The 72,089-nt window shown below is 35.8% G+C and overlaps 2 protein-coding genes, 1 long non-coding RNA gene and 1 pseudogene across 4 annotated transcripts; 2 read left to right on the top strand and 2 right to left on the bottom strand.

Annotated features, from left to right (window-relative positions):
• The first annotated feature begins 17,825 nt into the window (after nt 1-17,825).
• Nucleotides 17,826-22,415, top strand: LOC137729450 (inositol-tetrakisphosphate 1-kinase 4). 2 transcript variants are annotated; one of them, XM_068468399.2, is made up of 10 exons: nt 17,826-18,512; nt 19,642-19,723; nt 19,954-19,986; nt 20,369-20,489; nt 20,588-20,680; nt 21,019-21,138; nt 21,235-21,411; nt 21,591-21,646; nt 21,744-21,828; nt 21,956-22,415. In XM_068468399.2, the coding sequence occupies exons 1-10, from the start codon at nt 18,319-18,321 to the stop codon at nt 22,045-22,047; spliced, it is 1,053 nt and encodes a 350-aa protein (XP_068324500.2). In that variant the 5' UTR covers nt 17,826-18,318; the 3' UTR covers nt 22,048-22,415. The 2 variants fall into 2 exon arrangements, with proteins under 2 accessions (XP_068324500.2, XP_088534657.1); XM_088678531.1 differs by lacking the exon at nt 17,826-18,512 and adding an exon at nt 19,443-19,519.
• Nucleotides 22,416-24,301: 1,886 nt separating this feature from the next.
• On the bottom strand, nt 24,302-24,623 carry LOC148693598 (uncharacterized). Its single transcript, XR_015952326.1, has 2 exons — nt 24,551-24,623; nt 24,302-24,366 (listed from the first exon to the last, which is right to left on the bottom strand). It is a non-coding gene; the product is annotated as an uncharacterized LOC148693598 (long non-coding RNA).
• A 34-nt stretch (nt 24,624-24,657) lies between these two features.
• Nucleotides 24,658-50,057, bottom strand: TOR (target of rapamycin). The gene is made up of 56 exons (XM_068468588.2): nt 49,598-50,057; nt 48,890-49,228; nt 48,730-48,804; nt 48,222-48,493; nt 47,536-47,695; nt 47,269-47,412; nt 46,966-47,135; nt 46,657-46,861; nt 46,400-46,579; nt 45,693-45,845; nt 45,336-45,457; nt 45,131-45,230; nt 44,941-45,036; nt 44,566-44,696; nt 43,146-43,248; nt 42,887-43,069; nt 42,571-42,663; nt 42,409-42,444; nt 41,935-42,033; nt 41,744-41,842; nt 41,446-41,608; nt 39,762-39,886; nt 39,606-39,658; nt 38,744-38,867; nt 38,453-38,638; nt 37,709-37,861; nt 37,234-37,386; nt 36,287-36,358; nt 36,033-36,167; nt 35,865-35,926; nt 35,501-35,598; nt 35,209-35,318; nt 34,965-35,138; nt 34,226-34,291; nt 33,504-33,572; nt 33,292-33,402; nt 32,688-32,828; nt 32,464-32,595; nt 32,173-32,338; nt 31,879-32,093; nt 31,161-31,367; nt 29,817-29,930; nt 29,519-29,722; nt 29,203-29,283; nt 28,600-28,674; nt 28,446-28,512; nt 28,206-28,366; nt 27,902-28,075; nt 27,412-27,540; nt 27,239-27,322; nt 26,655-26,716; nt 26,473-26,545; nt 26,251-26,385; nt 25,569-25,742; nt 25,231-25,493; nt 24,658-24,853 (listed from the first exon to the last, which is right to left on the bottom strand). Exons 1-56 carry the CDS (start codon nt 49,715-49,717, stop codon nt 24,835-24,837), a joined length of 7,410 nt encoding a protein of 2,469 aa, XP_068324689.2. The 5' UTR covers nt 49,718-50,057; the 3' UTR covers nt 24,658-24,834.
• Nucleotides 50,058-50,747: 690 nt separating this feature from the next.
• LOC137728221 (U-box domain-containing protein 9 pseudogene) lies at nt 50,748-51,868 on the top strand (annotated as a pseudogene).
• The last annotated feature ends 20,221 nt before the right edge of the window (nt 51,869-72,089 follow it).

Consider the following 72,089-nt stretch of genomic DNA (forward strand, 5'->3'; position numbering starts at 1 on the left):
ATTCATTTTGTTTTTATGGATGCTTAGGGCTGCTTTGAAGCCTTAGACATGATTGAATTAATGTTATGATGCAGTTTTAGTTTATCAATTTCATTTGCAAGCTAGAATCAGTTTTCTGTTTCAATCATTTCAAGCTTAGCTACCTTGTTTATGTTTTCTTTTTGTTAAGAATGATAAGGATGACTACCATATATTCTTTCATTCATTAGCAACATGTGGTTAGGTTCAGAACTAATCATGTAAATTGATTCCATGAAGTTCTAGATAAATGCCATGTTCTAGGGTTCATGTGATGTTCATAATTCTCTTTGTTCTTAATGAGTTTCTAGGTGCTAAATCTGAATATATGCCATGCTAGGTTGCACCTACAAATATAAGTTTTATGTATGTGCCGTGCATCTAACATGCAAAGTAAGAGAGGATTCATACAATCTAGTTTTATGCCATGCTAGATATGTGAACGTCTTAGTTGTGCATTTAAAAGGGATAAGTCAAAAGATCATATCACTGATTTAGGAATGTTTAGGGGAAGGCCTTTGTTCATTTGAAGTCAGATTTATGTCATAAAAACGTTTCTACCTATTCCATGTCTTAGGTTTGTTTTTAGATAGTTCTAATTTTTTCCCTTTTCTTTTTGTTTTTATTTCTTTTCCAAACTTACTCAAACCCACCCCCCCCCATCCCCCCACATTTTAAGTCATAGGAGTCTTTAACTAATGCTAATTTGTAAAAGTCAAAGGTTTTACTAAGTTGTTTCTCAGTTCTTGTGGTTCGACACCCTTACTTGTGCCGCTATACTATCCTTATATTTGCACTTGAAAGGAACTTCAACAAAGAAAGAAGAAGGCTCTTGGTGTCATAACATGTTAAGCTTTAGTCCAACGAAATGGTTCATTGGGCAAAGGTTTTTAAAAATCCTCACATGTGTTAAAAACCTTAAAATTTCATCGGGGAAACTCAAGTGTTCATCAGGCAAAGATTGCCTGAATATTTAATTTTGATAAAAAAAAATTGGTGGGAAATAAATTCTTCCCAACAAAGTTTTGAAATATTTTTTCGCACAACCTTTTTTTCTAGGGGCAAATTTTATTTTTAGAAAAATTTGGACGTTTGACTAACGGATTTAGTAATGTAGCCCAACAAATCTATTTATGTTTGCCTAACGATCTGCACCTAATTCGTTAGGCAAAGTTGAAACTTTCCTTTTTCCTTTCCTTTTTAATTTAATTTCAAAGAGTTAAAAGATCATAGAATTTGATGATCACGTCAGTTCAGTGTGTGTGGTTCCCCTATTAATTACTGTCCTTCAACAGATTATTAAAATCAAATGTCCTATAGTTGTTAAATTGTGATTATTTGTTTCTAACCGTTGAAGGATTTCGTCTCGTTACCTAATCTCCAAATGGTTGTTTTTGGGGATTTTGGCCTATGAGATCTCAGAACATATGCAAACAAGTTTGACAGTTGGATCGTTGAAACTAGTTTTGTAGAATGCATATCCCATCAAAACAATAGATTTTACATATACTTAGAGTTTATTCTATACTTCCATTAAGTAGAACATAAGCTTTTGTTGTATCCGCTATGATCGGGTTCATCTATTGCATTCTTCTAGGGTTAAGGATTGTATTTGTAAAAAAATCATCAAAATCGAGGCTGAAATAACTGTTATATCATGATTTTTTATTTCTAACAGTCGAAGGATTTCGTCTCGTTACGTAATCTACGAGCGTTTGCTTTTGGTGATTTTTGGCATATAAGATCTCGAAGTATATATAAACAAGTTTGATGGTTGGATCGTGGAAACTAGTTTTGTAGAATGTGTATCTCATCAAAACAATAGATTCAAAAAGCACTTAGAGCTTAATCTATACTTTGATTAAGTAAAACGTAAGATTTTGTTATATCCACTACTGTAAATATTTTAAAGAGAGCATTAACGAAAAGGGCTTAGGCTAACTTTTATTTAATAAAAAACCATCCTAAACTATTATTTTAATAAAAAGGGCTTAAGTTTTATTCATAAGGACAAAACCCAAGCCCTTAAAAAACAAAAAACGCAGGCTCAACTAAAAGCCCAACTTGCATAACATTTATTATCCCAAAAATGACTCTGACGGAAATAACCCAAGCTCGTTAAAACATAACGGTTACTACATTCAATCCACCACTTCATCACCATTAATCGCACTAAGCACCCCTACAATTCAAATTCCTTTCTGCAAAACCTAATTCCAACTTCAAACTCCAACTTTCAAACCAAAATCTACAACGACTTGTCGAGAACAGTAAATTCCAACGAGCAACAATGGCATAAGAACAACAAATTCCGGCCGAACAACAAATTCCGGCCGAACAACAAGTTCCCGACGATCAACAACTTCAGATTGAACAACAAGCTCCTAAGGAGCAACCAGTTGCCTCCAAACAAAAGGTACTAAACTGAAATCCTTGTTTGCATGTTCTTGATTCCATATAATCTATCAATTTTAAATTAGAAACTGCATTTTGATAACTAATCAATTATTTCCAAAACTAAAATTATGTGTGTTCACTACTAATTTTCAATTTCATGTTTAAGTTTAGGATAGTTCAAGAAATATTGTGTGTTATTTTTGCCTCAAATTCACAGTTAATTTGGGTTATATTGTTTTAGATCAATAGACAGTGTATATTTTCTTAGATCTCATAAAAATCGGGGGTTATTTTTCATCAATTTTACAAAATAGTTAGGTTATTACACTTAAATTCCAAAAATAATTTTCGGTTTTGATCGGTTTTGTTTTGATCCCTTTCATAAACAACATAGGTTGATTTTGTTTTGTTTTTATCCCTTTCCTTATAAATAGGGTGGCATAATTCATAAACAATGTGGGTTATTTCACTAATAGTTTGACATATTTCATAAATATTGTGAGTTCATAAATACTGTGGATCATGTTTTGTTCTATATCCATAAATAGTGTGGGATATTTCATAAATAGTTTGACATATTTCATAAATACTGTGAGGTCTATCATGTTTTGGTTACTTTCTGCCATTTGTGTGTAGTTTTTTCAAATGGGGTTTATTTTGGTACATTACATAAAATAGAGTGAGTCTATTTAGCGTAGTTTCATAAATAACATACATTTTTTTTTGTTATAGTTTAATAAATAGTATCCTAACAATCTCCATTTTTGAAGATGAAAACAACGAAAAAACCTGCAAAGAAGGATAAAACAAAGAAAAAATAAGCCAAATAGAAGAAGGAATACCTCCAGTACGGATGCAACATGATTGTGTTTGTAGAAGCAATGAAAGTCTACAAACCTATGTTACAATGGTGTCAAGATGTCTGTATTGCACTAAAAAGGATGCCACTTTGGAGTCTACTTAAGACGTACATGGATGGGACTTTGATTATGTCAAACAGAAAGAGGATGTCCAACATGGACTTGATCAAAATCATTAACTGCTACAACCCAACAACCCAAAAGTTCAAATTTGGGTGTCATAAAGCACATGGGATTTCCAGCAATGATGTTGTCCAAATCTTTGAATTGAACAACCAAGAAATCGATCTGCGGAATACAGACAAATCAACCAAATTTGGTGATGATGACTGCCTCATCAAAAAGTACTTCGTAAATGTAAAGGTTGCCAAGAAGAAGCATCTTGCAGAGGCATATGAGAAAGCAATTCTAGATGAAACACCTGAGGGCACACAAGATATTACTTCACTCATATACGCACACCTTGTTCAATCATTGCTGTTTACAAACTCTGGAACCTACATCACCTGAAGTTTCCTCAAAATCTGTATGAATTTGCAGGAAATAAACAAGTACAATTGGGCCAAAGGAGTAAGGGACTATCTATTTAAGATGCTTGGAAAAGCAAATAAGAAAAAGATGGATGAAGGAGAACAACCAACCATTAGTGGATGCACCATCCTTGTTTTGGTAAGTAACCAACATAGTTAATAAAAATAACATGAATTGTTTCTTACAAAGTTTTGCACAAACTAACATCAATTACTTAATTCATATAGTACTGGATATGTTTTCACACAAATCTAATAGAGACAATAGAAGGACAAGAAAACATGATTTCGGTGATCGCAAGATGGGACATAAGCATGATCTACAAAGCAATCCAGGATATCCAATGGAACAAATTTAAGTAATCACCAATAATCAATATATTTCAATTTGAAAATAGTATTTTCCAACATAAAAATAATTACTTACATATAAAATGACACCTATCTAATGTGACTGTTTCCAGATTAAGGATGGCATTCCTTCTTAACAGCCACATGAAGAATCTACAGAGAAACGACGACAAAAAACGAAGGTGAATAAAAGAAAGTAACCTGATACTTAAGAAGATGAATCAAACAACGAAAATGAATCAGATAAAGAGGACATACCATAAAAGGTACAAAACAATATTCAAACAAAAAACTATCATATATGACCAAATGACATCTATAAACAATTAACTGATTCTACAAAAAAAAAGGTTCTTTCAATGTGTCCGTCATACTCTTCCATAAATAATTGTGGCTTATTATGTGTTTGTTCATAAATAGTTTGAGTAATTATGTTGTAGTACCATAAATAGAGTGTCTATTTAATAAACTATCTTAGTTAATTTCATAAATAGTGTGTATATTTCATAAACAGTGATGGTTAATTTCATAAATAGTGTCTATATTTCATAAACAATGTTGGTTATTATCATAAATAGTGTTTGTTTTTCTTCTTTCGAATCATACCCTTGCATATATGCACATTATGCAACTTTTGAATAACAAAAAAGTCATTAATATCACACTTGGATGCATACACACACCAAAGAAACCATCAAATTCCTTCCTAGAACACTCAAAGCTAATGCAATTCTTATCATTCTTCAAATATTTCAATTCAAAACCACATTCAACTGAAAACTTCTTCAACTTATCTCGAAAATCAACACAACATCAAGAACCTTCAACATATTCATAACATCGGCATCACAATCTAAGACAAGTAGGATCTTCATTCAAAGCATATCGCAACTCAAACCAACCAAGCCTCAAACCCTTAAACCTAGAACAAATATCAATACAAATATGATCGAATGTAGAAGTTGATGAAATAGAACTAATAACATATAAACCACCATATGTAAACTGATCTAGTTTACAATTCTCCATAACTAATGAACAAAAAAAACAAACAATTACAAATCAGTACACAAAATATTATATGCAGATAACCCAAAAAAAAAAAAAAAACAACTGTAAATCACAACAAAAACTATTTAATATTTTGTTGCAAAACTATATAAAATGAACAAAAAACTAACAATATTTCTAAAACAAAACAGAACGAAACAAAATTAAAAAGCTAAAAAGTACTTTAATAACAACTGTTTCATAAACTATTATAGAACTACATCCACTATTTATGAAAAATTAAACACATCAAGACGTACCTGCAAATTCGTCAAAACATGAATCAACTACCTGATATATTGTAATTTGAACACAAATTAAGACAAAATATATCAGTCAACACAAAAACTCAAAAAACTATGAAACTAGAATCTCATAACTTGTAATGTAGTATCTATTACCTCCAAACAATGAAACTATGAAGAACGGTAATCAATTACAGAACTCCAGTGAAACAATGAACAACAACGAAGATCACGAATCCAAAAAAAAAATAAAAAATCTCAGAACCTTCAATTTCGGAAAAAAATAAAAAATAAAAAAAATATTCTAAGAACCTTGAACGAACCTTCAATTGAAGAATAATTCTTATTTTGAAAGACCTAAACGAAGAACAAAAATCAGGATTTCAAAAAAAATGACTCTCAAAACCTTTGCTTGGTTCACAAAAATCGACTCTCAAAATCTGCATATTGAAGAACTCTACAATGCAAAAGCAAAGTCATTCCAGTCGGTTATGCTAATTTCAAAATAACTTAACTAATGATTAATTAATGTAAGTTAACCTAAAACTGTTAAGGGAAAAATTGACAAATTAACTTGCTATTTGGGTTGGGCTGATATAAAAGTGGCTTTTGTCCTTTTTATTAAGTAAACTTACAATACGGTTTTTGGTTAAAAGTTAAAGTTTTCAAGTCATTTTGGTTAGTTTTCCTTATTTTAAATTGATGATCGGCATCATTCATTATATCTTCTCCGAATCAATTCACTCCAGATCTTAGGGATCAAGTAATCATGGCCATTGGGATAAGATCTTATGATCAAGAATCAAGTTTTAATTTTCTTTACTTTTTTTTGTGCCCCCATTCCCTAACAAGCCTCTCACCAGAAAACCAGCCTTTTCCTAAAAAATCGCAACTTTACCCCTACTCCGACCTGTTGCTAACAAGAATACCCTCCAGATATCCCACACCAAAACCAATTTCACCCTCCAATTTTATCAAGACATTCATCACATTTTCCAAGCCCCAATTTCAACCTTACAACAATGTCTTTGACCTCAACGAATTAGACCACCACTAAGCAGACCAATTGCAATCTTCCCCACTGCATCACAGTAAGTGGCAAAAGCTACGCAGGGACAAGGAGGGGCGGCCGCCCCTCCCTTCGTCGGAAATCAAGCCTAGAAGCGGTGCTTCCGCCCCTCTGATCCAACCGGAAGTGATGGTTCTCAACAAGGGGTTTCTGTTGCTGCTATGTAGCAAAGTGTTTTAATTTATTTTTTTTTTTTGGAAAATCCTTAAGTTAGATGTCGCCGTTTCAATTAGTGATTAGAAAAATTTTAAAATATTTCTTAGGCAATGCCACAGTTCCATTTAGTTGAATACAAAAAAATTTAAGTAGGGGCCACTAGTCCTCGTTACCTCTTTGCGTTCACACCATTCAATCCCACCCCCTTTTGAAAACCAATCAGAAAGCACAAAGGTGCATTTTGCGCCTCCCAAATTTTTAATTTCTAAATTTATATATTCCTAACTCTAATTGATTAATTAATAAGATATTTTGTTTAATTAATATAGAATCTAATACACTAATATAGTTATTGATTATTAATTAGAGATATGAATCCTTCGAATGATTATTGATGAATGAAATTGTTGTTTAGGGTAGAAATTGAATTCTTGATTATTAATTAATTAATTATTGATATTGATTGAATTCTTGTTTTTGGAATTTTATATAATTATTGGTATTGATTAATTGAATTGTTAGTTTAATTACTTAGTAGTCATATAGTATATTTTACTCTAGGATTAAGAGTATTAAGACTTGTTTTTTTTTTTTTTTTTGAGAGCTTTATGAAAAGGATTTGGATTAAGTTTAATTTAACCAAAAATCATCATAAACTATTATTTAACTAAAATGGCTTCATATTTAATCATAAAGACAAACTAACTTATATTAGGCCTATAAACCGTAAGACACAAGTTAAATTAAAAAGGCCAACATGCAATAAATTTTTTTTTTCCAGCCATGCCCCTAACAGAAACTTCATTCCGTCAGCCCAATTCTGTTAAAAAAAAAATTTTCCTTTATTTACAAGTATGCCACTACCTCATCAAAACCAAAATATCATTCTGTTAGAAATAAATAATAATTGTCATAGTGACCAACCGAAATCTACAAATGCACATGGAGAGAGAGAGAGAGAGAGAGAGAGAGTAACAATTTCATAGAACGAAGCAGAAGGATGAAAAGGAATGAATCACAAATCAGAAATAAAAATAAAAATAAATAAAAAATCAAAAGAAATTCATTGTCATTGGAGAATCAAATCGAATTGGAAAATCGCATTCCCAAGCACAGAAGCTTCAAAAAAGTCACGCAATATTGCCATATTGCCGTACCAAATGCCATGATTCAAAGACCATTACCTCTTCAGCAAGAAATTGGGCTAAGGTAAATTCGGCACCATCTACTTCTACACCTACAAGCTCACCGACACCCAATTCGACTGCATGTCCATCCCCAAGCGCAAGCTCCTCTGCCAGGGGGACTACGACAACATCTGGAGGGAGTTTCAGATCATGCACCACCTCTTCGAGCACCCAACGATCATCCAGATCAAGGGCAACTACGAGGACTCGGTGTCCGTGCACCTCGTCATGGAGATCTAGTTCATCTTCTATAAGCCAAGTTAAATTTCATTTCCTTCATTTACATATCAAATCCACTTTTACTTGTTCTTTCTTTTTATTGGAATTGGAAATGGAAAGGTTGGTCTGCCATTGATTTTGAAAATTTTAATGATAATTTATTCAACTATTTAATTTGCTGAATTGAATTTCTTGTGCCTTGTTATGTACTCAATCATTAGGATTGCTTGATTTATAAGTACATACATACATATTGTTATTGGTTGAAGTTGAACAAACATAAACCCAGCGGCTCCACCTACGAGGGAGGGCAAAAGAGCCATTTACCAGATATTGTATTTTTCTGAATGCCATGTTTGGAAGTTGCCAAATTTATTTATAACTTTCTTCTATATTACGCCTAGCATCTTTTAGAATCATAAGAAATAGTGTGCATTTTCTTTAGTTTCATAAATAGTGTATAGTTTTGTAATAGTTCCAGCAATAGTGTGCATTATCTTTGGTTCAAATCCAGAATTAGTGAGTTATTTTGTTCTATTTACATAAATAGTGTTTATTTTTTTTATTTTTCATAAATAGTGTGAGTTATTTTGGATTACTTTCAGAAATAGTATGTGTTATTATGTTTTAGTTCTATAAATAGTGTGAGTTATTTTGGTTCACTTTCAGAAATCGTGCAGGTTTTAATGTTGTTATTCCAAAAATAGTGTGGGTTATTATGGTTTACTTTAAAAAATAATGTGGGTTATTTTGTTGTAGTCAAGAAATAGTGGTTCACTTGCAAAAATAGTGTGAGTTATTTTGTTATAGTTTAAGAAATAGTGTTCATTTTTGCTCCCTTACATAAAGAGTATGTGTTACCTTGGTTCGGTTTCATAAATAGTGTGAGTTTTTTGTTGTAGTGTATGAGCTATTTTGGTTCAATTTCATAAATAGTGATAGTTTATTGTTGTAATTCCAGAAATAGTATGAGCTATTTTGGTTCGGTTTCAAAAATAGTGAGTTTTTTTTGTTATATTTCCAAAAATAGTAAGAGTTATTTTAAATAATGTTGATTATTTTGCTATAATTCTAGAAATAATGTTTATTTTGTTATCTTCCAGACACAGTGTGGGTTATTTGGTTCATTTCATTAACAGTGTCGTTTTACTCTTTTATGAAAAAGACTTGGACTAAGTTTATTTTAACCAAAAACCATGCTATAACTTTATTTAATGAAAAAAATTAAATATTAATGAAAAACCTTTAAATTTAATAAAAAGGACAAAAGAACTTAAATTTTAATGAAAATGACACAATTTTAATATAAACAAATTAAAAAAAAAAAGAAAAAACAGATCTGATGTGTGGGACCCGTGCGTCCATCACATACATTGTTTATGAAACATGGTCAAGAACTAGACACTATTTATGAAAGTGGACCTATAACTAGACACTATTTATGAAACTGAATAAAAAAAAAAGACACTAATTATGAAACTGTACCAATTACTATACACTATTTATGAAACTGGACCCAATAACTAGGCACTATTTATAAAACATGACCAAGAACTAGGCACTAGTTATGAAACTTACGACACTGTTTATGAAACTTACTACACTGTTTATGAAAAATTCCGATACTATTTATGAAACTTACTGCACTGTTTATGAAACTTAAAGGTACTACACTGTTTATGAAATTGAACGGTGCTACACCGTTTGATGATTCTTCAGTTTGGTTGAAGAAAAACATTATAGATCTAGAGAGTCATCACTTTGGTTGAAGGCTATACCTTAGCAGACGAAGTTGCAATTTTGTTTGCTACTTTGCATATATATACATACATGTTTCTCATCATTTTGAAAAGGCATGTAACATCATACGTGGTACAGTATACAAAAAGAATGTGAAAACCCTATATAAAGAAGCGACATTCGGCATGACAGTGAGAATTATTTGTTTCAATCTCTATCCTTCTACAAGCATCTTGATATGGTGATCATCTAATCACCCCATGTATGTGTTAAGATAAAGAAGAATGTAGTGATTATTCCATCATTCAATTTTGCCGAATGTGAAAAGCGAGATTATGTTTAGCCATGTCAATGGAAGTAGGAGTGTGTTAAGATAAATAATAATGTAGTGATTATTCCATCATTCAATTTTACCGAATGTGAAAAGCAAGATTATATTTAGCCATGTCAATGGAAGTAGAATTGATCCATACAAAATATTTCCATGGGTGTACAACTACAATTTTTAAAGATCGAAGGACTACATAGTCTACGACTTTCAGGTCCATATGCCACATCTTCTTCAGCTATAGTCATAAAACAAACATTGAATGATTTAATGAGTTCAAGCTACACTCTTACACAAACTTCAGAGCCAAGATTAACCAAAGTCCTAAGACTGGTCACACTATTTTTCTCCAAATTCTATATGTTCTTTCACAAATCCAAGCTTTAATTTAAATAAAAGTCAAGAAAACACCTTCGACAACCAAAAATCACCAAATGGGATTGCATATCCGGATTGTAGAATTAAAAAAAAAAAAAAAAAAAATCACATTTGAGTAAAATTTAATTAATCAAAATGAAAGAGGGAAATTGAAAAGGGTACTAAAATTTGTGAGCTTGAACACCTTGTCTCTACAAAACAAGAATCACTCCCCCCCCCCCCCCCCCCCCCAAAACACCAAAAAAAAAAAAAAAACATAAGACAACTTAATTTGATGAGCAATTAAATTTGCTACAATTGTAGCTTGGTAATGTCGGCAAAGAAAACCCCACAAAATGGCTTTCAATAAAGTAGTTAGGAGAGGTGATGAGTCAATATTATATTATATATTTCACCCTATTCTTAGTATAATTTGGTAATTATTTTGGTAGAATGTTGATACTTTGCTTTATATTCTCAACGTAGGACATTAGACTTCCTCTGGAGCAAAACATAACCAAACAGACGAATTTTGGAGTGATTCAAATTGGAGGACATTCGTGTGTTCCTTAGCTTGTTCATGTCAAAATCTCAGCAATTTCTACCAAGCGGTTATTTTCTGGAGATTAAATGAAGGAGCAGTGCGAGATGCTGGAAATTGACGTTTCTGGGCTTAAACTGCGTTTTTTATGCCCAAGATGACCTCAAATGGGTTCGTGGCCTTCTGGAGAAGTGTTCAAAATAGTTGAAGCTTTAAATCCAGCTATTTTGGGCCAGTGTTGGAGCTGATATGGGTCCAAAACGTGGCTGTGCACGATTTTGGGCGAATTTACCAAGTCAATTTAGGATTATGGTTCCTATTTTATTTTAATTTATTTAGTTCCCTAGTCTTATTCTAAGACCATTTTTATTAGGAGGGTAGTATAAATAAGCCTTTTTGGCAGACCTAGGGTTTGGGGAGAAAGGGTAGAACGCATGCAACTTTTGGAGAGAAGATTTTGGGCAAAGTTTAGAGATTTTCATATTTTATTCTACAAGGTGTTTGCATTCTTTTTCTATTTCAATAAAGACTATGATTTTTAGTATGAATATGCGTAACTAATTCTTTTTGCTAGGGTGAGGCCATGATCCTTAGCAAGAATATGTAATCTCTTTTTAATTTGCTTATGAATTTATGCATGCAAGTTTTGGAATGTTAATCACTGTGCTTTAAACTATCTATTTGTCTTAGTGATTCGCGACCATTAGGATATTTGGAAAATTTATTTGATGCAATTTTGGCGGAGGATTGTCCCTAAAATTGACTAAAGCTTCTTGTGGTTAATATGTGTAACCTCTTAGGATGGACGACACGTTTTAAGGGTTATATGGTTTTTTAAAAAGGTCTTCATAAAACTTAACGAGTCTTACATGTTCACATTCGATCTGAACACCCCGGATGGGTTGCATGTTAGATATACGTTCTATGTTGGAGGTTGCATGTTCACATTCGATCTGAACACCCCGGATGGGTTGCATGTTAGATATACGTTCTATGTTGGAGGTTCCAAGTAGGATATACTCTAGGAAAACCTAACCTTCAAAATATACATGTATGGTGCGTAAGTAATTTAGAAAAGCTACATAGGATTGTTAGGGTGACGGCGGAACCCTAGTACTTTCTCACTTTGAATTCTAAAAATTGTTCCCTTTATCTTTCTTTAAAGTTGTGGTTTTTAAGTAATCTTTTTAATTAAATTCGTTTTTCTTAGTTTAGGTCATTAAATCACCTATTTCAAAAGAAAAACTTTGTTTTAATTAATTAGTTGAGAATTGATTTCACTTTGATCTCTTTAAATTAATCCTTGTGGAGAACGACCTTGCTTGAGCCAATTATACTACAATAACCTTGTTTCTCTTGCAAGTATTTTAGGTGTTTTTAACCCTTTTGCGCAGGTGGTAAAAATCCTATCAAGAGGGCCTATGAAACAGTACCGTTGAGCAAAGGCACAAACGATGTCTGGTTTGAGGTGTTTGTCGACGAATTCTTAGAATTTCTGAATTTTGTGGCGGGAGATGTCCACGAGCCCTAGATTCGAATGGATTAAAATTTGACATCACAAACCTTCTCCAACTTTAATGTCCTCTGAATATCGACTTCCATCGGCCCGGCAATCAATATTGGTCACTCCGTACTGCATCGCCGCCGAGATGGAGATAGCTTAAAATGAAGTTTGGAGGTCTTATATGTAGTTTTTGCATAGTGGCAGAGATGGAGCTGCAATGCGAGATTAAAAAGAAAAAAAAATGGAAGGTTTCGAATGTTGCGAAGAAATGGGGGAGAAAGACAAAATAGCAGAGAGATCCATAAATGAAGAAATATATTAAACGGACAAAAGTTTGCATTCATGGGCAAAATCGGAAACTAAATATTTGGGCCATTTAAATTGGATTGGTTTATTGTTGGGTTTTGTCATAACTATTAAATAAAATTACAACATGGTTTTTGGTTAAGATTCAAAATTTTGAAGCCCTTTTCATTAGTTTTTTTTTTTTTTCCCATTATGCAATTACTTAATGAAACGATACAATAAGAAACAGTGCTTAAATTCTCCTTCAAATATTTCATGTAGTCCTCCTTCGAATATTTCGCTTTCTCATTATTAGTATTGGTAAATTATGGACGACATTACTATATAAAAGAATTTGATTGTTGCCATTTTTTACCCTTACACTCTTTTAATTTTACTCCTCCACTCGAAAATTCCTTACTCCGCCATTGATCACAGCCTCAACTTTGACGGATTTCGGAGCATCACACCGAAAGATGATAAAAGCATCTTGGTATGAAAGACTCAGAAATAAGAATACAAAATTAAAAAGAATTTGATTGGGCTGGGCTGGGGCTGAAGAAGATTGAGAAGATGCAGTGTTGGTGGGTGATTCGAAGTGAGGGGGAAAGAGAGAAGTTGAGGGGCAAAGAAAGAAAGGGGAAGAGATAGCAGTGAAAAGAGAGCCTTGTTTGACGTGAAATAATTTGACCGTTGAATTTGTCTCAACGATGATATTAAGCCGTCCGTGAGATCCTCATGCGACTGATCTGAAAAGGATCCGCATCCAAAAAAGAGGGTCAAGAAGAGAGTAACCATTTCAGAGTAACCAAATTTGGTCAGACCCATAGAATAACAGCAAAATTGAGAAAAACAAAACTCTCTGCAATAAACGGGACGCCAACTCTCTACAACGAATGGGGAGAGAGACTCCATAAAGTAAAACCCCTTATTTCCGAAAATCTAAGAAAATAGTAAGAGAGGCAATTCCAAACATGCCCCAATTCTCATCCCAAATGACCAAGCAAGGAAAAAAGTTAGGTCCCCTTTGGGTGAGGCAAGCAAACAGTGTACAAGCAACATTTTCTTCGATGCCTTGCTGTTGAATCCGATTAATGCTATTTTGTTTCACGTGTATCACATTTGCAAAGCGAAAATAGTTAGCAACTTTTTGCTTCATTTATCAATTGACAATTATATATGTTGCTTTAACTAGAATATTGTTGGGATTATGTCATTTTCCCCTCAAGTTTGGTGCTAGTTCGAGCTATATATTTCAGCAACTCCAGCTCAAAGATACCCATATATTGATGGAGGCATTAAATTCTATGTTCCATATATAAGATAATGATTGATACCCAAATCGCTTTCCTTCATGATATTATTATATATATCCAGAAATTCCATCTCAAAAGGATTCCATATACATGCTAGGGTTCTATATTCTATCTTCTTTTTAGCTAGGAATATTGTTTACTTTTTCCACAAGTTAATCAAACCATTCGGAATCCATACAGCTAGGGCTAGTCCATATCTTGCTCTTACGATTCTTTGTTGTCTGTATCATTCCCATGCATGCATGTGTTCGAGTTAACATGCATTATCACGAGGGGACGACTAAGAAAACGCGTCCACACTACAGATATGTCCCTAGGGAAAGCGAGGCACGTGAAAATTGTGTTGCTTTTTCCATGCATGATTCAAGACTAATTAGGTTCATTGTGTTACTATAGCTTCATTCAACTATGTACCCCTGTGGAGTTTATGGATTCGAATGTAGTTAAATGTATCATTAAGTATAATACATGCATCGCGACTGCTGTTGTACGGAAGCATACACAACAACAGGTTGCCAACGGGTCCCGTACTCACAAGTCGAATTGCCGATATTCCTTCCACTTTATCCATCCAGGAGCAACGGGTGTGGGATTTTTATCAAAAGGTCTCGGCAATATGTGTGTATGGAACCATTCTTTATAAGCCACTAGATGGCTCTCCTCATGACCGATGTGGGACAAATTTGTGGCTCTAATCAAAAGCCACCAAAGCCCAACAAACTCCACCTGAGTCATCTCGAAATTGACCTCTATCTCTAAATTGACGTCTCACGATCCAAATTCATACTCGTGTAAAATTTGTAACCTCAAGTATAGCTAAAGATGATTTATCCCCGCATCTAATGCTAAAGTTCAAGTCATGCCCTCTCCATTCTCAGGTCTCTTAGTTAATAGTCATGATGGAGCCACTCGGAACAATATTGCAACCAAATATCAACGTCATATTAACAACGTTATATTGACGTATAGGTCTCAAATATAGATGTATATATCAACAATCTCTACCAATTAAATATCCATAAAAATAAACGTTGTTAACATAATGTTGATATTTGATTACAATATAATTGTTGACGTCAGTACCCAATACCGAGTCATCTCGCTGTGCAAGCGGGGAAAAGTCGCTTAGTTTATACCAAAAACGAAAAATTCATTGAAGTTGCATCAGTCATAACCAAGGACGAATGAATACTGCAATTGGGGTTGTCGTCTTGACTTGGACATGGTGGCAGACGACGACTGAAGAAATCAATATCTAAACAAGGCCTCACAGTACTGATCGTCTTATCTCATGCATAATATTAATTAATTAATTCATTATAAAATGCTAGCTAGCTAGATAAAGTTGTCTTGTATCACTTAGTAGTACGGTCTAGTGATATTCTTCTTCATTTGTAAATAAGAGGTCTTAGATTTGATTTTCGTCAAAGGCGAATTTGAACCACATTATTGTTAGCCTATTGTGAGGCTAAACCCACTTCCTTCCCCTTAGTGTTGATATTATCGTTTGTTCAAAAATAAAATAAAATAAAGTTGTCTTGCACTGCTAGTGGTGCATAAATATATATAAACATACATACATATATATAGAGTACAATCCTCTCCGGATAAAAAAAACGGAGCCTAAGGATTAAATGATCCGAGCCGTTGAAATTTGATCCAACGGCTACAAACAGGGGGTCATTCTAAAGTTATAATAATTATAGCCGTTTGATCAAATTTCAATAGCCTGGATTATTTGATCTTTGGGCTCCATTTTTTAAGATCCGGAGAGAATCTGTACTCATATATATATATATATATATATAACATTGATATTAACAACTGTGCAGTGGACTTGTTTTTGCTAGTAGATGGCTTTCGGTTCAAGTAAACCATATTGACAAGCAAAAAGAATATTTGTGACAGCCAAACTAAGTCTAAAAGCATCTAATCTAATCCAAGAGCAAAAGATTAATTATTAGCGGAATTTTTCATCGATCAGTGATCACTATTTAACTTTTTCATATAAGTTTAAGTTCGAACTGTGTAAGTATTTTCATAACAAATTGGCATCTCTACCCCTATATATGTCGAGTTTACTTTTTGTCTCAAAAGGGTAGACGATTGTCATTTGTTGATATACACAACATACATAAATGGCCAACAATTATTTTCATGTGTCCTTGAATGACCATTAATATATACCTATATGAATATACAAGCCCCTTATGCAAAGAAATTCTCATTCAAAAAAAAAAAAAAATTGGATTAGGTAGGGGGCTCACAACACATCGAATTTTAACGATCTGAATAGTCTATTTTGTAAGTCTCGATTCATAAATCATGCTTACAAAAATTCAATTCAATCCGAATCCATTTGCCTATTTAATTATCAAGATAAAATTTCATTGTTTCTTATATCACAAAGTATTCGTTAATTTCTTTGAACTCAATTAGATGTTTTAAACATTTCCGATTTGGTTAATATTTTGCAAGGATAATCTATGAGGTGCAACTTGAAAAATAAACGGTTCGGATTGTTAAAGTTCGATGTGATGTGAACCCTACAACTAATCTCCATTTTTATATAAAAAATAATAATAATAAGGATCCGTTCTCTTTAAAGGTTTCCTATGAATATAACTAATAACAAGAAACATCTAACGATGGATGACCAATTTTTTAGTATTGTCATTTCGGCAAATGGAGAAAACAAACAAGAAAAAAGATTAAAAATGATGATGCTCATGTTTGGGATTAAGATAAGTAGGCCTAACTCCGAGCATATCCTCTGCCTCTTTTGCAAAGAGTATATTCCCCCTTCCTAAAAAAACATTTCGTTAATGATATGATATTTTGTACCCTCAAAAGGCCAATTCCACGGTTATGACTTCCCATGCATCTTGGGCTCGAGATTACCCACGCATGCAAACTCTCCCATCCCCTAAATTATAGTAATTAAAAAATAAAATAAAATAAATATAAAAAAAACCTTCTTGAGGAATAATTGCAGAACATGCACAACATGTGTGAGAGTGCTAGTAGTACATACACATGTTAAGTAGTTAAACAAGAACATTTATTATTTTACGTTATAAGATGAGATTCCAGCGCTCAAGAGAAAAAACGCATGCACACAACATATTTATATAACATAATGGTTAAAATGTCATTGATTCAACAGTTAAAGTGAAGAAATGCTTACAGGCAATTTACATGTTTTATCCTAAAATTAAAATATTGAATTTTTTGCATTAGAGTAAAGCAATTGACATTTAAATATGAATCCGAATTAACTAATCCTACATTTAAATATGAATCTATTCAATTAATGGCCATTGGTCACGATAATAAGTTGTTCCATTCACTATACCATATATAATACCAGATTTCCACCCAGAATCCGATGTTTTGTCGGTTCCTCTGCGAAAGCATAAAAAAAAGAGAGAAGTTACAGGGAAAATGAGCGTTTGGCCGATTCCCACAAATCATATTTATTAAATTTTTATTTATATTTAAATATTATAATTATTACAACCACCGTGGTTCTGTTGTTAGGGACAAATTATAGAACACGGCATATTATATGTTCGATTTCTAGACATGATGGTTAAAAGAAGTTTAAAATGTTTCTGTGCGTCTTTTCAATTACTAAAAGATAAACTTCTGTGACAAATCCACCGGTTAGTCATTTTCAAAAAGAAGAAACACTAATTATACACACAGTGAGTAATGAGGCGCATCTCTCTCGTGTGTCGCCTGCAAATTGAATATTCCCTCGCAATATCCACTCCTTCCTCCATTTCCTCCCTCATTTTACTCTCACTGTAGAACGAACACTTCCCACAACCCCACTCGCGCACGCGCCCGCGTGGAGCATCTGATCCGTTCGTTAACTAGTCTCCGCAGTAGGATCCACCTCACACGACGCGCCATTCGCGCATCTATATATAGTCGCGTGCAGACGCCCATTTTATATATACACAAGAGATAAAACCTTGGTCTGAGACAGGGACAAGCAAACCAATTGTTCCTCACTCCAATCTATCTATATCTGTCCGTCCCTGTTCGTACCGCTTCCGGATTCGTATTTGGATTTCATTTCCTGGAAAAGATTGGGAATTTGAAACGCGTGAATCGATTTCTGAATTGGGGTTCTTTCGGATTTTGATTTGGTGCCGAAATGAGGCTGAACGGCGAGCTTCCTCCGTGCTACGACGGAAGAGCCGAGGGGGAGGAGAATGGAGAAAATGAGAGAGAATTGAATTCGATCGTCAGCGTTGGGATTTCTCAGCCGCCGAAACTCGTCGTTGGGTACGCCTTGACCTCCAAGAAGAAGAAGAGCTTCTTGCAGCCCAAACTCGTTGTCTTGGCTAGGTATGTTGTATAAAAACCCACACACTACACATTCTTACCATGTGTTTGCATATATATATATATATATATATATATATATGTGTGTGTGTGTGTGTGTGTGTGTGTGTGTAACTATATATTTGTGTGTGTGAAATTTTGAAGCTTTGTGAGGTTTTGTTGTGTAGTTTCCTTATGTGTGCGTATCTCTTGTTTTCTAGTTTCAGTTTGTATGTCTTTGATTTTATGAGCATAAAAGAAGAAACAAAGGAAAAAGAAAGTGGCTTTTTTTGGGTTGCAGTGGGTGTGTGATTGGAGGGGGATATGGATGTTTTTTGTCTATATTGTTTTAAGCTTTGGCAATATTGATCAAGGGAAAAGTGTGTTTTGCTTGGCTTTTCCATCCAAGCTTCTTCTCCAGTGGGTTTTGGAATCTTGGTGTTTGGTGTTTCTAACTGAGACAAATGGGGGGAATATTCCATCACATATACCATTTTGGGGGTTAAGAGGAACCCAAAGTCAATTCTTGGTGCTTGCTTCTGTTTTCCAAAAACTTCTAAAAACAATAATTATTTTCCCACTTCTGTCTTACTTAGAGTACTTATTTACAATCTTGTCCTTCATCCCTATGTAATTGCACATATGAATTTGGGACTAAGTGGGGTGGACAATTTGCCCCTTCTTTTAGGTGCCTTTACATTTGTAGTTGAATGATTTGAATGAATCTTTTGCTACTTACCTGTTTGTGTAGCAGATGAGCTGCACATAAACAGGTTTGCTACTGTGCAGATTGTTACTTGTGCTCGAGAGTCAGACTCTTGACGAGTCGCAGCCATAAGCTTGACTTGCTATTTGTACATTTTCAAACCTTGTATAAAGTATAGGACTGCAAAGATATTACCTACGTCCTTCAGTTTCGTGATAAATTTGTCTTAAAAGAGTTTTGAGTTTTAACTCATAATTTTAGCATCGTAATTGAAAGGATTTTCTAGCTGCCTCCTGTCCTTTCACATCTTTTGAATGGTTCTTCGGTGTGTTGGTTTATTTTATTTTATTTTGTCATTATTATAATTTTTACGCTGCTGAACCCAAGTTTTGAAACTGGTGCAAACTGATTGGACACTCGATTTAGTAAAACATTTCTGGGGTGCAGGAATAAGGGGATCCTCTTCATTGCAATTGATGTAAACAAGCCACTTTCAGATCAAGGACCCTTTGATGTTGTTTTGCATAAGGTGAGTGCTCATATGTTCTTTTAGACCTTTTCGTTCTCACCTGTGACAGTTTTTCCAATCTTAAAAGCATTTTTTCTAGTTACAGGCTGCCTCTGGTTGTAAGATTTGGACTCGTTGATCATGCCATTCAATATCCCCCTCCCCTTTTGTTTTACTAATTAATTTGTTCATTGTATTTTGACAAGTATATACCATATTTAATATACCTAACAAAACTTTGTTCCTTCCAGTTGTCGGGAAAAGAGTGGTCCGAGGTTATTGAGGTTTGTCCATACAAATTCCAAGATGCTTTCTTGTCTTCCTTCTCCTTTGTCGTGTATTGGAAATGAACTTGTGGTGCTGTATGTACTTATGAATGATATAAAAGGTTGCTTTGTGTTAATGCTGGAATATTGTTTGTGAGATGGTTTAAAAGATGTATTGAATGCAGCGAGTTGGAGACTAGGAACTCCATTGTTGTTTAAAATGCAGGTTCTGGTTAAAATTTGTAGATCCTTGGGCCAAGTACAACATACCAGTTTTCTTTTGGTCTATCCTTTATTCATGAAAAGTCAATCTCATCTTCCCCATTAAACCACCTGAGCAGAGTCCTGGGAGTTTATCTGTCTGTTGTTGGTGTTTACTTTCCCAGCCTTTCCTTTGTAGGATTACAGACAAAAACATCCAGAAGTAACTGTTCTTGATCCCCCAAATTCAGTAGAACATCTATACAACCGCCAGTCCATGCTTCAGGAAGTGGCTGATCTAAACTTGTCTGACTGCTATGGTATTTTTTTCTCCTTTACTCTTTATGAAAACTGTGGATTGTATACAGGAAAAGTTGTGGTTAGATTTTCTGACCAGTTTTCATTTTGGTTCCTATAGGCACGGTTGGTGTTCCAAAGCAGTTGATTGTCACTAAAGATCCAACATCTATTCCAAATGAAGTTGATAAAGCTGGGCTAAAGTTGCCTCTGGGTACAGTTACTTTATCTTTCTTCTTGTGTGTTTTGGGTGTGTTTTCAGGGGCACTGGTTTTTTCTTTTAGTGTCAGGACACAGTTTCCTCCTCTGAATGAAACCGATTATGGCATCTACATACCAACGTGATGGTTGCACAAGGATTTATTGATATAGCCTAGAGATCCTCTGGATTTCCATGGCTAACGTTTTCATGGTATGTATAGTCATAATGATTGGCAGGAGGCAGGCTTCTTTGAACAATTTGGTAGGGGAGCTTTGTTGTCAGCTATTGCAGACTGATGAATCCTGACTTGGATACTTCAACTATTGACCTCTGTTTATTTTGTATTTCAGTTGTCAAACCACTGGTTGTGGATGGTAGTGCCAAGTCACATGAACTATTTCTTGCTTATGACAAATGCTCCCTCTCAGAACTCGAACCTCCCTTGGTCCTGCAGGAGTTTGTAAATCACGGTATAATGTGGCAACTGGTACTTGATTACTATATCTTTTTCAACCACGTTGTAGTTCTAATTATACTTTTTCTACCTCTTGTTTGCCGCATTGTAGGTGGTGTTCTCTTTAAAGTTTATATCGTTGGGGAAGCCATAAAGGTTGTAAGGCGTTTCTCTCTTCCCAATATCAGTAAACGTGAACTAGAAAAGCTTGCTGGTGTCTTCCGTTTCCCAAGGGTTTCATGTGCTGCGGCTTCAGCAGACGATGCAGACCTTGACCCTAGTGTTGCTGGTAAAATCCTTTAAACATGTTTAATATATTGGTTGTTATAATAAAAAGTTTTTTCCCTCTTTTCTTCAAACTAGTATGATTTTCCTTTCTGTTTGCAAAATGCTGTTTCAATGATACGTTGCTAAAACTACCTTATTGGTCCTTGGGCCCCTTACTTAAAAATGGCATTATTGTTGCAGAACTTCCTCAACGGCCTTTGTTAGAGAACCTTGCAAGGGAGCTCCGCCAACGATTGGTAACCTCTACCTCTCTCTCTCTCTCTCTCTCTCTCTCTCTCTCTCTCTCTCTCTCTCGTTGTGCAATGGTAGAAGTTAACACTGGACTTTTTCTAGGGCCTTCGGCTATTCAATGTTGATATGATTCGAGAGTATGGGACAAAGGATGTTTTTTATGTCATTGACATCAACTACTTTCCAGGCAAGTACAGTTTGTTTGCATTTACTCTACATCCTCGCAAATATCTGTATCACGTCACTTAATCTACTGTATGTTGACAGTTGCAAAGTTTCCATGGTGTGTATTGAATGTTTTGAACGAATTACAGGTTACGGCAAAATGCCAGACTACGAGCACATATTTACAGATTTCCTACTAAGCCTTGTGCAGAGCAAGCACAAGAAAAGACTCGCTACGTAACCAGTGCAAGTACCCACTGTATATGATGTTTTGCGCAGACAGATGTAGGCCTCCTTGGAATTTGGGGAACATTCGCATCTTGCTTTGGCGTCTTTAATTACCGATTGGTACGAAATGCCCCTTGCTCAAGTAACACTCGCCTGTACAGAAGGTTCTTGCTGTCCAAGGCCTATAAATACTTGTGATATTTTATGTTGTTGCTGCGCTTAGAAGTAGCAAACGTCCCTCATGTACGTCTAAAATTCGATTTCATGTGGGCCATTTGTTGTGAAGGATTCGGCCGGAGCGACACCGCCCCCTCTGCCGGAACTGTCTCTGTTATAAAGCAAATTCAATAACAGACGTATAAGAGAAGCTGCGTTGTCATCTCTCCTACTCTTCTTCCAAAAATTTACTTACCGATTCGAGTCAATTAATTAGATGTTTTCTCATCTCATTGCCCCTCTTCCCACTCCCACTTCTCTGTCGGTAGGTTTCTTACATGAATTTTGATAGAAACTGCTGCTCGGTATATATTACTTGTACTTTACTGATTGATTTTTGAAGTGGAAAAGAATTGGAAATTTGATTAACATGATAGAAATCAATCTCAATGTACGAAAATTAAATATTGGCTACATAACGATCAGATGTAGGTGATATAGTGAAAATTTGATCGTCATTTTAGCAATTGAGATTAATTTATTTCTAGCTAACTTGGAGTTCACCACCACAAGAAATTAACGGTTGCATAAATGTAGGGATGCAACTTGGGTTGAACCAATCCGAACCCAGCCACGTCCAACTTGACTTTAAACCCGAATAAGTGAGTTTTTTTTAGTTATAACCCGTCCGAGCCCAACCCAATTTCAATCCGTTCATTGATTGGGTTGAGTTGGGTTGATCATTTGGTTGTCCATCCCCGACCCAACCCAAGTAACCAACCCCAATCTAACCAGATTGTAACCCATATCAATTAATGCTCATACTACACCCAAGTGAGCCAAGTCCAAAAGCCAACACGCTTTCTAATATTTTTTTTTTAATAAATTACCCTTTATAATTACTTAAGCTTTTAAGGAATAAGAGGTTTTGATTAGTCAACCCATATTTGTAGTCTCTAAATCCTAAAGCTTTATAGTAAATGGATTTATGAAACTAAAGTTAGCTAACTTTGATGCTACTTGGCTTAATTTTTTTAAGAATTCTTGATAAATAAGTTGTTACAAGATTAAATTTGAAAAAGTTAGGCAACCCGAACCCAACCCAAGTAAACCCTAACCTAGTTAAACCCAAGCCCAAATGAACCCAAATGAAGCTTAACCCAAACCTGAGCTTGAAATGTAAAAGTTAGAGGTTAGGATTGGGTTGACCTTCCAACCCGCCCAACACGCTCGAGTTGCACCCCTACATAACTAGGTCAACTTACGGAATACAAGTAAGAATCTACAACACACTAGAATGCCCTTGTTGACGATTATTTACTCCAACAACATTTAGGGTTTCACGAACAATGAAATATCTCACATTTCTAGAGGTGAGAGGAAAAGCAAGTGGGTTAAAGTCTCAAATGTTTTTTTTCGGGTATTAATTAGGTTTGGTTTGGTAACCAAATCGTTTTTCTGTTTTGCGTACGTTTGATCACAATAGCTGTGCCCAGGGTTTAGATGCTTTGCGAAATTTCTGGAACATGTAAAACCGTGGCTGAAGACGGGGGAAGAAACTGTGTTAACCCTGCCGGAGCCACCCATGTCGTTTTGTGATTTCCCTGTCATGTGAGAGGTTCTCTCCCTGCTGTGAGAGTCTCTTCTTACTTTTCCGTTACCCCATCCGCAGCCTGCCCTAGCTAGCTTCCTTTTCTTTTTTCAGTTTCTATTTTTTTCTTCCGCTTCGATCTGCCATTTCCTCCAAAAATCAAATTTCTCAGCCATCACTTCCGATCTCCCTTTCCCGTCCTCTTTTTTCTTTTCCCACCATCCATCTCCATGATTTTCTTCCATCCTTTTCCTACCCTTCCCACCTGGTTCCAACAATCCTTAGACTCCATGGATTTGTCTTCAGTGGCTTTGTTGCTGGTGGGTTATCTCTCACTAGCTTCCTTCGATTTCTTCTCCTTCACTCGTGCGAATTTTGTTAGCTGGAGGTGTCGGGTTGAAGTTTTGGTATGCAGCGGTTTCTCGACAGCGCGTCGGTGGCGGCAATGGTTGCAGGAATGTAGGGTTTTCTGTTTGGGTTGTCTGTTTCTGAGCTCAAAACTGTTGGTTTGGTTTTTGCATTGTGATTATCTTGTAACTGGGCCCTCTTGTGTATTGTGATCCTTGGACTTTGCTGGCCTTTGCCCTGGAACCCATCGATAAGAATAAAATAAGTTGATGGCCCAACCCACCAAATTGATATTACCAGGAGTCTCATGAGGATAAAATAAAAAGTAAAGTGAATAGTATCATTGGCTTTTCGTTAAAACTTCCTTAATCCAATGGTAGAGGAGAAAGTACAACCACCAAAAAACAAAACAATCACCTACCATTGGACTAAAATCAAATGACGAATGGCGGGAGACTACAATTTTCTTGGTCTTGGAGTCTAGGAGAACATGAGATGCAATAACATCAAACAAATCGAGTCTCGCACTTGAAAACATTTGCACTTAATAATTTATTATTTACACAAACAACATATCCAACAGCCACCTTATACCACTGGTTGGCACATATTCTACAAGAAACACAGCATATTCCTAACAAGGCCACGCTGTGGCCCACGCAGTATGTACAAAGAATATATACATTATGTACAGCTGACCGCTGCTTACCAAAACGGACACCACCTGCAAGAAGCACAAGAAACGTCGTTAGACAAACGGACTTTCAGCATGACGTCCGCATCTAGATTGATTGGTTTTCAACTTTTCATCCGTTATGTAATAATTTAGCCATTCACTCGCCAAATGCTGATCGAGCGACAACGAGTGTAGGCATTAGGTGGCTCTGATCCGACCAAATAGGTGTGTCAGATGCGACATTTAGGGCATCGAGATCCCAAACCAATCATAGGTTGTCTAAAACCAATAAACTTCATACGTCAAAGCCCCATTCATGTCGGACAAGAAAGGATTGAATGAATACACATGCACACGTGTTTTAATTATTCTAAATCTATGTTTAAAGAAACTGGAGATGAGAGGAAAATTTGGAAACATCTTACCCGACATAATTTTGGCATAAATTTTCGTGAGATGATGCTTGGATAATCAACTTTTGAACTTGCAGCTTAACAGATAAACCATGTTCAACTTCTCGACTCTCTCCAGAAATCAGCGTGCTGTGGTCAATTGCATGAATAGAAGTGGAAGCTACAGTGGAGCCAGTAGAAAAGTCACGTCCAGTAAGTTTATTACTCATCCGAGCCATGACAACCACAGCACGCTCATTCAAGACCTCATTAGCATCACCCAGTTGATTGACAGCCTGCACGGAAAACAATATAATGAGCATAACCAAAAGCATCATTTTCAAGCATCCCAAGCTGAATTTCTGAAATACCTGAAGAAGTTCCCTTTCACGAGCACCTCGTTGAGGGTGGGGAAGCTCTTTATTTTGAGCAGGTTCTTCAGCATCCACAACAGGAGTAACATTATTATTTCCATGCATTGACATTTGAGGAACTTCATTGAAGTTGAAGAGACGCCAATTGATGAGAGGATCGTGGACAAAGGCCTGAAAACAGGTAAAACTAAATATTAGCTTCCTTACTAAAGGATTCAAAGGAGACACAATTTACTGTTGTTCGTTCAATAGGGCAGCACCATCAGTATTAACAAAACCACACCCATCCACAATTCCACCCCATTACTTTGAAATTTTAGATTACTATTGCTTGCTGTGAATGGATGCTTTTCAATGGCATTATATGAAGACCCAGCTATGGGATATCTTGACCTGGATGTTATCACCTATATTGCTGTAAATAATAGTTCATATAACTCTTTGATCAATTTTCCTTGCAGGTTTATCCAGAAAATGGCCGATTATTATCCTAGTCGAATCGGTGCCAAGTAAAATGCTTCAGAATGAATTTACCCTAAATCCTAATAAAATAATATACATATATATATGAATATATACATATATATACATACATACATACATATATATATATATATATATATATATATATATATATATCTATAAAGGCTTAATGAACACGACAATCTTGTCACCATACCTCCATCATTGCCATAACGCTATCTTTATGTGTTCGTAGAACTTGCATCACATTTTGACAAGTTGAACGGAAGTTGCCCTCTATACCACTAACTTCCATTGCTTTCACAAGCATTCTAGTCAACCGAAAGGGGACCTGAAAATACATAAATATTTATAGTGATTATATATGGAACTGTGTTTTAAACATTAACTAAAGGCACATTGCAATGTAGTGTCATGCCTTCTCAGGAAACTTTTCCCGGTTCATAGAGGCCTCAAAGCAGTCCCCAAAATCAATGTGCAAGATCTTCCCACTGTAAGCAACAGAATATGAGATGCTCCAAAGTTAACAAGGGAATATCAGATCCAAGTTACCAATCCACTACTAGTTGGTCCAAATTTCATTCATCAACAATTACATACCTATAGCGGTTCAGCATAAGATTGCTTGGGTGGCGATCACCTAAGCCAAGAAGGTACCCAACCTGATAAAATTCAGTTAGTCCATAATTTCACAAGCAGAAACATGTGAGATGTTTAATGGCCACATTGTGGTTATCCACCACCCCACAAATCCCATAAGTCAAATCCGTTCATTTTCATAGGTACCCATGAAAGGATCATCCATAGAAATTTTTTCCAAATTGGAATAGTTTAATCATTTAATTATCATCTTTATCATTTTTATGTTTATTGAAAACATAGGTGTTATGTATTTAATATTTATTCGGAAACAACTAGACCTTTGGCAGGGATGATCTTCGAAAGATACCTAAAGATATGGTTGGAATCACCATATCACTTGGCAGTTGGTACCACAATGTGGTCCTAACTTCTCTTAAAATGAGGGCATTCTCATTCGGCAATGTAGTCTAAACTTTTCTTAAAATCAGCGCATTCTCATTCTCATTTACATACATATGTATGAATACTACAACGAAAAACACATATATGCTCGTGTGTGTGTGTGTACACCGCGTGTTGCAAATAACAAATAAAACACCTACCATGCTCATGACTGCTAAACTTCTCGTATAGTTTGTCCTCCTCTCCAGCCATACCTCAGAAGTGCGACTTTTCAGCCAAAGAACCTATCAAAAGCAGCTCTATACACCTTGAGAAAAGGCACTCAAAGCAACCAATAAATACATGAAGAATATGCAGTTGGTAAGAACCATACCCTTTCAAGGTCATTTCCCTCTGTATTTTGCAGGGCATACTCAAATACTTCCACTTTAGCTATGAGTGGCAAATGATCATAATCCGGAGCAAAACTTAGCATATACTTGTGTTCTTGATTTAGAGTGATCTGAAACCAAGAAAGCATTTATAACACTCCGATAAATACAACTACACCAGTCTAGGAACACACCCCTTTACATACACAGACAATGCAAGCCTATGCTAACACTCCCTCTTAATGTAAGGCTGGAGACACTCCGCTACCCCCCTACATGGGCAGGAGATATGAACTGACCATCAGAACAGCTGACTTTATCCATGGGTATAATTATCCTCACAAATCAGCTTAAAAGGAAATACTGTCCATATGTTTATAACCATGATTCTCACAGTTAACAAGATGAAGTGGTGCTATGTTAACATATATAAGAAAAAATATAAAAAAATAAAAATAAAAATAAAAAAGCAATCAAAGGGAACCAACTCACCTTTCTGGCATCTCTGTACTCCCTGATGAGATGGTGAAGCGTGTCACAATTTGGAACCCAACCAATTAGTCCACTGTTTGGAGACAATGGAATGACAGAATATCGTTCAATGGAGAGATCCTTTTCCTCAGTTTTTCTTGAATTCTCCAGTAGTGTATTCACCAAACCAAAAAGCTAAAAATGTCCATGTGTTATTAACATAGCGAGGAGAAATATTAAGGTCTATACAGAAAGAAGAAATACAAACTTAGGAACCTTGGTATCCAAATATTTAACCATTATTTAGGTAAAGAGGAAGAGATACCTGCATGACGCGTTCATCTTGGCGCAAATCTTCATGTCCCTTCAGCAAGAAGGCATAATCCTCACCATCACTCCCATGAATCGTCAATTTCCTTGGTCTTTGTTTGGATGTTATGACAACAAGTTGGCGTGCAAATGATGCAATTGTTACAACTGGAGATTCTGCAATATGAAATTTATCAATTTATTAACTCAGGTTGAATGCCAATACATGTCGACTATTGTGAAATTGTGTGCTTACCAGCACGATATGTGCCTGGAACAGCAAGCTCCAAATTACGACATTCCAACAACTCTGGTGAAACGGACTAGTAACCATATGTAGAGAAAATGTCAGTGCATATATAATGACAATGCAAGAAGTCAAACATGAAAGGAGAAAAAGATGTCCTTACCTCTAAGTCCAGAGTAGTAAGACTCTGCAGCTGCTTATCTATTCGTCTAAATACATGATAATAAAGATCCCAAGCCTGATCAACCCATAATTTAAATAATTAGTATACATAACTCAAAAAAAAAATTGATGCCACAAACCTATGCATTGCTGTAGAGAAGCAGTTAACATCCATATTAAATCCATTAACTGTATAGTTATACAACTGAAAAATTGATGAAAAAAGTTTAACACAGTTCATACTAATCACAAATAAACAAACTTTAAACTAATGACAAAAGAAAAGGCAAGTGTAGGCTTGAATGTAAGTGAGATTAGTTGGAAAGTGTAACAGGTAAGTTGTTGGAAAGAGCAGGCTCACACAATACAACTGACTTCAATAGTGGAGAAACAAAATAATAAAGGAAAACCATGAATTGGCAAGTATGTTTCCATTGTATCTAGAATAAGGATCCAACTCACACACACTCGATAACAGATTGACCATTTATGACCTAACAGTTCGAAGATACTAATGAATTCAAGTCATTCTTGAAGAAAGAAAAGGCTTAACTAATTCAAAAAGTAAAACCACCGAACACTTTGCTCTAGAAAATCTTCATACCTGAGTAAGCTCAGCATCTTTCCCTGTTCTCTTATATTTCATGCAACAGTCATAGGCCTCCAGCAATTCATGACGATAAGCCTAAGATTCACACCATGGTGATGTAGTCAAAAGTTAAAAACTTAAGCATAGAGTTCCAGCGAAGGTTTGAAGGGTGAGAAAGTGAAACAGCAGTTTATTTCATGTAGGATTTAATACTTTGATTTGGCGTTTAATTTCACAGTTAATTATTCAAGAGGTTGGAAAATTAATGTTGACTGGCACAAGATACAGAAATCATTTTAAAACCAAGTGCAGCTAAAGCGAAGAAACCAACCTCAATGAATGCTCTCTCTTTTATGGTGGTTTTGTTCTTTTTAGCTCCTTCCTCAAGCATTTCATGCAGTGGCTCCAATACTTTTAGCATTCCTTCAATGTTATGTTCGCCAAAATACAGGCGACTAGCTTCTTCCAGACCCTCATGCCACATTTCATGCCAAAGTATTGCAACCCGGATTAGTTCCTTTGACACAAGCTGTGCCTGTAGCCAAAATCAACTTTCTGTAAGGGTTTTTTATTGCCAAACAGGGAGAAAAAACTTGGAAAGTTGATGGAAATTAAATTGAACTATTCACCTGATCCACAAGGACACCACTATGCTGTCGAACTTTGTCAACCACTTCTTGAGCTGCAGCTCTACGTAAATTACTTATTGATTTACATGCTACAAGAAGAGGGTACATAAGAGCCTGCGAAAGGAATTGAGTTACTATAGTACTTCAGCAAGTCTCAATTATATAAATTGTTGGCATTTATAGTTGCTGCAAGACATGCTACAGGAACTTCACAAAATGAGACGGATAGTACTATTCACACACCCATTTTTACCTCCCACACACCCTTGTTAACTTTTGGCCATTGATCTTCTTCAATTTATTTGATCCAGCGACCAGAAATTGAAAGGGGTGTGTGAGAAGTAAAAAATGGGTGTGTGGGTAGCACTACCAATGAGATTTAACGTACAAGTTAAGGCAGCGCAAAGGCACGACACACTTGGAGGCTACATCTCGTATATCAAGTGAAATCCATAATTATAAAGTGAAAAGGAGTCACTAAAATAAAGAACTAGTCTGACTGAAGAATGTTTTAGCTCATTGTGTAGGTAGTTGACAGTTTTAGTTTCGGCTTTGTTTGCTTTATGGTATGTTTGGGTGAGAGATCTGTAGTGCAGCACAATAAAAGATTAAAGGGAGGCACTTGAATAACTAGTACATTTTGAAAGCGAATTACACATGACTACTTGAAAAGATTCATTCGTAAATTCCTTGTTTATGTCTTTCTAGATCATGTGGTGCATTTCAAATCCTCCATCTAATGTTTTGTAGTTCATTTCTAACTGATTTATCCTAAATCCCTTGGTACTTGCAAATCCCTCAACTTGTCCTTGGTAATATTTCTATTTATTGTATAATGTTGTTTCTTATCAAATAACATATACATGATTGGTTTTCCACTACACATTGTGAAACTCAGACTGAAAGTGGAATGCCATCCAAGAATTTGTGTCATTAAAAAATACCAAAAATCAGTAGAATAATATTCACATGCTTGATCTCTGTTCTTCTATCAGTAAAATAGATAAAACTCAGACTGAAAATGGATCACTTTGTGTTGTGAAGGATTGATGCAAAAAGACAAATGACAAGGCCTCTCCCGCCCCTTCACATATAACAAACAATGCAGGAGATAATCAAGGATAGATCATTTTTGAAGCACATGCTAGTTTTAATTGACATATTATGGTAAACAAACAAATACAAAAACACGCGTATGAAACTTCAAATAAAAAATCAATGTAAGAAATTTTACTGGTACATCAACATCTAGCCCTACAAACCAAATTCGCAATCTTGATATTCATAAAATAGTACAAAGTACAAAATCATCAAAATACAAGTAAAAGATCATCAAAAGCATACCTGTGGATGACTTTGTCCAATTCGCACCAAAAGCGACTGTATCAGTTCCCTCACAGCATAGTTATTAGAATGTATCCTGGCGATTATTTGAGGCAAAACCACCAGCCATGTGTTAATATTAACATGTGCAAACCCTTTCTGTAGTGCCATTTGCACTTCTGCAGTAGCTCCATGGTTGAACCACAACGTAAGAAGACGAAGAATATCCTGAAGCACATAACAGAAATTATATGACAAACAATATTTGGGAAATAATACAGATATTACAAATGAGAATAATATCTTTCCTTTTATGCTTTTATCAGGATATACAAATGCATAGTCAGATATCTATTACAATCCTCACAAATCACAGATAGCAGAAGATACTTAGATTCCCACCACATAACCCAATTTTCACAGCATGAATGCCTTTCTCAGATTATAGAAATCGCAGTTTGCATGCAAGAACCTGAAGTTGTAAAGCCATTGAAAATTTGCAATACATAGAAACCAGAAAGTTATCAAAAATTACTAAATTTCAAAGAAAGCAGGTGATTTTGTATAAAAGAGAAATTTTTAGAACAGAAATCAAGTGAAAAGCCGAGCTCTTCAAAGGCAGTACAAAGACAAATTGAACACAATCATACAACATACCCAAATCTGGCTCAGGCTGAACAGGTAAGTCCAGAATGGCATTCGTGTTGCAAATAAGGCTTGGTCAAGGAACAATATTTACCTGTAAACTATCATCAACACCTTTGGTATTCGCTGAACATGCTATTGAGTGAAAATATCCAGTGACCGCTGCAACAACAAACTGTGACGCAACACTTGCATAACCTCTTACGGTATAAAGTGACATCACTGCTGTATTAAACAGTGCCCACGTGTGCCATGCCTTGGCCCATTTATTGGCACATTGAGTTGCAGTGCGGAAGGCATTGAGAATTTCTACACAAATTATAATTAATCAACAAAAGATTGATAATTTCTGCTGCCGTTATCTGGAACTTAGATAAGCAAAAAATACCTTGTATAGAATCATCATCCAATCCAGGAGAAAGAGCCCAATTCCAGGCTCCCAATTTGAGATACACACGGGCGATAAGTGGAACACTTGGACTACTAGAGCTCATCAAGCCAGTTGGTGTAACTGGTTGAATACTGGGTGGACTTGAAAGCTCTATTGCCAAATTCTGAACCACATTGCGACAGCCAAACAATTACACAATAAGAAATTTTGGAAGTAGGTAGTGCATAGGTAGTTGAAGCAGAAGTACTCGCTCATTAGTGCTTACACAAAAAGGGAAACATTTTCTACCTGTAGCCTTGCAAATGCTTCCTTGCGCTTAACATCCTCTCCAAGCGACCATTGGTATTTCAAATATGCAAGCATCACTTGTGGAGGCCCATCGTACCGCAGGCTTTCATGAGTAACATCTTCAGGATCATACTGAACACAATTTAAACAATGTTCAAACAAACAAACAAACAAAATGAGAATAAATGCAAGCTAACATCCTTTGATAATTATGCATCACCAACCTGTAAGAGTTTGACTAAAGTAGATCTAGCCTGACTAATTCGCCCACTTTTCCGACAAAGGGAAGCAAACTTAAGCCAAGTGTCAACATCTTCTGTCGGAGGTAGAACAAGTGCTCTAACTGCTAAAAGTACCTGCCATACCTGCATATTCAAGTATGGTCGCATTTAGAAGTAGCTGATGCAGCCAGAAAAGTTTCAGTACACCAACCATGAGATGTGTATTGGCATGCATATGTTCTTGAGCTGGTGTTAATTACTGATAACCCCAGTCCAATTGTATGGAGGCATGAAACAGAACTTGATGGAATAATCTAGTTCTCTTAGGTTTTTCTGGAGTAGCAGCAATCACACAATTACTTTCTAGTATCTGTAGATATCAAGATTGTAAATACTATACTATATATTCACACAGATGCACAGACAATTTCATATCAATAAATTACATAAATACTGAGTTTTACTTTTTTTCCCAGCCGTGACCAAGTAAATATGGCCATGTCAAACCTCGTAGAAAAACAAGAGTAAGGGCTGCAGAAGTTTAACATAAACATTATCCTTTCATATTTCAGCTATAAATAACTAATTATAAATAAAGCATGTTCACCTCAACATTACGTTTTGCTCCTTGTATCCGCTCATTCCACATATTGCGAATAAGGGCCCGTCGTCCTTCAGCAACAGGGTTTACCAGAGGAAGTGTGCAATAATCAATTACCTGATTATAGATTTTCACATTAAAATTCATGCAACAAATATATAAGGGAACAACCTCCTGCCTCGCAACCCCTCCCAAAATGAAAAAAACAATGAGCAAACCTCCTCAAGTTCTGACAGTTGCTGAACACGGACCATATTGTTATATGCACGTTCATAGCTCTCCAAAACCTACAGAGTGAAGAAAGTCAATAATCACAGTATCCGAAGGGAAAAACTATTACATGCGGAGTGCTACTGTAGTAGCAGCATATTACATCGCGAAGATAATGATATCAAAAGTAATTCTGCTGAAAATGGAATGTATGGCTTTCTCTGACCAAGTTTTTCAAACCATATAACATCAGTAATACAAACATAACTTATAAACATAACACACCAATATTATTATATAGTAAAAACTCCTCTTAACAGGAAGAAACAGCCAATCAAGTGCAAAACATAAAGGAAAGACAAAATCAAACCACTGGAAACAAGCATATCGAAAGAGGTAACAACTTTGTCCTCCCAATCTCTGCACTTAAGACTAGAAAATCCAACATACTGAACACTTAGACGCAGACACGACTTTAACAATAGATGTCATTATTTCCTCTTCTCCTGTATATAGGTCGTTTGTAGTTAAGCACAAAGGTCCCAAACTGGTAGAGTAAAGCTCAGATCAGACAGACAATATATTAGCATTGAAATCAATATGGTCATTATTTCTAAATCCCAACAGAAGGCTTTAACCTCAGCATGTGAAACCCGATCACATCGACTCGTAGACATAACACACAAATGAAAGAGTTAATAAAGAAAAAGAAAAAAAATAGAAGACTCACCAAAGCAGCAAGCTCTGTTGCCAAGCATTTCCTAGCTCTTTCAACATACTCGCGTGCTTCATCATACTGTGTCCGGAAACAATAGAAAACAAAATAGAATAAGTCAAATACAATAAGAAATAAAGAATGTTCCCAAAGTGTTCAGGCACCCTTTACTGGTTGCTACTTAATATATCCTTTAGCTACACTGAGAACTTCAAATGTTTCTCCTCTGTAAGCAACATATATATATATATGTGTGTGTGTGTGTGCACTGTGCACAAATAATATAAAAACTAAGAAGCTGACTTGACTGCATAACAAAACGTGAAGTTGGAAATCCTCAATGATCACAGGTCCATGATGGACAAAGAGACATTCTGTTTCATTCAAATAAGTGGTCCTTCTAACCAGCAAATACAATGTATTATACTGTCTAATCTGTAAATAAAAAGTTCAACTAAAGTAGATTTTTTGCATATAGTAAAACAAGCTATATTGACTATTTATTAATGAAAAGCATAAATGTTTCCAATGGTTTTAATATTCTAATGGCTTGTAAGGCTGATCCTTGCTGATTCACAAATATTCTTACTCAAGTTAGGTTTAATAAATATTAGAGAAAACAGTAACACGAATATTCCATGACCTAAAAAAGGTGATATATATAACTTTTTTTTAAATGCCATAAAGTAGAATCTATCAATAGAATTGTATATTAAATTATCAAAAAGTAGATTATAGGAAAAGTTAATTGTACCTTTCCTCTTCGAACTAACAAAACAGCTCTAAAGAATGTGCCATTACTGCTTCCATCACCACTAGCAGCAGTGTTCCCCAAGCCCCTAAGTTTGGTTTCATCACCATCATCTAACCGTGACACATATTCTGCCATTTGATCCCACTCCCCCATGTTCCAAGCAGCATTAGCAGCCTAGCACAAACAAATTTGTTAAATTAGGGAAGTAAGGACATCAACAAGCCATGTGTAATCACAAACCAACCATTGGTGCCATTTCCAATCGAGCAGCCGGTTCAGCAGGGGTCCAATATTCCTTACACAGGTTGTTAAGCTCCTCCCATTGTGCCAAAGCAGCAAGGCATCGCATCCGACCTAAAGAAGCCACCAACACAAAGCATATTCAAAATGCAAGGAAAATTGATAATATATATAAAGACAAATGGTCACAAGATCCTAACAGATTTAAAGATATTTAATAATATTAAGCAGCATATTTAATAGCACATTAAATATAAAGCGGCATCCAAAACAACAATAAAATAAGCAATACAGACCTAAAGTGGCATCCAAAACAAGATGTGGACTCGACGCTTGAGAGGCTTTTGCTGTGTAGGCCTTGAGAGCATCGTCCCATCGCTGCAACTTCTCATACCTAAACACGTACAGAGATGCAGTGGACCAGGTATTATGAGTCATAATCTTCTGCAATGTTAGTTGAAACTAAAGTTGCTTTCTTTAAAATAAATGACAATTCAGCAAAGGGCATGGAAAAGGCACAACACAATTACAAAAGAAAATTTCATTATTTTCAACGGAAAAAAGGCTCCTGAAAATCCTATTGTCAAAGAGTGGCAGGAAAAAAAAAGGGTTTGTTACAAGGGAAAGAAAATTCTTGGAACGTTTACTGCTGAAAGTTACCATGACTCTTTGAGTTGGACATCCATATTTTGTTGGGCAAAGGTCAATATTCCAACTGCAGCCTGAGAAAATACAAATTTATTCATAAATGGCAGCCAATATTCACAGAAACATCAAACCTCAAAATATAGTACGGAAGTGGTATAAAGATTTTCTTTTCCAGAGAACCTCATGCTGGTGTAACTGGTTGTTTATATGTATAAGTGCTTCAACTACAGCAACAGGGTTGGCATCCATCTTCTTGGAGCGCGCTCCTTCAAATTCCATTTCTTTGTAATGCAATGCCTTTGCAAATGCACGACACTGAAATGTAAAATAGATAAGCAAGCATACATGAAACATGTAAGAGAGAACAAAAACTGGCACCACCACCACCACCCAACCTCCCCCAAAAAAAAGTAAAAAAATATATATAACTACACCTTTTCTGCAAGAGCACCAAGCAGGCGAATGTCTATAGGAAGAGGCTTCTCATCATGTTCCATGAACTCTGCCTTCAGACACAATTAATTAAACAAAATCAACAAAAGTCAAACCAGAGAAACAGAATCTCATGCAAGAGAAATTTGATGCAGGACATAGTTTCCTTTCTTTTCTTCTCCTTGTTTCATACAGAACCTCTAGTTGTTTAGTTTGTGTGTGTATATATATATATATATATGACATACAGAACATACATGATTCCTTTTCTTCTCCATGACATATATGACATTTAGACTTAGAGCAGAAATATGGTGATGGTTAACATTCCTAATAGAATTTTTTTTTCATTATTTATTTGACAAGTGCTTGTCTAATTTTTCGTATGTTTGAATTTGAACTGTAGGTTTTTTTTATGGACACTTTTTCCCATGAGATCCCAATATAATATTTCTCTCACTTAAAATCAGTCCCGCATAGATAGCATGAACTCGACTACAAATGTGTGTGTGTGTGTGTGTAGGAGATCCTTTTATAAGGGAAAGTAAGAGATCACATTGGTGGGCCCAACTTAAATGTTATCTGATGATGCAAGCTGTCTATGGTTAAGGATCATTCTTACAAAAAGTCAGCAAAGTTTGAAATAGTTTTGTTATCAAATTATGATCAAACAAATAGACAAACACGCTGTCTCCAATAAAAACTGAACTAATGGGGATAAATTGATAATAATCATGTTATGCATAACATTTGTTAGCAAAATGTTACTGACACGTTCCTGCTTTAACTATAAATGGACACCCTCAACAGAGAAAACTATATACATTCGTACATACAAATGTGTAAATGTAATCATGCAACGAGGCTTTAAGCATTCCAAGCTAAAATCACATGATTCATGTCCTGTTACATTGATTTTAGGAGTAATAATATAATGAAAAAGATATACCAAATTAAGAAGTGTTGCCAAAATTTCAGGAGGTATATTTGGGGATGAAAATGCCATCTCCAAACTTCGAACTAACTGTTTCTGACTAGTCTCATTCAGCTGTGCCCAACAGCTGACAAAACCAGCTGCAAATAGCTCCCGCCCAACAAATGGCTACAAAAAGCAGGATATCAGAGCCCAAACTCCAAAAGAAGTACTATAAAAATAAGTAAATATGTAACACTCATCATATGCTTGTTCCCCATGTTTTCAATATGTTCTAATAATTATAATCTATGTCTTTCTATTTTACAATTTGTGTATCCCAATACAATTATGTATTCTTTTAAAGTATAAGTTGACATTTATTTATGTCATATAACAAATTTAATTAAAATTAAAAAAACAGCCTAGGCCCCCGCCCATACATCTAGGTGCTTGGCCCTTTGCCTGCCACCCGACTAGACCCTAATGCCATTTAGAACCTTGGTAATACCTGCAACTGTGCAAGCCTTGCACAGGTTCGTAGGGCAGGAGAAGGAGATTCCTTCAGAAGTTCAATACTAAAATGTCTCATCCATTCTGCCCAATCTTCTTTGGTACTGCGCTGAGAAGCCTCCCCAGCAGTGCGTAATCGACCATCATTGACCTGTATATAATTTGTAGAAGTCAAAAATCAACTTACAGCCAAAATAAAATAAAAAAATAGTATTAGCATAAATAAATAAATATGCATCTCAAAGACATAAATAAGCAGCACAGCAAAACAGGAACAGTTAATACTAGCATTGAATAAAATATAATAGATCATGTCATAATAACCATAGCCAATTCCAATAGCGAATAAAAGGAAAGATTGTCATGTTTAACAACCATATTACGTGCTAAGTTAGATGAAATTAGCATCAACGTAAAGATTCACCAATTACATAAACAAAAGTTCAAAGAAGAGGTTCTGCAGTAACATACCCTATGCACTGTGTTTGACACCAACCTCTATACTTGCAAAACAGTTGCCACTAAATTTGAATTGGCTATGCAGTACACGATCTGCTCGACATGTCATTCCTAATAAGTAATAGTTACACCTAAATGCCTAGGAACTGCTAGCCACTGCACTCAGCATGTTCATATATCTAAATATGATCTCACAACATTGGTCTTCCAAGAAGTTTTGACTGCAGCAGTGAGAAACACTATCGCACACAACTTATAGAACATGTAGCCACGGGAGAGATACCTGATGGCCTCGAAGTTGTTTCTGCATATCTGACCCATTATCATAAGGGTCAATCTCTAAATCATTCCAACGGTCAGTAATAACCTCTACTGGAAGCCGTCTGCTTAATCTTTGAAAAGTTGTACTCCCCAAAATTAGAGGTTCACGTCGCTTCAACCGCCCTTCAATTTCCTCAAATTCCTTATGCTGAAATGAAATAACCTTTTTTACTTGAGAAGCAAAAGTAAGAAATCAAAAACAATTTCTTTTTAAAGAAAAAATAAGGCACTAAAGGCAGGGAATGAGGAAGACCCTTAAATTATGTTTCAGCAGAAGTTTGTGTATTGATGGGATAAAAATTGTGAAGTCCTCCCCAAGGGCATGAGCTAGACAACAAAGGGCATCAACAGCATCCTTCCGGAGCTCATTGTTCTTGCTGTAATACAAAAGTTTAAACTGCTATGATTGGTAGATAAGTATTCCACGGTACTAAAGATCCCAGATCAGTCTTAAGCCACAAGTTATAACATCAAACAGAAGAAAAGGTTCTCCCAAATTATTCATAACGTAAAACCATTAAAAACAACCTCAGAAATATTCAGGGGATACACACCAAACAAGAAGGAACTCATGCATACTGATCCACAAGTCACCGCCCTCCACCCCAAAACAAAACAAAAAAACAACATACACATAAAAAAATGGAAAGCTCGAAAAAGTGAAACAGAACTCACATCCTCAACTTTCAGGCAATGCAATCACAGAATCAGAGTGACAGAATGAGCATTAAGTTAAAGAAAGATAGAAGTTTAAGTCCTGACTTTCACAGTTTAACCATCCATATTATACATTACAAAATGGTCTCAAACAAATATTTATAAAATAAATATACGAGAATTACAATGAAATGGAAGCAAGCTGTCATTAATTGGAATTCACTTCAAAGGAAAGGGAATCTGTTCTAAAACAAGCAATAATAGCAGCCAAAAAAATAGATTTAGTAGTTGCGAAACACCCAGAACAAAGTTTGAATCATCTAGAAAGTTTCAACAGAAAAGGAGGATGTGTTTAAGAAACTTGAAGACAATTTTCAACCAATGTCTAAAAAGACCAACAGTTGCACAACAAGATCGGATGATAAAGCTAATGGACAGGTGATGAAAAGGAAACGGACCCATCTAAGACTAGCTTTAAGTGATGCACGAGAGAAGATATGTGACCAGCAACCTGAAAAATAATAATCACACATTACAATCAACATGCTGTCCAAGAACAATATATCCAAATATAACTGGAGTAAAAAATAGAGAGTAGGGGGTGTGATGACAACCTGCACACGAGGGATCAGTTTCGTCAAAGTTTTAATAGCAGCACGTCTTATGTCCACAGAAGCATCAACTTTAAACAAGCGAATGAGTGCAGGAAGAAGAAGATGCATATGTTCATCCAATGTTCCTACATTTTGAAACTGAAATGAGTCTATACAGGTTGGCATATATATACTCAAGAATAGCAGCTTCACATTTTCATCATGGTAAAAAATGTTTAATAAAATGCTTTTTGAGCTCCAAGCCTCCAACAGAGGAAACCATAATGTTCTTTGGAACTTAAAAGTCCCATACAGCCAGCCTCAGGGACCTTTGAAACAAAAACCCAACCTTAGAAACAAAAACCCAAAAAGTCTTTGTATCTCCAAATCTAAAAAGATAACAAGCAATTTTGCACAATCCGTTAATCCAAATAGAAAAGGCACGATAAAGCTATCAGTTATAAATGCAACATTATAAGCTATCTAAAAATTTGATGCCCCTTCACTTTAAATCTCCATCAACATCTGATGACTAATCTATTTATCAGAATGCAGACACAAATTAAACAAATAAACCCAGAGCCTTATGCTTATAGATGGAAGGCTTTCTTCCATCAGTCTATAAACTTCATACCCAATCACTTTGAAGTTGCCAATGTCAGTAACTACTCATGGTCAACAATTACCTTCCAAATTGTTAACCAATAGTTGAATACCACTTGATGCTTATTCTTAGATTGCAGAATTCGAATCTCAAGTTGTGCTTATATGCAGTAATTTTGCTCCCAAGACTTTGTAGTTACCAATGGAACCGAGTTGTTCCAAATTTTTAATATGTATCTCCGACAGCTACATTAATACAGCTTATGAACAAAACAAGGTACAGTTTTTTTTAATAAGGAATCATATTATCTTCAGCAATTTTCTTTTTAACCCTGCAGTTATTAAGTCATAATCAACACAAAGGAACTGTTCTAGATATAATAGGAGCATACATTTGCCCACTATTTTGGGTTCCATCTAGATTCTTGAGTAAAAAAAAGAAACCAATATTCAAGCAAGATTTTCAAATTTGAATATTCTATTCGTGAATGTTACAACGAAGGGGTCAAATTTTCTAATTCTTGCATGTATTTTACATGTAACTCACTAAATGAAATTCCTTCTTTTTCATCTGGTTCTTTCTTGCACTACTCTTGGAGAACTTGCATATCTACACAACCACTTTCCTTAAATTCAAGCCACCATTTATTTTTTTAAAAGGATTTTCTTAACAAAAGAATGTACAAAAAGTGGATTAGAAATCCACCAACTAAAATCAAACCTAAAGTACTAAACTAGACCTCTCAAATAGGACTAATTTACAAAAATTAAACTTGAAACTAACTACAGTTGCTAACCATCCAGCATTATAGAAGAAAGAATAATCCCTAAACTCAGTCGAAACAGATGCCCAAAGGTTGCCCAGTATCTAGCTTGGTCCCATAGTTCACCTACTCCCACTCCCTTAAAATCTTCCAAAAATCTTCTATTACACTCCATCCAATTCTTCAAGTTGCCAATTTAATTCTCAAAAATCTATGATACTTTCATATCATTAACAAACTAATCCAGTCTTACAAGGACTTTTCTTACAAGACTTGAAATATAAGTTTCTAATATCAATAAATGTCAATATATTAAATGAGAAATGAAGAGTACTAACCACCAAACACTTCAAGGGTACGGAGGATGTCCAGAACATAAGTATAATCGTTGTACCGTTCTGCATCACTTAGAACTTGAATACAACATGGAAGAATATCAGGAAGGTACGTTCGAAATTCATCATTGAGAGCCAAGCAAAGCTGCTCCACCAGATGCAGAACCTGAGAAAGATTACAAGAGGACAGAAAAAAATCACAATGGGAAGTTCTTTTTAAAAAAAGTACTACAATTTCAAGCACAAAAGATCAATCTCATTATACGACCAATTGTAACCAATAAGAAAAGGCCAAACTTACTGGATAACCAGGTTGAGGATGGCCAGCAGCAGGAAAACTGAAGGTTGACCATAGTTCTGAAATTAGAACGAGCAACTCATGCAGATATTTCCGAATATGCTGCACAGCACATCATACCATATGTGATCATCAAGAAATTATCCACAATCATCACATGTATGAAAACTTAAAAGCCGTCAAGACATTTATACCTGACGCACAATAGACACTAGTGTGCCAAGCTTCCATGTTATAAAATCCTTTAAAGCATCATCACATGTCCGGACTATATGTAAGAGATCAGGCAAAACCTACAGATAAGAAAAATAAAGACGCACCATTTAAAGCCAAAAAGACAAAATCAAAAGTAAATGCACCAGCACATGAACCATCGATAAGCTAAATAACAGGTCTAATTCGAGATGAAAATGGACAGTAGAATAGTCATGATAAATGAATCTTGTTTCTTTTCGAAAAATTGATAAATGGAAATGCAAAGGCATGAAACTTAACATGTATTTTGTACAAAAAAGGAAGAGAACGTTAACACAATTCACATCCATCAAACTAAGATTTAAAAGGAAAGTACATGTGCTTTTCTGTACACCTGCATTCACACACATGTTAATACATGTGCGTAAAACCTAAAACGAAACCAATCACAATTGAAATGTTTGTACACTGACCTTTGGTAAGTATGGAACACAACCAAGACCCATCGACTAACCTCACAACAAAAAAGATAATATTAGACATAAAAAACTACACAAATGGTAAGAATATCAAAATACAATCTTATAAGAAGAGTAAATCAAAAAACAATAACCACATGACTATATGCTAAATACCTTGAATATGAACATAAGAGATCCGACCACCTTTAGGTGGTAAGTAGCAAGTGAAGGGTCCCTAAGTATACGCATGAGCGAGTTGATTGCAACCTGTGGTCATAACATTGTAACACAACGACAGTCATTTATCATATTGATGTGCATATTATATAAATGGATTTTAAGTTGTGGATCCAATCACCATAGTCCATTGATTGTGTGGACAACGCAAACGCAATCAGTGACCATGAGGAGCATCATTGTAATCAAATATATATATTTATACACATCCATATAATAAAATACAAAGGTCCTAGCAGGTTTGATGTGCTACCGTAGAATAATAGTCTTCTGAGGTTGCAAATGATGGCCACAGGTCCATAGGCAATTCATCCACAGACTGAAAGTGTTGACCAGATTCACTCGCATTACGGGTAACATCTCCATGTGACCCAGGCAGGCTTTGTTGATTTCGTTTATGCACATGAGGGTCTAGAGCACCCATAATTCCGAGAACCTGATGAAGCCCAAGAACAGGTTAACATAAAAAGTTGGCTACGGTTAACAACCATGCAATCTAATTAAGAAGTTACCTTTAGTACTTCACGTCTTGTAGACCATGCTAATTCACCGTTCAGTAACTTCAAGAGCAAGCCAAGTAACAGTGGATATTCATTGTATGGAGTTATGACATACCTGTCAAAATCAAAGAACAAAGGTTTCCTAACACAATCCAAAATATAATACAGGACTTCACAAAACCCGATGCCAACAAAGTATCTCAAATCAATGCTGCATGTTACCAAATATGTGGACCGAGTCTATCTTCTATAGTTCACAACACCCAAAAGTAAGTTGAAACATTATATTCTAATGGAAGTGGTTGGCCATGCACACTGTTCTAAAAATCCCAGCCTGGGCACTAGGCAGCTAGCCACCACCCTGATTAATCCCTAGGTGTTTGAAAATTAAGAAAGAGCGCCTAGACCTGCTTAGGCACCCACCTTGACCGCCTAGGCACCCACCTAGCTCGTCCAGATCCACCTAGCACCCGCCTAGGTTGCAACTCTCACTTAGACAGAAAATAGAAAACTTTCATTTTGCATTTTATTTTTTTCAATAAATTGTTAAGAGACTTGTTGAATACTTACTTAGATGAAAACACATTATGTGTTTGTTCCCCATGTTTTCAGTATGTTCCAATGCTTTATAATCTATATGTCAGTTTACTTTGCAGTTTATGTATCCCAATGAAAGACACTTATTTATATGATATATAATAAATTTACTTAAATCCGCCGCCCAACTAGCGCATAGCATCTTTTAGAACCTTGACCACGCATACATCAATTTCAGGAACTAGAGACTCAACCCTTGTTTTTCCATCTACCAATTCTCCCTCTCCAGTAAACAAGCTTCTTAAAACCAAAGAGATGCAAGTATAAAGCAGAGACAAACTGACTCCAGTAAAATAAGGTAATCCACTGTCTTCCTAGCTCACTACAGCACATGCAAGACCTAATGCAATATTATCTATTATCGGCTCATACCTCAAGGGAAAGACCCCTAATTTAAGGATAGTACTACGACATCTAACTATGGTTGGTGGGCTTCTTAACAGCTTAATATTTGAGGTTAACAGTTACTGGGCATAAGAGATTTGGTTGCCAAGAAATCTTTTGTTTGGAAGGGAGGAGGCATGGTTTGCATAACCTCACATACTAACTTGAATATTACTAAAACAACTCAACAAGGTATCAGAACCTAAGAGTAGTGGTTCTACCTACCCTATATTTATTTCTTTTTTACTATATTGACAAAAAGGAAAAAGAGCCCAAAGTTTAAAGACCAAATTGAGAATTAAATATTTATTCAATCAGATACTTGCATCAAATAATTATATAAGCATAAGCCTCAGTGAAGCTGTTTCTAACTCAAGATTAAAGATGAAAATGAAAAAAAATATATATAACAGAACCTATCATAGAGCAATGTAACAAACACAGTGCATACCCAGTGCTCTGTACAACTTGACCAAGAGTAGCGACCGCCACTTCCCGTTTGGTGACAGCTGCTCCATCCAGTAAAGCATCAACAATTAAAGGCATAAGCTCAGGAATGTATTTTCGCATTGCAAAACCACCCTAGACAGAAGTCCAAAAAAAAAAAAAAAAAACACTATTTTGTATCAGCACAACACAAAACAATTTTATAACAAAGAAAAAATTTATTTCTTGATTTTTTTTGTCTTGCCACCAAAAAGAAACACATTTTCATGTTCCTCACCAACTATGCATCAGACACCTCAATCCCACCACCTACCAACCTTCAACACAAATAAAACAAATAAAAAAAACACCATGATAGGTTAAAGACAAATATACCCACCACTTTAGCCAGATCCCCAACAGTTACAAGAACTCCACTAATAATGCCATTATTTGCGTTCACACCAGTGCCATCAGTAAGTCTTGCAACAAGTGCCTGAACAATCAGACATTACTATGAGATAGGGGGAAAATACAATTAATTAATGATAAAGGACTAAGATAAACAATCACTAAATGACTTATTAAACCTTGTGTATCGGAGCAATATATGGAAGTATTAGTCGTTCACAGTTTCGTATTAAACAACCCAGTAACTTCGCGCTTTCTTCCCGGCATTTGGTATCTGCACTGCTGACATAGCAAAACAAGTCAATATCTGACACTTTGACAGTTAATTCTAGCATTGATATCCATAACTGTATGTAACCAAAATTGATAATCCTTTCACATCACCTCTGCCCCAGGTAAGTCAACAACTGTATAAGATGCCGACGAAGTGCTGGAAGAACATAAGCAGGGTTTTTTTCTGACAACCTCCCAGCCACAGAAATTGCAAACTCTCGAACATCAAAATCCTATAACAACATTTTTTTTTTTAAGATGGGAAACACAAAGGAACAGAAATTTTCACAAACTCTATTTCACAAGTATACATTCCAGCAAAATCATACATCAAAACTGCACAGTTATATGGTAGAGAAAGCAAACTAAAAGAAAATAGTATCTAATATCACATGCATAAGCAGCAAAGCTTGCTTCCAATATAACAGATTAAGTCATGAACACATCTATCCAGAGTTAAAAAGACACCTCATCATTTAAAGCAGCAAAAACTGCGCTCAGACTATCAGCCTGCGCCAAAAAATCATCAAAACCTCTATTCCCATGAAGGGAGGAAAATATTGAATGACGAACAATAACATCAGCATCTGCAACAGCTTCACTGAGAAGCTTTTCCACAATCTGCAGAAAGGCCGATTTCTAGTTAACACGCATATACCAAGAAGGAGAAAAAGAAGATTAATACTACTCAATGAGATTTTGAGACTTCACATGATACATTACTATAAAGACATTGACAAATTATAATTACAATAGCAGACTGTAAAAAAAGATATCCAAATTCTTAAGTCTAATGCATATCTTCAAAACATGTTTTGCGTAATCACATATTACAGAGGGCAACATGTCCACTAGAACCGATCTAAAATTTAATGAGATACAAAACATTTCTAAAGAGTATTGCCTTCTATAAGCCTCCAAATTGCAAAGAAAGAAAAAAAAGGAATGTCCCCACAGCCAATGGACATCCTTAATACATGTCATATGACCCATATCAGCATATTTGAACTGGAACCTAAAGGTAGGTGTTTATAGGCAAAATACGGAAAGACATTATGCTAAACATACTATTAAATATGCTAGATAAGCACAAAATTGGTTTTACAGTCTACAAACAGTTCAAAAGAAACACAGGTTGGAATGTTTAGTATAAATTTTAATGTACAAAAACAAACCTCCTCAACAAGACGTCGTCGCTTTCCCCGATTTGCCCTACCAGAAGCATATTGCATACCAGAAAAGGAATTTGCAACTAATCTGCAACAACATAGGGCAGCATCTTTCCGGATGGCTCCATCATCATCATCCAAATATACAACAACTGATTCTCTTGCAAACTCAAGAAGGTCATGGCCCTAATTCATATATCAGCTTCTATGTGAGATTAAAGGTGCATTTAGGATTCACAATGGACAACGGTATTCACACAAACCTTGAAATTAAAACGAGCCAAAGTCTGCAAAGCAAGCTGCACAAGGGCTGAACCACTGAGGTCTGACGCTTGCTGAGGGACATTCATTAAATTTCCTCTACCCATGCCAACAGCCGACCTTCCCTGAGACTGGTGGGATTTTGAAAGAACCGCCGAAATGCAGTCAAGTAACCGATCTTGGATGGTAGGAAGCAAAGATGTAATACTGAAATAACAACCAATTGAACAGGGAACCAGTCAGTGCACATGGAAGACATAGACTAATCGCCAAAATTGTGCAAGGAGAAGCTCTTGAAAAACCCAGTGTACCTAGTAGTAATTTGCTCAAGTGCCTCAACAAGCGTAGGGGAAAGACCAGCAGAGAACATAACATCCAAAAGACCACGAACATGAGGTTCCATAGCTGGCCCCATTGCTTTTGCTATGTTTCCAACACAAGCCAAAGCCTCAAGAGAGGGTCTACCTCTACGTGGAGCAATCTGGAGAACAAATAATTAATACCAGTCACAGATGTGTCCACTATCACAATTATAACTCAACCTGCAGCCTACATACACAACACAGCAGAGATAAATACGATGGTGAGGACCACAATCACTCCAATCGACATACCGCATCACGTAAATGAGACGTTATTGTCGGCAAATAATGGACAAGTTCCCCGTCCAAAGCACCAGCCATCTCCCCAAGGGCAATAAAACCACTGGAGCGTTCTGCCGGTATTCGCAAAACTGCAAGAATATGATTCATACATATCTGCAAGAAATAGCATATACTTACACATTCAGGATGACGAACCGAAAATATAAATGAAACAGATTTCGCCCAAACCATTCTGCCCACCATTTACAATATAATAATAAAGGACAGTTGACAAACCGTTAAGTAGTTTGTGACAAATCGATCACGCAGAAAATGAGCAATTCGAGGTAGCAGCGAAGTTATGCTCAGGCGAACCAGCCTGTCCCGGTGCTCAAGATATCTAAGGACAATATCGGCAACTTCCCTGTACCTAGACATCATAAATTCACCTGTATTCCTGCCCAGATGAAATTAACTTTTTTTAAACTGATGAAGGAGCAGTTGATGGCTGGGTCAAAATGTCAAGATAGCACAAAGTAACACAGCACATGTACATTTTTACATGACTTAAAATAATTTAGGTTACTTGCTCGCACATTGCAACCACATGTAACCATTTTGGTTTTCCTAGGCTCCACCTAATAGAATAGAGTCACTACTAAAACAGGGTCACATAAAATTCTTGCAAAAACTTTATTCAAGCCAACAAGAATCCATTACACATTCGTATAAATGAATGTGCACAATAACAAAGTCTATTCCAAAATGGTAGTTAGAATTGCATGAACATATGTTCACGTGTCTCTTGAAGAACTGATCATCAACATGAGCTAATATGCATTTTGTACAGATGTGGTAGGGTTTCACTTACATTTGGCCAATCTTGTACATATGATACTTCTAGTGAACGACAATCATATTCACATTAAAAAAAAAGTATAGAATTACAAATGAAAATTATCATCCCCACGAACTCTACCAACCTTAAAAGTTCTCCAACTGCAAGCAAAGAACCATGTATGCTGTGAATGGAAGCATTTTTACCCAATCCATCTTGGGTAGCCTCAAACATACGATAATACCATTGCACACGCCAGCGTGTCTCACGTTTCTCAATAACACCAAGGCAAGCACGTAGAGCTTCCACAGCTCGCTCTCGAATAGGCAACACTGGATCCCTCAAAGCAACCCAAATAGCATCAACAAATTCAGGCACATGAACATTGAACACTGTTGAAGCGTTTTCTGCCATTTCCTATAATAAGAAAACATAGAGTTAACTATTTCCTATATCAAAATCTAATGAGAATAGCTAAAAAGAATTTTAAAGTTATATAGTAAAAGTTCTATGATATGAAACTTTTTTTAAGAATAGAACTTTGATGGGATGATATGAAAAGTTTCTTCACCTATAAATGGAGTGTCCCCGGAGAAACAACCTCAGGAGCGCTAATAAATAAATGAGTACAAAAGTAAAATTGTTGCACTTACTTTCAAAATCAAGACAGCGGCAAAACGGCGATACTCGACTCTATCTCCCCGCAACCAATCCAGAGCAATTTTTATCTAAGAGGACCAAGGCTTATCAGATACTTTACTATTCTAAATCATATTCTTTCATGTCAAGGGGGTACACAAAAATGCAACAAACCTGGCGTTCCACTTCATCTGCAGTCATTGCTCCCCCTGCCCTAGCAAGGTGGCCCAGAACTCTACTAGCAAGGACCAGAATATCAGGATCACGCTTTACCTCAAAAACAGTCCGTATGTAATTAGCAAACTTTGAAACCTTGGAGGAATTCTCTCCCAGCGCCACATCTATCAACTCATCAATAGCTCTTAGAGCTCCCAAATTTTCTGCAACATCACTGCAATCCAGTAGAGATGAAATTCGATCATATAACTGATCCATGAAACGCGAAAATGCCTCTCCGTTGAGGTCACGGGCTTCTTCTTCCAGATGCTTCTTCAATGCTAACGAAGCCCCATCCTAGGAAACAACACAGTTTAAGCAGTTTAAGTCCTCTGTCATCAAACAAGCATAAAAGACAGCAACTTTTCCCGGTAATCTTCGAAAACCATCGGGCCCTTGAAACTATTAGCGTTGCTGATTAGAGCGAGTGAGAAAGTTATCGAATTTGCCTATAGTGAGTGAGGTGTGCTTAAAATTGGCCTATTATATTAGCTCCAATAAAACTAACATAATACCTAACAAATCGCACAATTCATAGCTTGCACTATCCACTAAACCTATTAGTTATCCACTTAACCTATTAACAAGAACGTGAAAAGTTGGAACGTCTCGGGAACCAAACAGAAAATAAGAAACAGAGAGCGATAGAGAGCACAAAGTACTGACCTTGGGGCTGCCACGGGTGCAGAGGTCAGCAAGGATGCGATTGAGCGCGTCAAAACTTCCTCCACTGGGTCCGGCAGAGCCGGGGCCGCAGAACCTGAGGGACTGCCCCGAGGCCGCCATGTGTCTCAGGCTCCCCAAACCCTAAAAGCCCCAACTTCTCTCTCCCACTCCCTCTCTTTGAAGCAATCGGATCTTCAAGGCATCGAAGATCCGCCGAGAGAGCAATGGCAGATTGATTCTTCCGCCGGAGACGATGGGAAATGTAGGCGTGCGAGTAGTTGCGGCGGGCTAAAGCGGGGAGAGAGTACCAACAGCTCTCTGCAGATTACGCTTCGAATTAACGCAATCGAAAGCGAAAGGAGGAAAAAAGGGTGGTTTGGGGGTTTTTGGGGTGGGGGGCTTATTGCGGCTGCGCGTGTAAATCTCGTTAATTCTTGGGTTTTGTGAACGCTCCCGACTCAAACTTTCTTTAATTTTTTATTCACTTACTATAAAGGGTAAAGTAATTTTTTAATACAAAACCGTTTTCGTTTCAAAAAAGTTAATAAACACTGTTCCTGTTACGAAAAAAATATTTAGTTCTAAAATTTATTGCAGAATTTACATTTATTAAAAACAAAATCAGCATTTTCTAGTCCAACACAAATTCTTGGGTATAATATGTATTAACATAATTAATTATTAATCTCTTGCTGCATGCATACGTGACAAATTTTTTTTTTTGTCTATAATATTTTTTAAACTTTTTTTATTTTTTCTTTATGAAAATATATTTTAGAAATATTAAATCAATAGATCGGAGTATACTTTAAATTGGAATCGTGTCATGGGGGTGTAATACGCCAATTTGTCCACTATTAGACTATTAGCAGATAAATTTGTTTTTAGAAAATAATAAACTTACTAACCACATATAGTGTACAGGTGGTAATTAACTCTTTTTATTTTATTATTTAGTTTTTTGTCTGATAATTATATTGTTTTTATTTTTATTTTTTTAACAAACAATATTATCTACACTAAAGGGAAATGAGGGTTGGTTTAGCCTCATGATATTATTTTTATTTTTAGTTCTTTTAATTTTAGTTAATATTGTTTCCATGTAAATATATTTTAATAAATAATAAAATATATACTAGTTTATATTTTAATATTGTTTCACTTGGTTCGTGAAATGATATCGCAATGGTGTAGGAATCGAGGGATTGAATTGTCAGATCCCGTTCTCCATGTCAATGAGGATGGTATAACAGAATCTGATCGAGACCATTTTCTCTCTTTGCTCCGGAAGATGTCTTCGACATTCCCTGAGCAGAAAGAAGCTGCAAAGGAGCTTCGAATGCTGACAAAGAGGACGCCTTCTTTCCGGGCGCTTTTTAACGAGTCTATACATGCCATTCCTCAATTGCTCAGTCATCTATCTGAAGGGAAGTTTGAAGATGGTATTGACCCGGAACTCCAAGAAGATATTATCATAACGCTATTGAATTTGTCAATCCACGACAACAACAAGAAGCTTGTGGCTGAAACTTTAATGGTAATTCCTTTACTTATGGAAGCATTGCAATCGGGGACTATTCAAACAAGGAGCAATGCAGCTGCAGCTCTTTTCACTTTGTCAGCTCTTGAGTCCAACAAGGCACTTATTGGAAAATCAGGTGCCCTAAAGCCACTCATTGCCCTCCTAGACGAGGGACATCCATTAGCTATGAAAGATGTCGCCTCTGCAATTTTCAATCTATGCATTGCTCATGAGAACAAGGCAAGAGCTGTGAGAGACGGGGCAGTGAGGACGATTCTGAAAAAGATAGCGAACAGTGTGCATGTTGATGAGTTGTTGGCCATCCTAACGCTGTGGAGGAAATGGGAGAGCTTGGAGGTGTTTCTTGCTTGCTCCGTGTTATCAGGGAGACCAATTGCTCACGCAACAAGGAGAATTGCATTGCAGTCCTTCACACAATCTGTTTGAATGACCGAACCAAATGGAAGGAAATTAGGGAAGAAGAGAACACTTATGGAACGATATCTGAGCTTGCAAATAATGGAACTTCAAGGGCTAAGAGGAAAGCTAGTGGCATTCTTGATAGACTGAACAGATCTGTAAGTCTCACACATACTGCATGATGGTGAATCCTCCTTTTCCACCATATTTGTAAATTCTTCACCCATTTCCAGAGCTCTGGTTGTTACTTGTTAGTAGTGTACTACTCAAGCAACTCCAAGCATCATGTGTTCATTCTCAATCTCTGTTTTGTATGTTCTCGTTTTATCTTCCGGAGTTTCGATTTCAAGGAGAAAGCTTTACCCTTTTTCCCTTCTCTTTTTATATACTTGTTTATGTCCTCACACAAAGTGTGTGTGAAGTTTTTTATTTTTGTTTTTAAAATTGAAGGAGAGATGAATGGGGAGAGAGTGAGAGAGGTTTAATTTTTAATTTTTTTTTAATTAGAGGTGTTAAATCATCTGTATGTGAGGTTTAAGCAAAAAACAGCAAATTTTGTTTTGTGAAATTACGTTATTGCTCTTAACTTTTATGTTGTGAAAGAAAACTAAATAGTCTTTTCACTTTCATTTGGTTGACAAAGAAGGTTCTATTAATATGTAGTTTAGATACAGATTCAAGTCAAATGTAATGTAACTGGCAATTAGTTGCAAGCGTAACTTAAACGACAATGACATTATCATAATTTGAAAAAGATTAAATTGATGAATCTTCAAGAATATTTTGCATCTCCTCTCTAATTTAACTAGTATTTTTTTTGGGAATAAATTTATACCTTTGATGAACTATAAAAAAGTAGAACCCTATTGAATGAATTGCATTTATGTCAAATAAAAGAAAAAATTTGATGTTTTAGTATATAATAGAAATGATGCTCACATGTTACTACGGATTATAAATTATATGGAAGATTATATTTGCAAGATATAAAAGATTGTGTGGTAGAAGATTAATACTATTTATATTCAAAACGTTGAAAAAATTTTACATATAAAATATTTAATCAATTTAGCCCACACCTTCTACACTCTAAACCAACCAAAATCCAACACAATACCAAGTTATGTTTGCAGCCTCTATTAATTAACAACCTTTAGGGTAAAAAAAAAGTCCACCCCAATTGAGATTAAAACGCACCTAATCGAAAACTCTGATTATAAACATCCTTCAAATGATTTTACATCAGTCCCTAAACTTGTAAAACATGTTTTTATGCAAACAGAACAACGAAAAGTAGAAAATGTTAGAACCAAGTGGTTTTCTTAAAGCTATTATACTACAATTACCTTGTACTCTTGCAAGTATTTTAAGTGTTTTTAACCCTAGTATTGCAGGTGGTAAAAATCTCATCACTACACCAACACAAAACTAAAATTATATATATATATATTATCTAAATGTAATTCAATTCTTAGCTAATGACATGTTCAAATCCTTATTTCCTTGTATGATTATGTAGCAATAGGATTAGGCAAATCATTAGCTAATTAACATGTTTAAACACCCACAATTTTTCCATAACCAATGTGAAATAATAAAAATATATTATGGATATGATTAATTATCAAATTTACAGAGTATAATTTGTTTCTTAACTTTTTTTGTTTTTGTTCCAAAAAATAGTGCAGTATGTTGCATTGCCTTGCAAGACAAAAATCGACTCACCTTAATAGCTCACATGTGAAACATTGGATTGCACTTATGTTCCAATCGTTGTTAGAACTATTACATTATAAATTATAATGTCCAAGTTAGGGGTCATGTCAAACCTGGTTAGTACAAAATCATTTTAGGATGATCTTGCTAAATGAGAACAAAAGTTAAAGTAGTCTAATTAGAGTGAACAAATTACGTTTAATTATCTATTCTAAAGTTGGAGGGGAATTGGCATGTTCACAGCTACAATAAAAAAAATGGCCCTCAACTTCTCTTATTTACAAGAAGGCCATTAGATTGGGCTGATATTGGGGTTTGACTGTTTTGGGCTGCCTATCATATGTTTCCTGGGCTTATATATTTAGCCAAAAAAGACCCAACCCTTTGGGAGCCAAAATGCCTACATTGCCTATCAAAGCACAAATATCTAGGCGTCTGTTTCGTAAGAAGTAGGGGTGGGATCGTATTTTTTTGTATCTAGGGTTTCAAACGAGTGGATGGGTTAGAGAGAGACTTTCATTCCCTTTGTTTCTGAACCAGAATGAGGTCAATTAGACCATGCCGTTACGGGGAGAGGGGTAGAGACATAGCGAGAGACAGAGAGGGGTTGGGAGAGAGGGGGATGGCTTAAGATGTCGATGAGCAGATCTTTGAATTAGTGATCTTGAGGGTGCCAATGAAAGAAAGCAAATAGGTCGTCAGGATTTTGGGGGAGAGAAACAGAGAGGGAAGAGTGAGGATGGTGAACAGATGTCATCCTTCAGTCCAGGATTCATTCCTGATCATCCATGCTCCATTGCACATTCAGATAAGTCACTTTTTCCTTTTGATTTTGTACTAAAATCTTAATATTTTAATATTTATTACATTTATATCTACTTGCATGTTGTGATTAAGAGGCCATAATTATTTTACAAATATTTCTGCACTGTTTAGTTAGGTTAGGTAGCATGCCTTTCTATTTTTTTAATCGATTTGGGGATTTTCTGCCCTTCTATTTATTTATATGCTCTTTGTTTTGTTTCTCACTCTTAGTTCCTCTGTATTTCTGTTAATTGTTCAAAGGTCCCTTTTGTTTTTCTTTTTTGACGTTTAAATTTTGTCTAATATTCTATATGGGCTTCCATTTCAATCCCAGTGTCCTTAAATTTCATGGAATGTTGTTAAATATTTTACATGTTTTAGGTCGGTTGTTTTTAAATGCTGCATAAGTTATCTAGTTTGCTCGAAATTTCCTTTATCTTGCAAGAAATGTGTTGAGCTTTACTTTTTAAGTTGAAATTGGGAAGCTTTTTTTTAGTTTGTGTGTCCAAAACCTAAATTTTATTATTGGGTTTTCACTTCAGTTTCAGTGATCCATACATTCCTTTTTTCCCTTTACAACTGTCTGAAACTTCTTAATTTTTAAAGCCTTTGTAATTTCAGTAGTCACTTTGAATTGGTTGTTCTAGGGTTTTACTTCCCCTTTGATTTGAGTAATAATCCTAAACTGGGTTTTTCATCACTTCAATTTGATTGGAAAAAGTGATTTTCTGTATGTATGTATGTGTACGTATATATGTTTGTATATGTGTGTGAGTATATGTAAAAGTATACATATATATGTCTGTTTGTGAATTTATATGCATGTGTATATATGTATGCACCTATCTGTGAGTATACATGTATGCTTCTATCTGTGTGTATGTATTCGTATATGTTTTTGTCCAGGAATCTATGTGTCTATACATGGGTATGTATCTATGTATGCATATCTGTGTATGTAAACGTATTTGTATGTCTACACCCTGTGTGCGTGTAAGTTGTGCATCAGCTTCTTTGTTGCCTAATTTTAATACGATTTTTTTTTATTTCAATTGTTTGAAGATGAGAAGACTGATTATTCTCTTATTTTTATGGATTGCAGGAAATGTCCTGCCGACTCGGGATTTTGTGTTGCAGGTTTCATTCGCTAACCCTAACTTTTTAATGTTGTGCAACAATTACTATTTGTAGATTCATTTGTTGTATTGTTGTACTGAATACTTTTGTATTCTTCTACAAAAGGTTTTTTTTCATTTGATGTTTATTGTTGGACAACAATGGGATCAATTAGGAGCCTTTAACTGTTTGTAGATTAATCTACATTTCGTTTCTCGTATGTGTCTATCTTTTACTGATTGGTTTTAAATATGAATATGTGTGATTGTGTTGAAAAGGGTTAGGTCCGGGATAAGCCCAATGCCACCAAGGCGGTTGTTTAGGGCCCAAAAACAAAATCCAAATAATTAGGTTAAAAAAAAAAAAAAAAAAAAAACAAAATTTATCCAGAGCCCAAAATAGGGGCTGGATGGGAAGAGCCCAAGTTTGACAATAGATGGAACGGCCTAGGTTTTGGGCATAAAAATATAAAAAATAGAAAAAATTAACATAAAGAGGACTAGTCGTCCCCCAATTAACCCTAACACATCTACCATTTTTCCTAATTCCCCACCCCACTTTGTTTCCCCACTACCCTGCTGTCTCTATTCTTTTCTCCCAATTCCATTGGCTACAAATGCAGTATTTTGACTCCCAAAATTCAATGTTTCCCGATTCCCAACTACAAGCTGCCGCGCTGCAGCTTCCTAGCCCGACAGGTCATTCTCAGCAACATTCACCAAGCCTTTTGAGTTTTGAGGTAGACCTAATTTTTAAAATTTGAATTATTAATTCATAATTTAATATAAAATTTTGCAAGTGACATAATTATATGATAATTGATATATAGAATTGTTTATTGATAAATTGAATTATTTGATTTCATTCCAAATCTAAATTTTTTGTTCAATTTTATCAATTTTTATAATATGTTAGACTATGTGTTAGTGCTTTTATAATATATAATAATGTTAGTGTTTTTATAATATATAATATATGTTGGAATGCTAATTTTAATAGGAAATTTTTTGTTATATCATGTGCAGGTAATTTGTGCATACAAATTATTGAAGTCATATATTTTAGGAAACAGCTCTATGGTAATATAAAAAATAAAAAAAAAATAAAAAAAGCAAAGGATAACGAAATTGTCGAAAGTTTAAGAGGATATCTTAATAAATTATTTTTGTACAAAGAATGAGTCGGTCGAAAATTTGATAGAAAATGATGTTGGTGAAGAGCCACAAAATGTTGTTGGGTAGTCTCATGATCATGACATTGGTAGTTATGTGGAGGAAGATGTTAATGAAGAGTCTCATAACCATGAAAATGGTGGTGATGTAGAGGAAAATGTTGGTGATGGGTCTCAATACTATGAAAATGGTGATGATGTGGATTTGAATGTTGATAATGATCATATTGGTGTAGAGGAAAATATTGAATCTCCTAAACTTATTTTTCATTTAAACATTTATGATCCAAGAGTTTGGGATGGTTTTAATGCATAAATGAGAGACTTGTAGAAAATGGACCAATTCGAGAAACTAATCTCACTTATCCTGAGGACAAACTCTCTAGAAAATTTTCCTCACATTACTATGATCGAAAATTGTGAATGGATGAAATTTATAATAGGAAATGGCTCGTGTATTCAAAAGAGTTGGATAAAGTCTTTTACTTTTTTTTTGTCATTCTTGATTGTACTTCTAATGCAAGTCATGTGGAACAAATGACTTTAATTGTGTTGATTTGTCAAGTAGGTTAATAAATATAAGGGAGTATTTCTTGGAGTTTTTAAGTGTGGAAGATACATTATGACAAAGACTTTTTAAGAAGTTGCAAGATCTCTTAAAATCTCTTGATATTGATATTGATATTGATAATGTGAGGGGATAAAGTTATGATAATGGATATAACATGAAAGGAAAACACCAAGGTGTCCAGAAAAGATTGCTAGACATAAATCATAGAGCCTTTTACATGCCATGTGGTTCTCATTGTCTTAATTTAATTGTTTGTGATATGGCAATTTCATGTCTTAAAGAAAAATCTATTTTTGGAGCATGTCAATGCATGTATACGACGTTTTCCAACTCTACAAAGTGTTGGAATATTTTGCTTGAACATATTGATGATATAACTTTGAAATCATTATCAACTACTCGATGAGAAAATCACATTGAAAGTGTTAAAGCAATTACATCCCAAATAGCCCAGGTTAGAAATGCTTTGTTTAAGTTGGTGGAAATTATTGAGAATCCCCAATTAAGTATAGATGCAGGATGTTTAGCATCAAGAGAACTTTTAAGTTTTGATTTTGTATTAAGTTTGATTATTTGGTATGATATTTTGTTGAAGATTAACATGGTGAGCACAAAATTACAATATGAAGACATGCGTCTTGATGTTGTTATAAAGGCATTGGAAGCACTTGTTAGTTTTTTAAAAACTACAGAGAAACTAGTTTTGCTTTTGTCATGAGTGATGCTAAAGAAATTGTACTTGATTCGGAAATTAACCTTGTTTTTCAAAATAAACGCCATAAACCTAGAAAAAGATATAATGATGAAGTTGATGGTAATGAGAAGGAACAACAATCTGCAAAAGAATTATTTAGAACAGATTATTTTCTTGTTATAGTGGATGTTGCTCTTTTTCAACTCAAACAAAGGTTTGAACAGTTAAAGACTTTCGAATCTACTAGCTAGGCTGCCCATGCGTTGCTGCGATGCTGCACTGTTGTATACCTTTTTTTTCCACAAAATGGGTGATCAATCTATTTTCTTCATATAATGAAAAATCTTCTGGGACAACAAAGAACATAAGTAGATATTAGGTTTTTAAATTTGCTTTATTCTTCACATTTCTATTTTAATGCAGCAAGAAAGAAATTGTAACATTTTAAAATTAAGAGGTTGCCGAGAAAAGTAAACATTGTTCTGTAGCAATCAATACGATTGAATATATAATAGCTGAATAAATAGTGAGGAAGGCAAAATAGCACAATACACATCATAGTTTGAAGTTCATCGATTGAGAATAGGTTACAGTAGTGGTCCATGCATAGATATTTTCTAGAGGTACTCGGGTCAAACTGTCAATAAACAATCGTTTCATTAGTAAATGCGGACTGGCTGAAGTTGGGCTCAAAATGATAAGAATAGTTTGCTGATGATGATAAAAGAGAGATTGACGTATGGGACCTTTAGTATTTCACCGAAAAGAATGTCATGAATTTATCCATAGGATAAATGTCAAGGCACTCAAGATTTTTCATTGAAAATTTGACACAGTTTAAAGGCATTACTCTAAAGTTGCTTTGCAAATAATGAAAACCTGACCAAGTTGATATCAATCACAAATCCAAATGAATATTAAATAATGAAGCAAAACACTTAAAACAAATAGGGTTTAACAGGTTTAAAAACTGTGTGCTAAACATCATGAAGGAGAAAATACTGTGAAAAAAAAAATGAAAAGATAGGTAAAAACTAAGGAGAAACAGAAAAAAAAAAAAAGAGAAAAAAATAGAAGATGTGAATACGTTTGTTTTCCATGTAAGGTTTTTGGTCAACGGAATTTTTGTGTACAGAACAATGGGATCAATTAAATTTTTGGTTCTTGTGTTTTAAAATCAATCCCACCTCAAAAAAATAAGAGTAAATTTGTATTGATAGCACAATGATAAAAATAGATAAGTTCTATACATGGATGGTTACAGAGTTATGGGCTGACTTGGTTCTTGAAGAAAAATAAGAAAAACTTAAATATTGACAAAAAGGATGAAGTTTATTTATGTTGTAAGTGACCATATCAGTATCTATTGAATAAAGGTTTTTTAGAAACGTAAAAGGGAAAAAAGTTGAAAAAGAAATTAAAAGTTGAGAGTGATGAATGTAATACCTTGAAGATGGCGAATAGACGCAGTTCTTTCAGATTGATTCCAATTTAGCTGTAGAAAACTGAAACATATTCAAATTGTAAACATTTTGCACCAAGGATTGAATATGGAGAGACAAATACTTTTTCCAATGAATAAAAATGAGTGCAAATATGATCATTTCATATATGATAAGGTAGGGAAAACGACGGTCAACATATTGGAATCTGATGATCATATGTTAAGAACAATCGATAACAGTGATTAATACAAAATTGTAGCTGCTAGTGATTGGGATTGCAACTGAGGTAAAACATACTGATGCTAAATTTGGTTTTAAAGGTTGGTAACAATCATGGAATGATGTTGGATATGATTATAGCCCATGACGAAGTTACTTTTATAATTATTTATTGGCTAACATTGCATTCATGGTATAGTTAAAGGCTTTATACGTTTTTAGTACCAATTAAGTTTGGTTCCAATGCATATGGAACGAAAATAAAATGTTGGGGTTAACATTAAACAGTTTAAAGATTAAACTGGTTAGAACAGTTTAAAACCAAAGATGTTGCTTGAGAATAGATTGGGCGATCAAATTTATCCAACAAAAGATTACAAACTAAGGACAATGGGTTGCACAAAAGTGAAAGGGAAGCGGATAAAAACAAAAATAATAGAAAAAAAGGGCAGGCAACAACAGAAGTAACAAAAAACTAACAAACCAAAATACTTGATACATTGAAAACTAAGTGTCCAAACGGATTATATACCTTCAATAAACACTGGTGGAGGCTATATTACTTTGTGGTGGAGGCTATATATGTAAGTGATAATTTTAGTAACCTGTTGTTGAACCTCTGTTTATCAAAACGTAATAAAGTAAAGCACACAAAAAAGGCATTGTTAAATCTTCTTAACTATAAAGTACCTGAACATTTTTTTTTCACTCACACCAGGGACATCACAAAGTAAAGGAACTAATAGCTCAACTAATTGGTTAATGTCCTGTAAATCTTCCACTTGTTGTTTATATGAGGATATGGCTGCAACAAAAATAAATATAGTTAAAATAAATTCAACCAATATGGCATGGGAACCATGGGAATTAATCATATGAACTGAGTCAATTGACCGAAAAACATAGCACAAAATGCATCAAACCACCAAGAAAACAGAACCAAATTGAAGTCCAAAGTTTGGGGTAAACAACACACATAGAGACTTAAAAATTAATAGAAAAAACAGCGACAACCATTATCAAAAATACATCCAAAGAGTTAGTGAAATGAGATACAAGTTATGCAAGCATTCATGAAATAACATGAATATATAGAGGACAAATTAACAACTCACCCCATAGAAATCAATCGAACACCGTAATTTTCAACTAACAAAACAAACAGTCAAAATTCAAAAAAGTTAAAACATGCAAGAATAAAAATTAAACAAAACCAAACACCAAATCAATACAAACCCCAAATTTATTGCATTCTCTTTTCCTCTAATCAGACCCCAAAATCCAAATGGATCTAGCCCTTGAGGAGCTCCAATTTCTCATCATCCCAGGTATACTCAGAGAATCCACCTCCATCCATTACATAAAAATTAGAGAAAAAAAACAGAAAAAAAAAGTGTACCTAATGTCGTTGCTCTTGAACAGCCAAAAAAATTAGATCACCCTAAATACCAAGAAAATATATAAGCAATTCAATAATCACCAAAGAGAAATCCACCATGCATGAAATAAAGAAATTAAACAAAAAAAATACCGAAAAACGAATAGGGTACCTCATACTTCCAGTTCTAGTCTTGGAGAGCTATTTTTGTGATTTATTTTTAGAGAAAGTGGAATTAGATAGAGTGGAATGAGAGAGACTCCCCAGTTGCCTAGATTTTCCAGCTTCTTTCCCTTCCAGATGACCAACGCGTATAGAAACCCCAAGAGAGCACCACAACTGTCAACAAAATGAAATCATTAGGGTTTCATTGAAACGAACAAAAAATCCAAAATAAAAACTGAAAGACAATCATTATAAAATATATCTTATATGGCTGAATAAGAGCCGTTCCACATCGATCTAGAAACACGTCGCCCCCAAATTGGGCTGGAAATCGGCCAAAAATTCAGCCATAACCCGGAAATCCTAGACGGAAAAAATGGCAAACATTGCGAATTCTTGACACACCCCGATCCAAAACTTGGGGCTTGCTGGCCGTCATGTGAGGGTGACATAGCCAAGTGCACAATGCGGAAGTTAATGAGTGAAAATACGAGGAAGTAAAGTCAACAGAATAATTTACAATAAAAAGATCAGTGAGTGATAGTGACAAACATGGAAGGAAAAAGGCAAAGTAGAAGTTCAAGTATCCTAGGTGCAGTCCAGAATAAACAAACACTACACAAGTGATAACTAGAAAATCCTACATGGAGGGTGCTTTGTCAGAATTGCCTCAATGCCACATTCGTCACCCACGTCTTCGCTACCTAAAACCTGGAGGGGTGTAAAACAAAAAACGTGAGTGGGCAAAAACAAAGTTTGTTTTTCTAACCATTTCAATATCAAGTAATAACCCCTCTCTGTAAAAACTGTATACTTTCCATAAAATATTATACGTACTCGTATATCAAATCATGCTAAAACGATAAAGCTCAAATATGTCATGCCAGAATATGCCGTGTCAGAATATCCAAACAAATAGTATAAGCATCAAGCATGTGAGATAAAACAAATCATAATATATCAGTAATATCAGTACGTTAGCCGGAGTCACCTAAAGTGACCTGTACAGCTGAAACTATAGTTCCTCAACCACTATCCTGCACACGAGTCGGAACCACTTAAAATGGTTTGTACGACAGGCTGGTGTATCTAATTACGCTCAGTGCTACGATCACGTGAAGGTTGTGTGATGTATCGCAAGTCACCTACAAGTCGGAACCACCTAAAATGGTTTGTACGACAGCCTGACACTTGCCTTGGATCCAAGGTGAGCATACGGTGCGGGAGGTGAACGATCACGTGAAGGCTAGGCCCTACTTTGAAAGAGCATAATCACCGAGATGCAGGAATATAAGCTATAACTCAATCTCATCAACACCACATTTATCACTAACAACATACTCACCTGACTTACCTGAGCGTCCGTGACACCAAAGAATAAACAACACAATCACAATAATAAATCGAGGATATTCGACATGGCATTTCAATTATAAAACCATTAAAACGTAATTTCTGAAAAGATACCAATCAATATATATATACTGAAAACAAAAGCCCACTCACTGATAAGTAGAAGGGTCGTAAGCCTCGAGCCTCGCATGGTTGCGCTCATCCTCCGGATAGTCCTCACTTATATGCGAAACAACTAAAAAAACGTCAATTTAACACACATAACCAACCTTAGATAATAACTTCTCATACATCGCTCAAATGAGGTGTTTGAATATACCAACAGACTTTACTCAACCTCACAAACATTTACATATTTTTTAAATAATTTTCTGACCTTCCACGCGCCACCATGCATCGGCCAAGGTACGGCCAAACGTGCCTACCACATGCGGGAACGTGCCTGCCACACACAGGCACGTGTCTGCCACACGTGTGGAACCCTAACGGCGTTAGGGAATATTCCGTTAAAACCCTAACAGACGTTAACGGCCGTTACCGGACGCTGTTAGAATATTCCGTTAACTCTGACGGAATATTCTCCTCCTTCTCCGATGAGCCTCACCGGTCGTCGCCGTTAGCAACTTGAATTTTGCCGGAAACTGAGAAAAACTTCAACCTTTAATATCTTCTTCATTTCTCAACCAAATGCCATGAAATTTGTACCAAAATGAAGCTTACAACGAGTAGAACAAAACCTTACCACTTTGGGGACCTAAAACCAACAGAATCTCGCCAGAGAAACCTCGATAATCCGGCCAAACCTGCAACTTGATGAACTCGAGCTTCCCGACGTCCAAAATCCTTCAAACTTACTCCCTAAGCTTCGTGAAGACATCCTAAAGCTTCTTACAACCTTAAAAACTTCTAAAAACCTCACGATCACGTGTGCATGAATAGTGCACCAAATCGGGATTCCATGGTTCTCGGGTTTTCGAAGGTTTCACGTCGATTTAAGGGTATGGATGAGCTCCTGAGCTCACAAAGAACACAAAAGTAAACTCCTCAACGTCGATCCGTGAAAGATGAAGGTAGTTTGAAAAGTGACCGTACCATTTGTACGGACAACGGATGAAATCCGAGAGAATGAGAGACAGAGAGTCACTGGAAGAAGGTGTGTGGTCCAGATGGCAACCCACCAACCAAAAACAAAACAAACCAAACATCCTATAGCACAAATTAACGTCCAGGTGCAAGATCTTCATTTCACACCAACGTTACAAATAATTCGAGACGGGCTGTCACAATTCTTACCCCGATCACAACTTTGGAAACCCTGGAAACCAATTACATTAGTTTCCACACAAAAAAAACCCCTAGGTTTAAATGGATGAAAAACATCCCCGCAAGCACAAACCACAAAGAAAATCCCTTAAAAAACGAAAATCAAGAACTTTTTCCACGAAACAGAGAACAAAACACCAGAAAGAATTAGGGGATTTGAAAAAACAACAGCAAAATGAAAAGGGAAGACCGCAAATTAGGTAAAGGCACTGAAGGAACAACAACCTAAGAGCTGGGAAGACTCTCGAAGTCGAGGGAACAAGGATGGTCGATGCGTGGAAAATAGGGGCAAAAAGGTCTCTTCAACGCACCAAGCAAGCAAGACAAATGGAAATAAAGCTGAGAAGTGAGGGCATTTCCGTCATGACACTATTAATGAACAGTGCCGTTCCTAACCCAGTTTTAGTATATATAATTTTTGACTTCTTGTTTGATGCATCGAAGTTGTGAGATCCTGTATTTTTAGAATTTGTATTAATGTTATTTTTGCAGCCCGTTTTGACCTAGAGACTTTTTAGCCATTTTCGTTGTTACATTAGTTACTTAGTTATTTATGACACTGTGTACACCTTTTGGTTAAGCCATGCATGCTTTAACTTGTGGCATGCAAAGAGTAAGAATTAAGACCACTATGGCACCATGTCTTACACCTTTGTATCATTATCATCATAACCAATGACGTGTCATCGTCCAAGTCATTTTAGTATAGCACTTTAACATCAGCTTGCCACCTCAGAAGCTTGGTATGCTTGGTGGAAGTGTTACCAATATTGTTCCCATAAATTCAACACCTTGCCTTAACGTGTTAATCTCTCATATGTGGATTGACACCTCCTGCCTGCCAATCAGATGAACCAATCCTTTTTTATATATTTTATTGTATTTTTTACTTGGCCTTTACGATTTGGTAGCCGCCTTATATCCCTATAAATAGGAGCTCTGCTCCATTTGTTTTCCAACTACAATTTGTATGCATTACGTAGAGGTGGTGTGTATATGTGTGTGTGTATATATATATATATATATGTATGTACGTGTGTATATATATTATATATGTTTAGAGAGACCGAGAGATTAGAAAAGAAAATAGAGTGGAAGAAATACATGGCATTAGGAGTGATCAAGGAGCTTGCTCAAGTACATGGAGCTTAGTTATTGCGGTAGTGATGTGGATCTTCGTTTTAGCTTTGGAATCAAGGTAGGGGTTTCTTGGGGAACTTATCACTATTAGGATATTTGTCTTGTTTAAGCTTTGTGAATTATGTGTATACTCGATATATCTTTATAATTGATAGAAGTTTGTATTTTGGAATATTCATATTATTGTTATTGTCAATAATGTGGATATCGAGATAATGCTGATTAAATGCATATATTATTGCATATTGGAGTGGAAGGATTTTATTGGAATAAGAAAAATTCGTGTTTCAATTTTTTTTTTTCACTTTTACTCGCACGCCGGGTGTGGGGTCACATTTTTCTGCCGACCTCCGGTCCAAGACGTGACAGAAGCTAATTTCATTTGATGATCAAGAGCTAAAAGAGAGTTATATGATTCTTGAAGCACATTTGAAACATGGAAATACCATGGATGTAGATGGAGCCGACTTATGTTCCGAATTACAAGTTTTGCAAATGATGTTACCTAAAGAAGCGTTTCTATCTAATAACTCTTGGACATCCATGAAAATATCAAACTTTGTCAAAGAAATTGACATGTGTCCTAATGTCTTGATTGCTTATTGTGTACTGTTAACTGTACTTGTGATCGTGGCATTTGCAGAAAGAAATTTTTCAAAATTGAAATTATTAAAATCTTACTTGCGGACCACATTGAGAAGGATGAGATTGAAGACTTGGAGTATGATGATATAATTGATGATTTTGCTTCAAAAAATGTCAGAAGATAATTTCTTAAAAGTTGAAATTTAAGGAGCTTTGCTAGGAGTGGTTGTATACGATTGTACTTTTGATTGTCAAGGTTTAGGTACTATGTTCCCTTGTATATTTTCTCAAGTAATATAATTTGGGCATGAGGGCCTAGCCCCCCAGATTCGACTGGGTTCTAGCCCTCAACAAATTATTTTATAAAACATATGTTTCCATATTAAAAAATGGCACATTTTGAACTTTCGCATTGGGCACCAAAAAACTCAAGATTGGTCCTGAGAAGAGTACAATGTTGTTGTGCATGTTTTGCATCTTCCACTTTGGTTTGATAATAAAAAAATAAAAATAAAATAAAAAAAAGTGACATCTTAATAGGCAGTTTAGATGTCAAAAATTGTTTCCATACCAAACTTGAGCTATACATATGTATTAGTTGTTGCTTAGTATTTACATAGGACCAGAACACATTGGTTGATGCAAGTTGCAAACAAAAAAAAATGACAATTGAAAACCCTAACGAATTATCGTACCTATTACGTAGAATGAAGTTTCTCGCATAGAGATGCAGACCCCATTTCCTCCACATAAGTAGAGAAACCAACATCAATAAAAAACTGAAATTCAACAACGTAAAATACATGTTTAATAATGGTTGCCACTCCTCGTTTTCTTCAATTTTCTTTTAGGGTTGGGTGTAGACTCCTTAAAATTGTTTTTGCAAAATTTTAACACATTTACCTTACAAGCTAAAGTGATTTTTTTTTTCAAAAAAAAAAATTATTTTGATGTTGTATTTAATTTGTGATTCAAAGAAAATAAAATGGTGAAAGAGATTGATCGAAGAGAACACTAGATTCTAGGAGGAGTTTTGATAAAAAAAAATTAAGGACTTTGGTTAAAGCCCGAAAGAAGAACAACTTCGAGTGACAAAACTGACATTTTCAGAAACTGCTCCATGGCCCATCACGTCAAGGGCAGTGAAAATAGAAAAAACAAGAATAAGTTTACGTGTTTTTGGTAAAGGTGTAAATCGAAACAAATTGGTGGTCTACACTATATATTCCCCTACAAATCGGAATAATATGCACCAAATGAAAAAAGTTCTTTCAAACTTTTTTGGGTTGTTCATTTGGATTTGCAAGTTTAACCATCCGAGGAAGGTTAGGATGATGTTGCTTTGGCTCATCGGCACCACAACTGTCTTTTGGATTTTAAATATGTTGGTACGGATGGGATTTTAAATTTAAAAAATGGTAGTGTAGGCCATTTTTGTTGGGTCATAAGCACAATATTTTTTTTGTGGTTACATTTTTTGTTTCATCATACTTCTAAATCAGCCCTTTTGAATGTCGATGGGTTGTTGATGTAAAGTTAATTCAATATAAATGCAAGTTAAAATACTTATTCTACCGCAACGGTTAGCTTTTGTCTTGGATTTTCATATTATGTTAAATCATTTGTGTCGGTTTATGCTTGTTTGGGATTGGCTAAGTTGGGTTCTATATTTTGTAGACTAAAGTAATTGAAAATGCAATATATTGCTCTGCCTTTAGGTGATTTGATGTAGATTTTATGGGCCTTCAGATAATGATGATTCATTATTAGATATATTCGTTGGAACTAAAGTTGCAGTCTGTACTCTATGCACCATCAAATCTTATTCTAAGGCTACTGCCGTTTCAATATAATTCAGTGAGACGTGCAATCATCAATAATTCAGTGACTCCAACATATTTACACCATCAACCCGTGCAATCAAGGCCGTTAAGTAAGCATAGCTCCCAACCGTTGGATGGAAAAAGTGAAGATAATTTTGTTATTGTTAAAAGATAATATTATGGTTTTTATCATAATAATTGTCTTTTAATATGAATTATCTGCATCTTCTTAAACTAGATAAATAGGATGCGAATTATATCCTAAGAAAGCAGCACAGTTCAAATTGATTTGGCATGTCGGACGGCACTTGGAAGCTAAAAATGAATTTGAAATTCATTTGATCACGATGCATGCATGGATGGGTTTAAATGGATGAAGTTATGATGATGTGATAAGCCTAGGATTTGATGGTCTTGGATAATAGATAAGAAACCTAGGCAAGCTAGGCCTTTTTGCATGTTGATGAAATTATCAGATGAGTTTAAAGGCTTCTGATGGAGGTTTTTGATGAGATAAGAAGCTTAGGTGGGCTAGGTTTCTGATGTGATGCGATAAAACTTGCTTTATTTTGTTTGAAAAATCATGAAAGTTGAAGGATATGCCTTGGCATTTGACACAGATCAATTTCAGTTCCGCGAGTTAGAGTTGCAGTTGGACTCTATAAAGTTATCAAGCTGTGTCAAGCAAAAGACAACCACTATAAATATAGAGTCGCATGCAACATTAAAGACTGACCAATTCAACACACAAGCTACCTTGCGCAAACTCTTACTCTACCCGAAACCTCTCAACAACCTTGAGATTTTTATTTTCTTTTTCTGCCAACACATCTTCAGTTTGGATAAACAACAATGTGAATGCAACTGGTGGCATATTCAGTTTGAACAAACAACACTGTTGCCGTAGAATCAGCTGACCACGGAGCACCTTCAATTTGGATAAACAGCACTGCGTTGAGGTTAACTTGTTATCTATCCAAGTCTCGATCGAGAAGGATCTTCAAATCCTTATTGGCAGAGGTCATCTCATTAGCCTTCTTGGCGAAGTGAGGTGTTACAGATTGCTGGGCTCAGTGTATTGAACGCCGAGTTGTTTTATGATTAGATATTCACAAGTAAGTTTTAGAGTTCGACATTCTGACTGTCGAACCACATTTACCATTAAGACATACATCTCTTTTGAGTACTTGTGTCTGTATAGTTTGGTGCCAGTTCGGCGTGCTTATACTCTTACGAATATAATCATCGTGACCGAACCCCGCATCGACGATCCAAGAACTTCGCGAGACTAGTAGCCTTGTCTTCAAGATCTAGAACCCGAAGGCTGAGACGTATTCCTTCCTTGGCCGCAGTCGCAAGATCAAGAAGTTAGCAGCGTACTCAACTCAACATAAACATATTTTACTCTCCGACCGAGCTCGGCCACGCCTCACACACAACTAATGGCATAGTTAACTTATTGATTACTCGGCTTGCGTGCCACATAGGCTTGGTAGTTTTTAGGGTCAACATTTTGGCACGCCCAATGGGACACAATGCTAAAAATATGACGTTCACATGATATATCTTGATCAGGCTTCATTGGACGAGACTTGTCGCATATTAAAGGAGCAAGAAAAACACCTTGAGAAGTGGTGTAGAATTCTTGAAAGGCAAGAGGCCGTGGGGCAATTTTTTGCTCCGGCCACAACCAACATTTGGCCTAAGAAGATTGTCAAGACGGTTGAAGATGAACCTAGGCCACCTGTTTTATTTGGTTGAGACTACAAGTTTGGTAGGCCTAGAAGAAAATGTTCCTAAGCCAAATACAAAAATTGACTCAGAAAATGATTCATCAAAGGAATGCTCCAATGATGGACAAGGCCGAGACATAGGCCTAGCTGAAAAAACCACGCTAATTGATATGATTATTGGCGATATGGCCAATATGGAGAAATCCCGTTCGGCTAAGTTGCTTAAGTTAAAAGTCGAAATTGGTGAAATAATTATGCATGGGAAGCTTAATTTTCCAATACATTATGCAGCCGAAAATAAGAAATATTTCGCCAAATCAAAAGTATTTGGAAGTGATTCTTTATTCGGTCGAGTGCGAAATCAAATTGAGAATTTTGATATAAAAAGATCTCGGCTCGAAATAAAGCATCATTGGCCTCCTCCTGATGATGATTTAGCTGTTTTTATTTTCTTTTGCTAAAAAAAAAGAGAGAGAGAATAAATCATAATAAGAATAAATTATTTTCTTAAACATACGGTTGTGCAAGCCGATGTAAAGAAAATGGGGGGCAGACCACTAAAGATTTGCTAAGAGGACGTGATGCTTAGGCCGAGGGTCAAGAGAAATTTGGTTGGATCAGAGAGGAAAACATGGGCCTCATTTGCTAGGCCACGACTCGGCAGTCAATTAATGGACGTGGCGTCAAGTGTTACTTGTGAGGCATTTGCCGCGTGGTTATAAAATACTTTCGACTGTTTAGGCTGAGAGTGAACAAGAATGCAGTGGATCTTAAAAGCCAAGAGTCGCCCACCAAGCTCGGTGGACTTCAAAATGCAAGGGATTTATCCTTATGTTATTTGGTGGAACCATGCATGCTGGAGACAATGATGGAAATTAGAAAAAGTGCCAACATTAAGACTTTTGACCTTTTAGTCACAAGAATTGTAGCATTGACCATGGGGTCATTCGCCCTGTAAAACATTGGACCATGTCTCTTCGACCATGGGTTGTTCTTTGGTCACAAGGAGTTATGACCATGTTCCCTCGGCAAATTACTAAGAATCAAGGGCATAACGGTAGGTTCCTCCCGGCCCAATAAGTAGATAGTTTAAGCACTTGTAAGGTTTCTGACGGAAAAGTCTTTACCTAGTCATTCGGCCTGCAATAGATATATATGCTTGCATGAAAAAGTGTTTGGGTAATATGTGCTGCCATGATTACTGTGTTGCTGACTTTGATGGATGACAGTCCGAGCTGCCATAAGTGGTTTGTCTTGACTCCAAATTTTTCTCGACCTCGGCAGTCGAGAGCTGCGGCAGGTTTTTATTGGCTACGAACAACTAATTTCATTAACCATGCAGCTTACGAGCCGAAGTTCAAGGAAACTGGGGGGCAATGTTTGGACCCAAATTTACACCATCGGCCCGTGCAATCAAGGCCGTTGAGTAAGCATAGCTCCCAACCGTTGGATGGAAAAGTGAAGATAATTTTGTTATTGTTAAAAGATAATATTATGGTTTTTATCATAATAATTATCTTTTAATATGAATTATCTGCATCTTCTTAAACCAAATAAATAGGATGCGAATTATATCACAAGCAAGCAACACATTTCAAATTGATTTGGGATGTCTGACAGCACTTGGAAGCTAAAACTGAATTTGAAATTCATTTGATCATGATGCATGCATGGATGGGTTTAAAGGTGATGGAATTATGATGATGTGATAAGCCTAGGATTAAATGGTCTTGGATAATGATGAGATAAGAAACCTAGGTAGGCTAGGCCTTTTTGCATGGTGATGGAAGTTATCAAATGAGTTTAAAGGCTTCTGATAGAGGTTTTTGATGAGATAAGAAGCCTAGGTGGGCTAGGTTTCTGATGTGATGTGATAAAGCCTAGATAGGCTTTATTTTGTTTGAAAAGTCATGAAATTTGAAGGATATGCCTTGGCATTTGACATGGAGCAATTTCAGTCCTGTGAGTTAGAGTTGCAATTAGACTCTACAAAGTTATATGGCCGTGTCAAGCAAAAGACAGCCACTATAAATACAGAGTCGCATGTGTAACATCCCGTCCCAAATTTCATTTTAACGTACATGGGAAATTACGATTTTACCCCCTAATTCGTTTTTATCAGATTAGTTTTGTGTAGTATGGTGTGGTGTGTAGGACCACACACACACTCATACACCTCGTTTCACTCTCCCGGGATTCCCTCCCTCTTTTCCTTCATTCATGTCTCTTCTCTGTCTCTTCTTTCTTTCTCTCTCTCTCTCTCTCTCTCACTCTCCCCGAGTTCTTCTTCTTCCTCTACACACGGACACACATACAAGCATAATCAAACCTTTACCAATCAAGAAACTAAGACCACCATCGTGTTCGTGGAGCTGAGAGGAGTTTAAAGGTGCCATTTTCAGGTAAGAATATAGATGTTTTCACGTCGTTTCAACGAGGTCCGATTATTGCACTGTTCATGCAAACCTAATCTAGCTTGTTTTAGGAGATTCTAAGCTTGTAGATGTGTTTGTGAGGTCCCAAGGAGCCTCGGAGTAGTTCGTTGGGTGAATTTGGACGTCACGATCGTCCTGTGCAAAGTTGGCCGAGTTTTGACCTTGAAGACAGGTGAGATTCTTTAATTTTTAGGCCTTAAAACTAGTCTAACGTTGTTCTACTAGTCCTAGGCTTCATTTTGGTATAAAGAACGTGAAATTTGGTTGAAAAACGAAGGAGAAAACAAGGTTTGAAAAATTCCCAGTTTTCCGGCGCCGTCGCCGGCGCCGGAGGTTCGCCGGAGAAGAAAGGGGAATATTCCGTTAAGTCTAACGGAATATTCCTAACGGCAGTGACAGAATCCGGTTAGATTTGACGGAATATTCCGTCAGTTAACGGAATATTCCTGACGGCGTCAACTGACGCCGTCAGTGTGCAGTGCACGTGGGCCGCGCGTGGGGGCGCGTAGGTCCGTGGCTGTTCAGGCGCGTGGGGGCGCGTGCGTAGTCCAAAAATTTTTCTAAAAATATGGGCGTGATCCTGAGGTTGTGTAGGTCACGTTGGTATATTCATATGTCCAATTTGAGCAATGTATGAGAAGTTATTACGAGAAGTTGCTTAGGTGCTTTTAAATTAATGTTTTCGTAACTTTGTCGCGTATAGGTGATTCGTTCTCCGAGGACGAGCGTACACACTCGAGGCAGGGGGGCTACGACCCTTCTAATTACCAGTGAGTGGGCTTTTGTTTTCCGTATATACCTATATACATATTAATTCCCAGAATTTAAATAAAAAAGGTTATATGTTTTATGCCATGCATCATTTGAATATTGTTTACA

The sequence above is a fragment of the Pyrus communis genome, chromosome 10 (assembly GCF_041283825.1).
Source record: "Pyrus communis isolate YQ-2024b chromosome 10, ASM4128382v1, whole genome shotgun sequence".
Classification (NCBI taxonomy): Eukaryota; Viridiplantae; Streptophyta; class Magnoliopsida; order Rosales; family Rosaceae; genus Pyrus; species Pyrus communis.

Excerpts from the sequence above, each read along its gene's own strand:
- LOC137729450 (XM_068468399.2), top strand. The coding sequence starts at position 18,319 with ATGAGGCTGAACGGCGAGCTTCCTCCGTGCTACGACGGAAGAGCCGAG. Across the intron at positions 19,724-19,953 it reads TTGATGTTGTTTTGCATAAG|TTGTCGGGAAAAGAGTGGTC; the intron begins GTGAGTGCTCAT and ends TGTTCCTTCCAG. Across the intron at positions 19,987-20,368 it reads AGTGGTCCGAGGTTATTGAG|GATTACAGACAAAAACATCC; the intron begins GTTTGTCCATAC and ends TTTCCTTTGTAG.
- TOR (XM_068468588.2), bottom strand. The coding sequence starts at position 49,717 with ATGGCGGCCTCGGGGCAGTCCCTCAGGTTCTGCGGCCCCGGCTCTGCC. Across the intron at positions 37,862-38,452 it reads AACAACTTCGAGGCCATCAG|GTCAATGATGGTCGATTACG; the intron begins GTATCTCTCCCG and ends AATTATATACAG. Across the intron at positions 35,319-35,500 it reads TGTTTTGGATGCCACTTTAG|GTCGGATGCGATGCCTTGCT; the intron begins GTCTGTATTGCT and ends TGGCTTCTTTAG.